The 55,158-nt window shown below is 39.0% G+C and overlaps 2 protein-coding genes across 3 annotated transcripts; one reads left to right on the top strand and one right to left on the bottom strand.

The window, feature by feature from the left end:
• The first annotated feature begins 3,152 nt into the window (after window positions 1–3,152).
• On the top strand, window positions 3,153–40,644 carry bco2l (beta-carotene 15, 15-dioxygenase 2, like). Its single transcript, XM_088336422.1, has 12 exons — window positions 3,153–3,218; window positions 14,116–14,293; window positions 15,887–16,098; window positions 17,621–17,736; window positions 17,799–17,901; window positions 21,039–21,179; window positions 29,747–29,907; window positions 29,996–30,166; window positions 31,200–31,337; window positions 32,928–33,110; window positions 37,241–37,351; window positions 39,455–40,644. The coding sequence occupies exons 1-12, from the start codon at window positions 3,197–3,199 to the stop codon at window positions 39,569–39,571; spliced, it is 1,653 nt and encodes a 550-aa protein (XP_088192548.1). The 5' UTR covers window positions 3,153–3,196; the 3' UTR covers window positions 39,572–40,644.
• Window positions 40,645–49,216: 8,572 nt separating this feature from the next.
• Window positions 49,217–54,540, bottom strand: LOC148366011 (zinc finger BED domain-containing protein 4-like). 2 transcript variants are annotated; one of them, XM_088335138.1, is made up of 3 exons: window positions 54,201–54,540; window positions 50,284–51,674; window positions 49,217–50,078 (listed from the first exon to the last, which is right to left on the bottom strand). In XM_088335138.1, exons 1-3 carry the CDS (start codon window positions 54,434–54,436, stop codon window positions 49,687–49,689), a joined length of 2,019 nt encoding a protein of 672 aa, XP_088191264.1. In that variant the 5' UTR covers window positions 54,437–54,540; the 3' UTR covers window positions 49,217–49,686. The 2 variants fall into 2 exon arrangements, with proteins under 2 accessions (XP_088191264.1, XP_088191265.1); XM_088335139.1 differs by lacking the exon at window positions 54,201–54,540 and adding an exon at window positions 52,736–52,879.
• Window positions 54,541–55,158: the final 618 nt, after the last annotated feature.

The following is a 55,158-nucleotide window of genomic DNA, read 5'->3' as shown; positions in this document are numbered from 1 at the left end:
AAAATCCATGCAAATGGATTCTTTACATCAAAGACAATCTATAGAATTCACCCACTTATCCTTCCATTATCTGCACCGCTTATCCTCAGTAGGGTCACGGGGGTGCTGGAGCCCATCCAGCTATCTTCGGGCAGTGGGCAGGGGACACCCTAAACTGGTTGCCAGCCTATCGCAGGGCACACGGAGACAGAAAACTCACGTGGTCATCCACTCCTAGGGACAATTTAGATCGGCCAATTGCATGTCTTTGAAATGTTGGAGGAAACCGGAGTGCTCGAAGGAAACCCATGCAAGCACTGGGAGAAAATGCAAACTCCGCACAGGAAGGGTCGATCTCATGACCTTAGAAATGTGCCACACACGCGCTAACCACTGCACTGCCATGCTGCACCCATAAATTCCAACTGGGCAAAAATTTTACTCAATCACATGATAATGCTGACAGATTATTATGAATCTGCCTAAAATGTCTGCTTTGTTGGACGTTGCTTCTTGTGATCTGTTTGTTTCGCCATATGCAATATTGCACAACCGTTACGATACCAACGTTATCACGACAATCCTGTATGTAACATCCCACATGCCGACATTTCTTGTGTAAGTACCATGTAAATTATAACTATAGCCTTATCCCCCTTGTCTTATAACATTATCTTCTCTGTTCCTTTATCTTCTTGCTCATACCTCACTATGAATGTGTAAAACTGGAGTGTCATGCCCAATTTCGTTGTCACAATATGTTAGCCCATTTGTAGCAATGACAATAAAGGTATATTCTCTTCTATTCTATTCTATTCATATTATTTCAAATAAACTCATGAAATTATTCCCATTATGGTAGTTAGTCTTTCCCTTTCAATTGACACCTTTCCCATGATGGGGGTCTGTTCATACTAGTTTTATTAATGCACCAAGCGCAAAGTTACATTAAACTTGGGTCTTCCTCGACAGATTTATTCAACCTGTCTCTGTCTCACCTTTGCTGCTTGTGCGCCCCTGGTGGCCGTTAGAAAAAATGCATGAATTAGCCACATCGTTGCATAAGCCGCAGGGTCAAAAGCTTGGGGAATAAAAGGCGCAGATTGTAGTCCAAATTGTACAGTACTATCAGTTTTTTGTTAGGTTTTTATCTGAGGAACTGGAAGTTTGAAACTATTTAGCCAATTACGTTAGGTTTCTATACCCCTCCATGCAGCAATTTAACCTTGTGATTCACACCGCAGATTAATGCTGTATCCCAGGGGTCTGCTGCTGTCTAGCCCAAGTAAAACATATCCACACGATGAGATATACACAACTATGTAGATTAGATAAAGCAAAAGACACTTGACTACGTGTAAAAGTACGGTCATTAAGATAAAGTCCATGTGCCTTTCGAACGAGTAAAAAAACATCAACAAATTCGAATGTTAAAAAAAAAAAAAGAAAAACCTCTCCCTACAAAAACAAATCTGCTATAATCGGCATCCTGACATGAAAGCTTCAGGCGAAATCCAAAATATGTGATGCGCGATTCACAACATGACCCGAGCTCGCATGTCACTCGTAGAATTTACAGTACATGGAAAGACGCCAACTCTAACCCTACGATGATTATTTTTCTCGTATTTTCTCTCACAGTAACCACACAGATTTCAGTTTTGAAGTCATGAAAACGTGACGTTTTTTATAGAAGTAAAATATCGTCCGTGTTACACTAAAGAAACAGTAGAAAGAGTCTGGATTTGTTTTTACGAGCACTCGTCCGTTACCCTGACTGATGTACAGTACTTAGCGAAAGTATTGCCCCCCTCCCTCAAGAACTTTCAGGCTTCAAACCTTGAGCTAAAAAAATGAAAAAATAAAGAAAAAGAAAAGAATCAACGAATGAAACACAATCCTGAAGTGGAGCATGAATGTATCAACGTTTTATACGTTCTATTAACAACAACCAAAAACAAAAATCAGTGTTGCAAAAATACTCACCCCATGAGTTCCCTGACGATTTTTGAATGATCCTGTCAAGAACTGGAGCATGAGGAGGACCCAGATGCGTGATGTTTCTCACACAAGCTTTATTTTACGGGAATGGGGCAGTTTGTTAACCCAAGTGCCAGTGATTCGGCAATCGTTGGGCGGAAGACGTGTGGCAGCAGTTTGGCAAGAGCAGATATCGGACATTTAGGGTCGATACCGGACAGGACGGGCCAGACGGGATTGATATCAGGCACTGGAGACTAGAGTCTGATAACAAGCAGGACGAGATAGACGGAAACGATAGCAGACACTGGAGATCAAAATTAAACGGTACAAACTAGACGGGAACGCTACCAGACACTGGAGATCGATATAAAACAGAACAACATAACTGGGGACGAAACTGAAGGTCGATATTAAACAGGACAAAATGGACAGGAACGATACCGGACAGGAAACACAAGCAGGAAACCAGACAGAGTCAAAACCCACGTCTTGCAGGTGCAGAGGTTCGTTGACGGACTGACAAAGGGTGAGTGAAAGCACTGAGCTTAAATAGGAGTGGTAACCAATCAGGTTACCAGCAGCAGCTGGCGCCAAACGATCGGGCACAGGTGAGTGCAATGAGTAATAATAATAATTAATAATAATTTCCTTTGTATTGTCATTCTTTGTAACAATGTACACAGAACGAAATGTCGATACACCTGACCCGTTGTAGCGAGTCGATGCAGCCGCAGCCAACAGAGGGCGCCGCCATTATACCAATTAGGTATGACTCGGCCGAGGCGCGAACCAGCGACCTCCCAGTCTCAAAGCGGGCACACTACAATCTAGGCTACTGAGCTGGTAGATCCATTGTCAACCTAAATGACAATGACAGAGTGCACCTTTGTGTTATCAAGTCTCAGTTAACGCTTACTTTTTCATTTTTTTAGTACAGTATAAAATGATAAAAATGATAAATATGGTTTATTTTCACAGTTGTGTCCCAGATTTTTGATTCTCACAAAATATTTTGAGTTTTTTTATATATAAGTTGAAACCTGAAACATGGAAATATGTCAAATGATTCTTGGAGGCCAATACTTTTGCAAGGCACTGTACTTTTTTAAATGGCGAGTGACCATCTCTTGAACTTGGCACCCATCCCAGAGTCCAAAGGCGCTTCCTCTTTCGATAGTCTGTAATAAAAACACCGCGTTAAGTTGAATTTGATTTGCACAGCAACGGGACCAACATGTCCGGTAACACCAAGCCCAGTGAGTAACCCCAGATTTTCTTTCAAGTCAGATTGAATTCATGTATAGTTTTATTTTGATAAGAACGCAAAGAAACATCAAAGATTGCGGCTGGCATTTAAAATCGATTGGAAGAACAAAAGCGCCGGTCGTAGGTTATGATTTGAATTTTAACAACAGGCGTGCAGAACAAAACATATTAGCAGAGAGATTTTCTTTTCTGCAGCAGGATTCATCACGACTTGAATAATAACAATATTTGTATTGCAAGTTTTTTTATAACTCAAACGCAATTGATAAAAACTACAATCACAAAGGGATATGTTTTGTTTTCTAAATAGAATAAGATTTCTCTTTGTATAGCCGTCTAGTGCAAAGGGTTTCCCGATTCTTTAATTGAGGGCATGAAGTTGCAAGGGACACTTTGATATTCTTTAAATTGAACTTAACATACTGCAATGAATACAATACACTGCAGGTGTATCAAACTAACTTTCAGTGAGGGCCACTTCAAGTAATGGCTTATAAATGTTATTAAGAAATATAACTGTTATAAAATACTTTTATGTCAAGGTTGTATATGCAGTATACATATAAGTATGTAAAATGTTTGTGTTCAAAACCTTTTAACATACTGTATGTACTCGAAAACAAAAGAAGTGGAAAAGGGGATACTCTTTGGGAAAATTGAACTGTTTTATGTACAGCTTTATTATTATTATTATTATTATTATTATTATTATTATTATTATTATTATTATTATTATTATTATTATCAATATTGTTATCATGTCACTGTTGTGAGAGGTAAGAGAATTCTCCCACCGTGGTCCGCTGCGTGTCGTAAGAGGCGACTAAAGTTGAGTGAGCGAGGGGACTGGGATCCTCTCCTCTCTCTATCTCTATAATAATAATAATAATTTCCTTGTATTGTCATTCTGTGTAACAATGTACACAGAACGAAATGTCGATTGCACCTGACCCGTTGTAGCGAGCCGATGCAGCCGCAGCCAACAGAGGGCGCCGCCGACCACTTTTTAAGTCTTAGGAATGACTCGGCCGGGGCGCGAACCACCGACCTCCCAGTCTCAAAGCGGGCGCCTTACCATCTAGGCTACTGAGCTATCTTTACTCCCTAAAAGACAGCAAGGCAAAGAAAGGGGGGCGGGAGACCGAAAGGTCTCGCAAACTCTAGTCATAGGGTCACTAAATGTGAGAGGGTGTGGAAGTAAAGCGTCTGAGTGGAGGAAAGAAGAGATCAGAAGGTTGTTGTGTTAGCCTTTTTCGTTGAGAAGGAAATTAAATGTCTTTGAAATGAAGTGTTTGAGGAGTATGTTAGGAGTGACAAAATTGGATAGATTGAGAAATGAAATTGTGAGGGACAGTACTGGAGTAGTCATGGAACTGAGCAAGCGTGTGGATAAGAGAGTTCTCGGTTGGTTTGGACACATGGAGAGGATGGATGAGGATTGAATGTAGAAGAGGATCTACAGAGCGGAAGTAAATGGAAGGAGACCAAGAGGAAGGCCGCGATTGACGTGGATGGATGGTGTTATGAGTGCACTGCAGGAAAGAGGTCTAAATATAATGGAAGCTAGAGCTCCTGTTCGTGATAGGAAGGAGTGGAGAGGTGGTGTGAAAGGATAGTGGGATTGTGGACACGTTCTAAACGATGGGCTGGGCACCCGTATGATGGGGCAGGGGTAAACCAGTGAAATCTGTCGGGCCCTGCTGTTGAACAAAAGAGTGTGTTGTCTCACCCTGACCCGAGTGACACGGCCACTTTCTTGTGTCCCGTTTCATCTGAAGGGATGAAAGCATGACCAACTCGGGTGCCGAGGTGCCTAACTTGTTAGGGCATTTGGGTTGGCCATGGTCCAAAAATGTTTGTGTGTGTTTTTTTGCTATTTTTCCCAGTATTTTCTTTGTTTTTATATGTTTGTCTTGCTCTCGGTCACCCCTCTTGAGGGATATGACCAAGGTAGATAGATAAATAGTTATAATTGTTTTAATAATGCCGCATTTTCCATGCTATAAGTCAAGTCATGTTTATTTGTATAGCCCTTTATCACAAGGAGTCTCTAAGGGCTGCACAGACCACAGGTTATTGCACACTATAGACTATTACGACACCATCCCCTGATCTAAATGAGGGCAAGGAAAAACTCAAAAATTTCAACATGAAGGAAAATAAAGGTGTCTTTTGATAAAAATGTTTACATAAAAGTTGCTAGAGGTAAGATTAGGCCTGAAAATTAGCCCGACTCAACCCGAGTCGCAAGTATATAAACCCGAACCTGCCCAAACCCGACGGATTAACTTGATTTGATAACTGAGCCCGAAATAAACCCAAAGCTTTGATTTGAACGTAAACATGTAGCTTTACTTCGGTTTTGCATGATTCAGCATCAATCTGTGTGTTTTGGCTGAACTACGCATATTGAGGTTAACTTGGGGCTGAGTCCCTCAAATCAAGTGTACACTGCAAGTGCAGCGCCTAAATAAACGCGCCGAAGTCCGCATCTCCGCCACCCGCAGCGAACAAAAGTGAAACTGAACAAAATGGCACCGAAAAGAAAATCAGAAAGAAAGTTTGTAAAGACTGTAAGCTATTGGCAAGACGCGAAAATGACATCTGACGGAAGGGAGGTGGAAGGAGGAAGCCGCGTGTCTTTTACCCCAACACCGAGGAGGAACATTTTTTATGATCCAGTTATTTAAAGTTAACCTGATAGTTTTGTAAGCATTTTCTTTATCTAAATAATTACTTTATTAAAATAAATTGCATGCTGTGCAGATTCTCCACAAAGGGGAAAAAAAGAAAAGAAGAATTTCAGGTTTCGTGTTCGGGTCGGGGACTGGACCCAAGATATTTCCTCTATAAGACCCACTGGACTACAGTGCGCAACGAATTAATTGTAACTCTGCATTTCCTATTTTATCCGTTGTATTTTCAGAGAATTAGGGATTATGCCGGATTATAGGGCGCACTTTGGGGTTTATAGGTGTGCTTTGTAGCTAGGAAAATATGGTACTAGCATTATAATAAGAAACTCAATGCTTCATTCATTTTATTTGCAGTAGTAGGAAAAATAATGGCACATATTAAAATGAAACCTATTTATTCATTCATTTATTCATTTTAAATATTTAAGTTATTTATTCTATTTCTTTATTCACATTTCTTTATTCACATTTCTTTAAAGAATTGTATATGTTATGTATTAATTCAATTGGATCCATTCCATTTTATCTGCATATTTATTCAGTTTATTCATTCGTTATTTAAAGATTTATTAATTAATGTATTTATTAGTTTGTACTGCGGGACGAATGGAAAAAACAAATAGTGGGCCACAAATAGCTCGTAGACCAATGTTTTCACACACCAGGGGTCAAGTACCAATTATTTAAATGCATGTTTAACATTGATAACGTTAAGGCTCCAGTTTTACTTTTAAAAAATGGAAGAATGCCAAAAGGACAAATAACTTATGCCTAAAGTGTGGACATCCCTGCTCATGAAAAACATTTATTTTCAGTTTTTAAAAATTGAATATAAGCAGATATTAAAAGAATATTTTTGAAGGACATAAAACATTAACTGTCATTAGAAAAGAATTAAAAAGTATTTTCTATAACGTAATTTAGTTTATTATTTCCCTTATTTTAGTTAATTGAGCCATATTACTAACCAACAGAACAAGAAGCATTTATTTGGAAAGATAATCATTTGTTTTTACAGTAATCCCTCGTTTTTCGCAGGGGTTGTGTTTAGAAAATGTGCCGCATTAGTCAAATTCCGCCTCAAATTTTTTCTTTCAATTATTTAATTATTCATGTATTACCCAAGAACAAACACAATTTTAAATAAAAGTACTGTACTTTTTAAAAAGGATTTTTACAAATAATTTGTGTTCTGTCAATTTATGATTTTAAAAACATTTTTGTTGTTTTATTGCACAACCGTGTTGGTTTGGATTTGATTTGATTGAGGAAAGGATCCACTTTATTTTACTGCCATTATGTGGACATTATGTAAAACTGCAGTTACCTTTCCCGGTGTCCAATAGACACCACATATTTTTCCATTATCAAACATTTATAAAAAAGCACCAGAAACCTGCATGTGGCTCCAGAGCAAGTTCACCGGGTGGAGAAGTCTAACTTTGTTGGCGATAGAAAGCATCTTCTGCTCTTTAGCCAATCAGAATGCAGAACTCAACGCACGGTGAAAATCTGCAAAATAGGAAAACCGCGATAAGTAAACAGTGATACTGCAACAAATTATTTTTTCAAAACTATTTTTAAAAAAATGATTTCATTATTATTTAATCTTTTTTTTTACTTATTGCACTTCAGTCTCCCAGAAAGTTTAACCGGATTTTTTTTGCTGTGAAGGCGAGAATTTTATGATATACAACACAAGACAGTTCTGAGATCATGGGCTCAAACCTTCCTGTGTGGAGTTTGCATGTTCTCCCCGTGCTTGCGCGGGTTTCCTCCAGGCACTCCGGTTTCCTCCCACATTCCCAAAACATGCATGTCAGGTTAATTGGCCGTTCCGAATTGTCCCTAGGTGTAAATGAGCGAGTGAGTTGTCTGTCTCTGTCTGCCCTGTGATTGGCTGGAAACCAGTTGAGGATGTCCCCTGCCCACTGCCCATAGATGAGTGGGATGGGCTCCAGTACCCCCGTGACCCTACTGAGGATAAGCGGTGCAGATCATGGATGGACGGACAACACAAGACAACATTTTCATTTAGTGGCTTTCACTCTAGTCATCAAAAAAGCCGAGATATTGTTTTCAAATAGCAAGCAGACAATTATTGCCAACAATTCCTGCAGTCCTTCCATTTTGTTCGCTTTTCATCAATTTTGTAGGGACATTTACTTCTGTGCCATATTTTCTCCACTGGATGGTGAAACTCACACATTTTTTCACGTTAAGCTTGGGAAAATAGTCTCTACCTTTTGCTGACTGCCACCTTTGAACGATGACTTAAACTGCGAGGGTCTGCACTGTAAGATAGGACTGAATGGGTGTCAAGGAAAGCCTACTAGAAAATCGGAAAATCCCTCCATTGCAAGAGCTTTGTGTGCTGAGTCCATCTGACTTCATTCAGTGCTAGTTACGATGACATACAGCATCACGGTGCGGTATGCTAGGAGCGCTGCGGTAGAATGAAAAAACTTACGGAGAGTAATCAACACAGCCCAGGAAATCAATGGTTGCTCCCTGCCCAGTCTGGAAGATATTGCCTGGTTGTGAAGCTGCAGCAGAGCTAAAAACATTACAAAAGACTCCTCTATTCCGCCCATTGACATAGTGTATTTTGTCATGTATTTTGTTGTTTATGTTGTTGTGTACTTTGTCGAGTTTTCTGTCGTGTACTTTGTTGTGTACTTTGTTGAGTCGTTTGTCGTGTATTTTGTTTTGTATTTGCCTTGTATTTTGTCTTTGGTTGCGTCATTATTTTTGTAGTGTATTTTGTCAGGTAATTTGTCAGGTATTTTGTTGTTTACGTTGTGTACTTTGTCGAGTTTTCTGTAGTTTACTTCGTTGTGTACTTTGTTGAGTATTTTATCGTGTAATCGTGTTTGTATTTATCTTGTTGTTCGTCATTTACCGCGTTGTTATTTTTGTAGTGTATTTTGTCAGGTATTTTGTTGTTTACTTTGTTGTGTACTTTGTCCTGTTTTCTGTCGTGTACTTTGTTGTGTACTTGACTTTATTAAGTCTTTTGTCGTGTATTTTGTTTTGTATTTGTATTATATTTTGTCTTTTGTTGCGTCATTATTTTTGTAGTGTATTTCGTCGGGTATTTTGTCAGGTATTTTGTTGTGTACTTTGTTGTGTACTTTGTTGAGTTTTCTGTCTTGTACTTTGTTGAGTATTTTGTCGTGTATTTTGTTTTGTATTTGTCTTGTATTTCGTCACTTATTGCGTCATTATTTTTGTAGTTTTTTTTGTCGAGTATTTTGTCAGGTATTTTGTTCTCTACTTTGTTGTATACTTTGTCGAGTTTTCTGTTGTGAATTGTGTTGAGTATTTTGTCGTGAATTTTGTTTTGTATTTGTATTGTATTTTGTCTTTTGTTGTGTCATTATTTTTGTAGTTTATTTTTTCGGGTAGGGCAGCACGGCGGCGCAGTGGTTAGCGCTTTTGCGGCACAGTTCATGTCATGGGAACCTGTCGTGGGTTCAAATCCAGCTCCAGACTTCCTGTGCGGAGTTTGTAAGTTCTCCCCGTGCTTGCGTGGGTTTCCTCCGGGCACTCCGGTTTCCTCCCACGTTCCAAAAACATACATTTCAGGTGAATTGGCCGGTCCAAATTGTCCATAGGTGTGAATGAGCGAATGAGTTGTCTGTCCCTGTGTGCCCTGCGATTGGCTGGCAACCAGTTCAGGGTGTCCCCTGCCCACTGCCCGGAGATGGCTGGGATGGGCTCCAGCCCCCCCGCGACCCTAATGAGGATAAGCGGTACGGCTAATGAGATGAGATGAGATGAGATTTTTTCGGGTATTTTGTCAGGTATTTTGTTGTTTACTTTGTTTTGTACTTTGTCTAGTTTTCTGTGGTGTACTTTTTTTGAGTATTTTGTCGTGTATTTTGTTTTGTATTTGTCTTGTATTTTGCATTTATTGCGTCATCATTTTATTTGTGTATTTTGTGGGGTATTTTGTCAGGTATTTTGTTTTGCATTTTCTCGCTTTTTTTGTCACGTACGTTATCTCGTGCTGTGTCGTGTACATTGTCGGGTAGTTTGTCAGTTATTTTGTTGAGTATTTTTTCGAGTAATTTTTCGAGTATTCTTTGAGTATTTAGTCATGTGTTTTGTCGTATGCCTAGCCATGTACTTGATTAGGTATTTTGTCGGGCATTTTGCCCTCTGCTAAACTCTACAGGTCCCTATAATGGACAGTAGTAATTATTTGACCACTGGATGTCGATGTATGGTGTTCTGCCAACAGAAATTAGTGCTATAAAACACAAAGAAGAATACAAACTATGATACAAAGCGAGCGAACCGTACCATTGTTTTTTTTTTTTTTAATTGCAATTCCTTTTGGGGTTTTTTCGGTACCCGTAGCAGCAAGATGGCAGATAGTTATGTCATTAGGCGAGACCCATTGTATGCAAAATAAATGCATCCAAATCTGAGAGCGACTTCCCGCGTCCAGCGAACACCGGATCGTGGGCGCAGCCCTTCCTCTTTCTTTCAATAAAACTTGTGGTAAACGTCACGCAATTGGGTCCTGTTTCCGTTCTGGTCCGGACAGTTTGACTGTTATACATCAGTGTTGTTTGTTGTTTTGATTTAATGCACTGTTCGCACCATTGTCACAAGTGGCCAATTATGTTACTGTTCTTTTATTTGCACATTCTTTAGAACTCAGCTGGTTTTGTAACCTAACCAGTTTGTTATTTGGACTATTATACCTTACTGCCCTTCATTGTTTTGACTTTTACGCACTGTTTACATCAATGTCACTAACAGCCAATCATGTTGCTGTTCTCTATTTACCACAGCCTGTAGGGTGGATCTGCTTTTTTATACCTAGCCAATTTGTTATTTTAAGTAGTATACCTCAAGCACGTTTGTGTTTCGACTTTTATTCATTGTTTACACCATTGTCACTATTGGCCAATCATGTTGTTATTCTTTGATATCCACACCCTTTAGGGTGGATGTGCTTTTGTAACGCGGGAGATTAATTTGAAAAAAGGGCTCAATGAAGGGCTTTCGGAACAGGTTGGACTTTCTTACCTGAAGGTTTCTCTCTATGTACTCTTTGCATATTCAAAATCAATTGATGTCTTCTCTCCTTACTTTGAGTGTCTACTAAACGTTTAACTTAACAAATACCTTTTTTGAAATGCATTCCTTTTTAGGGTAGCATTTATTTTTTCTCCTTTTAAAACACACCTTCAAATGATTGAAATACTATTACTTCTTTTTTAATATGTCTTCTACAGCCTTAAGTTCCTTCATGTACTAGCAGGAGTACACGTACCCCTTTGAGAACATCGATCTACTCTCTTTTCTGTTTATCTTCATAAAACGCAACGTTAAGACAAACACATAGCTAACGGCTCGAGAAATTCCTGCAAAATCTTAAGCTATCTGTACGTCCTCAAAGCACGCTGCAAAAAGGAAAATTCAACCTCACTTTGTTTACATTGTACGTGCCGGCATAGCCTGCAGCACTTATCTCTCGACTGCATATGCCTTTCTTTTAATTGTTGTTAGCATCTCAGGAGCAAGCCTGGTTTATTTTCCAGATAGGTGATTTTTTTTTTTTTGCATTTCATGCAGGCGAAGAACAGGAATCTCTCAGATAAGTCATCAGCGAGAGCAGGTGTCACTCACAGAGCATCAGCCCCGGGTAGAGCGTGTCACAAGACGTTATGTAATCTCTCAAAAAGCACGACAGTTAAAAAGCTCCGCTCGGCTATGCATTTTTCAGAGAACACTTCATTTAGAGCAGGGGTACGCATACCAAGGCCAGAGGGCGGCGTGTGGTCTGTCAGGCTTGACTACTTAAGTAATACTATTAAAAATATACATATAATTTTTGCCCGCTTTATTCCCATTGTCCTTTGTGTGCATACTACAAAAATACTACTAAGAAATACTACAAACAAACTACAACTGCGCTACACAACTAAATATCTAATTTAGTTCCTAAAAACAGAGACCTCATACATTATTTTGCTTTCCTTTTGAAATGAAAAAATATATTATAGAAATACGACAAAAATACTAACTTAATAACAATTTAATAAAAAATACACAAATACATAAATAATGCCACAAAAATGCTAGAAAAATACAACAACAATAATACTATAATACAAGAATACTACTAGACAAATACGACACAAACACAAAAAAACATCTACAGAAATATTTTGATAGAAAAAACTACAAAAATACAGCAACAGTAGGACTATAAAAATACTACAGATCTACTAAAATATGATACGATTGAAATAACACATTATACTATGGAAAAACTACAAAACACTACTATGGAAATACGACAAAAACACTTCTGGAGAAAACTACAAATTTACTACAAAAATACAACTACAAAATATTACACCAGGAATACTAGAAATATACTACAATGGTACTAATATAGAAATATTACACCAGAAGTATGACAAAATACTAAAACAATACTAGAAAATTCTGGTATGGAAATACTAGAAAAACATTACAGTACTAAAAAAACTACAATGGCAATACTTGAAAAATACTTCTAGAGAAAATCGCCTACAGTATTATTGTAAGACAACATTTTCACCACAGAAATATTACAACAGAATGACCACAAACATACTACTACGTACAGAAATACTACGATAGAAACTCTAGAAAAATACAAAAATTAAACTAAAAAAAATATATTTTGGAAATACTACCAAAAAATACAACTACGTTAATACTGCGGAAGTATCAAATTAGGTGTTTAAAACAGTGACCTAAAGTATAACTTTTTTTAATTGAAAGTGTTTCAAACGCTCTATTTAAAAAATATGTATAAAAAGAAGTATAGCCTGTGTGTATATTTACTCAAAAATCCCCCAAAATTGAATAGGTCTCTAGGATCAGCCCGTGGCCCCGTTTTTGGACCCAATGCGGCCCCGAGTCCAAATAGTTGCCCACCCCTGAATAACAGAATGTTGGCAGCTTGGCGAAGGTTCACTTGTATTGGTGCTAAATTTGTGTTAGTACACTTCCAAATCGTGTTATCGAGTGTGTTAATTGAACACCTTTGAAAAATTCACTGATCACTGAATTAATGTTGCTATAAGCCTAGAGCTGTGTACATAATGTGAGGGAGAAAAAAAAGAGAGTTTGGGGTTTGTCTCTTATTGTCTCTTGTGTTTCTCTTGTATTGTATCAAAACGATACAGAGATAGAGGCTACCGTGGCGAACTCGTTTGACTTGATTGATTTGCCGTTTCGTGATAGTCGGTGTTTACCGGATGGTACTCATAATTGACAAATTTGGGTTTTTCCGTACAGATTTTCTTGTACGTCGTACACGTCTTAAAATGCATAATTAACGTACTTTGTACGGCCAAAACGTACAGGTTGACAGGTATGGAAGAAAAGAGAACTTTTGTTTTTTGGACCTCATCCCTTCATTTTCATGAACCGTTTTGTAGTAGTCAATACACCTTCTTTAGTTCGAATCTGGAAAGCTGTCTCTCGGTTGAATATTTGCAAAACCTGCCTTCGATTCCCCGGGTTGCCATAATGTGTACAAACAGCTCTGGAGGTGACTTTGACCATGTGGCTCCTTTACTTTTCCTAGGGACTCCCTAGCGCTTGTTCAACAAACCATGACCCCAACAACCTCGCCCAAGGAGAATGCCCAGCAATGCCGGGCCATTCTGCTTGTATACTTAAAAATATATGGTTGACATTTTCTGTTTAAATCTATAAACCGTTTTATTGTTGTTGTTATAACTGCACAAATGACATCACATTGCCTTTTTTTCATTACTTTCTTTTAGCATTTTAATATTTGAAAGATAATTTGGTTACCATCCGACAGACCATCCGTCTACTGTTCATTGCGTTAATTGTCTTTTTCACCAGATGTTTTTTTCCAATTATTACAAAATCGTAACGGCTCTATCGTTGCCATATCCTGTAGCCAACTGCGAAATTCAAATGTGTTGGAGAGTGTTAAGGCTAGGACCTTAGCTTGGCCTTTTGGCTGAGAGTAAGAGTCCCGGCTCCTAGGCTTTGTAGCGTATTATGAACTGACCGATAACGGATAATGGATAATGAATACAGAAGATAGAACAATAACCCTTAAAAATACCCCCCTCCCCCATCCTGTTCCGTCTAGCTCGTAAATACGATTCTATTGATTCTATTTCTTATTCCTTCTTAGTGTCCAGCAGGCAGAGATGCCCCCAGGCCAAAGGTCTGGAGAGCGTCACCCCTTTGGTGAGCTCTGTGGAGGAAATTTCTGATCCCATTCCCACCACCATCAAGGGAAGCGTCCCAACATGGATCAATGGAAGCTTCCTCAGAAACGGTCCGGGGAAGTTTGAGTTTGGCCCAGACAGGTACAGAACAAGTCTTTCAAATGTTCTTCCCCTTGTGGAGGACCAATCCTGCCAAGTATAAAAAATAAATGTATACATAAATAACAACCTGTAAATGGACACTTGCATAAATCACGTAGTACCTAAATATAGAACAAAAGCTTTTATTCATATATTTGCGCATTTCTTAATTACTTTGTTGTGCATTGTCTGTTATTTTGTCATTAATTGTGTAGTGTACTTTGTCTTGTATTTTTTCTTGTGTTTGTCTTGTATCTTTTCTTGTGTTTGTCTTGTATTGTCTCTTGTGTTGGTCTTGTATTGTCTCTTGTGTTTGTCTGGTATTTTCTCTTGTGTTTGTCTTATAATGTCTTTTGTGTTTGTCTTGTGCTGTCTCTTTTGTTTGTCTTGTACTGTCTCTTGTGTTTGTCTTGTATTTTTTTCTTACATTTTCTCTTGAATTCTGTCTTGTGTTTTTCTTGTATTTTGTCTTGTGTTTGACTTGTATTTTTTCTTGCGTTTGTCTTGTTTTATCTTTCACGGTTTGTCTTGTATTTTCTTTTGTGTTTGTCTCGTATTGTCTCCTGTGTTTGTCTCATTTTGTGTCTTGTGTTTGTCTTGTAGTTTCTCTTGTATTTGTCTCGTATTTTCTGTTGTGTTTGTCTCGTATTGTCTCTTGTGTTTGTTTTATATTTTCTCTTGCGTTTGTCTTGTTGATTTTAATTTTGGTTGATTGTTTTGTTGTGTGTTTTGTCGAGTGCTTTCTCCTATTTTTTGTGTGTTTGGTCATCATTTCGTCGTGTGTTTTGTCGGGTATTTTGTGATTTATTTTGTTTGTTTAGGTGTTTTTTTTGTTTTGCGTGTTGTCATGGGGGTCAGGTATTACGTTGTGCATTCTATCTTGCATTGTCGTGTGTGGGTTTCTTTTGCGTGTTGTTTTTTTGTCTATTTTGTCATTTATTTTGTTTGTTTAGTCGTTTGTTTTTTGTGTTTAGTTGTGTGTTGTCATGTGTTTTGTCAGGTATTACAGTGTGCATTTTGCCTTGTATATTGTCAGATGTTTGTTGTTTGAGACTCTTGTTGAGTTTTTTTGTGTATTTTGTTGGGTGTTTATCACATATTTCGGCATATACTTTGTTGTTTATTTTTTTGTGTATTTTGTCCCGTATTTGTGTTTTGTTCCGATAAATTGTTATTGAAATGAGCGGGCGGTTCAAATTGGCTGAGCTCTTCACCTATGGTTTGGTTAACAAGTGCACCAATCAAATGCAATGCCTTTCTTCCATCAGGATGAGGGAAGCAAGACATGAGTAGTCGATTTGGTCATGACTAATCAAATAATGTATGAAAAGTTCAGCCAGTTTGATAGACCCTCTTGTTTGAATACAGGACAAAATAAATTCTGAAATGAATAAATGACAAAATGTATAAACATATAAATAGATTTCTTTTATGTGATCAAATTAGTCAGACATGATTAATTTATGAGTTCAATTATTCATTCATCATAAATTTGTAGGTATTTGTCTACCTATATTTACTTCTAGATAAGCCAGGATCGGTCCTCCTTAAGTGATGATCCTTAAACAATATTCTTTGCCACCTCCCCTTTAGATACACTCATTGGTTTGACGGCATGGCCATGATGCACCGATTCCAAATCAGCAATGGCAACGTAACGTACAGCAGCCGATTCCTCCGAAGCGATTCGTATGTGCAAAATTCAGAGAAGGAACGCATCGTGGTGTCCGAGTTCGGCACATTGGCTATGCCCGACCCCTGCAAGAACATTTTTGCCAGATTTTTTTCACGTTTTCAGATGCCCAGTAAGAATCTAAAAATTAAACATTTTGTCAGATTTTACTTACTATTTAGAACAACTTTTGGTGTTAAAAACTGTTACAATGTACTCAACACAATGGGCCAGTCTCTAAGCACAAGCTTGTAATATTTTGCCAAATGTAACATTTTATTTATCTTATTTTTGTCACGGTTGCCATGGCGCCCAATTGGGCCCGCCCGTGTGGCGCCAGCTGCGGCTCATTAACAGATTGGCTTCCCTTCTATTTGAGCTCAGTGCTCTCCCTCACCCTTTGTCAGTCCGTCAACGAACTTCTGCACCCGCAAGACGTGCGTTTTGACTCTGTCTGGTTTCCTGTCCGGTATTCTTCCCGTCTATTTTTTCCTGTTTAATATCGATCTCCAGTTTCGTTCCCGTCTAGTTTGTCCTGTTTAATTTTGATCTCCAGTGTCTGGTATCGTTTCCGTCTATCTCGTCCTGCTTGTTATCGGACTCCAGTCCCCAGTGCCTGATATCAATCCTGTCCGTCCTGTCCGGTATCGACCCCATCTGTCCGATATCTGCTCATGGTATCGATCTTGTCGGCCTCTGGCTTCCTGTCATTCCACGCCAGACTGCTGTCTTACGTCTTCCGCCCCTGGCGTTGACATTACGTGCATGACAGCCCCATTTCCCGTAAAATAAAGCTTGTATGAGAAACGTCACGCATCTGGGTCCTACTCCTGTTCCGGTTCTTGACATTTTTCTCTTTTAAGTCTTTTATGTCTAATCTCGTTTTAAATAATGTTCAGTACATTGTTATCAATGACAGGTGAATTCTAAATCCCTTTATATATTCTCATTGTAAAATGTATGTTTTGTGGGGTTTGAATCAATAAAGCGATTACTAATACAAATGAAACTACACCATCGGACATAAAAAAGGAAAGAATAAATATTTGTGTTTGTATATGCAATATATTCTATCATTCTACTTTAAATACGTGATTTGACTTGAGAAGCAATTTTAAACAGTTTGATATGTAAATATATGAATATATATATATAATGTGTTTGTGTGTGTGTGTGTGTGTGTGTGTGTATGTATGGATATTCCTATTATATTGTAAGATTCAATATAATATTAAACAGATAAAAAAATAAAAACCAGTTCAGGGTGGTATGGGCTCCAGAACCCCCGTGATCCTAGTGCAGATAATGGATGGATACATTAAAAATGCATGATACAAAAAAGCCCGCTGTTCCAATCTTCTGCATTATAAGTTGGAGGTTTTATTTAGTCTGGCCAGGGGTGCGACTTGTACTCCTGTGCGACTTACGTTTTCTTTCTTAATTATGCATTTTTTGGCTTGTGGTTTGTTTTGTCGACTTATAGCCCGGAAAATACAGTATATACGTTTAGAAAAGGCAACATTTTCTGGCTCTAAAAGCAGGAAATGTTTACTCTAAAAACGATTATTTCGGTACTTTTTGCAGCGTTATTTAAACTCAGCGGTGTCTAGCATCTGTTTTTTTCCTTTTTTCTTTTATTTTTTTCCTGTTCACAGAGGCCACAGACAACGCGAGTGTGAACTTTGTCAAGTACAAGGGAGACTATTACGTCAGCACAGAAACCAATTACATGAGGAGGATCGACCCGAAAACTTTGGAAACAAAAGAAAAGGTAACCAAAACTTTCCTCTGCATCCTTAAAATACACAAAATACATATTTCTTGCTATTTCAGGTGGACTGGAGCCAGTATGTTGCCGTTAATGCAGCCACAGCACACCCGCATTATGACCGCCAAGGGGCCACGTATAACATGGGCAACTCTTATGGGAAGGGAGGTAAGACTTGCACGATAAAATAATATTGCACACTTAAGTCATAAAGAATTTGGGTCAAATATAATTACTTGTTGTTGCACTGCTTGGGTTAACCTGAAGAATTTATTATTCTGATAATTAAGGTCTTTTTCAGGGCCATCTAATTCCTTGCGTTTCCCTTCCCCCTTCAATTCTCTTGCTCTACTGGTACTTTTGACAGGTTTTCTTCTAAACACTGGGTCATTTTGTTTAAAACAATTCTAAAGAGAAATAAACAACCCCAAACGTGAAAACCAAAGCAAGCTACAGATTTGGGTGTTACACATTTGCCTTAAATTGGCCAAATTTTGCTCAAAACAACTCTATAATTTGTTGTGCTTCCCTTCCTGTGATTATCAATTCCATCTGCTGACAATTTTCTTCCATTATTGGCACTTTTTCGACAGATAATCGTCCAAAAATTGGGTAATTTGATTTTCTTAAATCTGTAAGATAAACAAAGGAAAGAAACCCCCAAATATGTGAAGCAAAGCAAGCTACAGATTGGGTATTTCTTTTAACATTCCCAAAGGCTGTTATTGCCCAAAACACACCTCAGTAAACAGGGATCTATCTATCTATCTATCTATCTATCTATCTATCTATCCCACTCTCACTCTCTCTATCTATATCTTTCACTCTCACACTCACGTTCTCTATCTATCTATATATTTCACTGTCACACTCACTCACTCTATCCATCTATATCTGTCACACTCACTCTCTCTATCCATCTATATCCCTCACCCTCATTCTCTCTCTATCTATATATTTCATTCTCACACACTCTCTCTATCTATCTATATTTCTCACTCTTACACACTCTATCTATCTAAATCTTTCACTTTTTCCTGTTTATACCTCTCATTCTTTCTATTGATATATCTCACTCTCACTCTCACTCTCACTATTACTCTCACTCTCTCTATCCATATCTCTCACTTTCACTCTCTCTATCTATGTCTCTCACTCTCTATCTCACTCTCACTCTCACTCTCACCCCCACTGTCTCTATCTATATCTTTTACTCCTCTCACTCTCACTCTATCTATTGCTGTTACTCTCACTCTCACGATCTATATCCCTCTTACTCTATCTATATCTCTCAGTCTCACGTCCATTCTTCCATCTATCTACTGTGTTGCAATTCCAATTCCTTCCTTTTCCCTTTCCAATTATCTTCCATTACCAGTACTGTTTTTGACGGAATCTTCCTAAAATGGGGTAATTTTGTTCAAAACAGCTGAAATAAATAAAGCGTGATAGTGCTTTATGCAAGCCCATCAACAACGGGTTTTGTTTTAGTTCAATGACCCAATTTGAATTATCTTTGACTCAAGATTTATCTTTTATCTGTACAACACACAAACACATTTCTAATAAGCGGGTCATACCACCATATTGGCCCACTTTCCTCATTATGCTTCTCTTTGTGTAAATTGCAATTCATCCCCTTCCCTTTTTCTCAACGAAATCCCTTTATTTACTCGTATTAATTTGAAGGATAATCATCCAAAAATTGGTAATTTTTATTATAGCATTATAGAAGCAAACTTTCTTTCTATGCTAGTAACTACCAGGCTTTCAGCGGTCGAAGAACTCCCAAAATGTCCGGCTACTTCCCCTCCCCTTTTCTTCCCTATCATTAATTCTCTGTGTTAATAAATTGTGTGTGTGCTATTTCAATTGGCCTGGTTCATTGAATCAATTTTCTTGGGATTAGTAATTCATATCAGAACTCAAAAGAACTTAAAGCAATGACGTATTTTTTTTTCATCAGTGTAGGAAATTTTAGCATGCTTCAGAGAAAAAAAATGGAGTAAAGTCGTTTACTGATTGCAGTAAAGAATAGTTTGTTTCAATCCTTTCAAAGCTGGAAAAATCCCTACATGATTGGTGCCCGCGTGAGGCGTAGATTGATTTGAATGTCCGAATGAAACCGAATTCTGACCAAACGTTGAACACTCTACACCAGGGTTGTCAGACAGGCGGCCCACGGGCCGGATGAGGCCCACTAAGGGATTGAATCCAGCCCGCGAGACAATGCTGAGGGAATCACAAGAGAACAATGAGCTGCATGTTAAAATATGTCCACTTGATGTTGCCAAAGCCAGCTGCCTCTCACAAACACTGTACTTGTATTTACCTCTCTCTCTCTTTCTCTTTCTCTCTCTCTTTCTCTGTCTCTCTCTCTCTTTCTCTCTCTCTTTCTCTCTCTCTTTCTCTCTCTCTTTCTCTCTCTCTCTTTCTCTCTCTCTTTTCCTCTATTTTCTCTCACTCTCCATCTCTCTCTTTCACTCTGTCTCTTTTTCTCTTTATTTGTTCCTTTTTGTCTCTTTCTCTGTGTCTTTTTACCTTATTTTGCTCTCTTTCTTTATCTTTCCTTTTCTCTCTCCCCTCTCTCTTTATCTCTCTTTCTCTTGCTTTCCCATTCTCTCTTCCTCTCCTTCTCTTTTCTCTCCTTCTCGCTTTCTAATTCTTTGTGGATTTCTTTCTTTCTCTTTACCTCCCCCTCTCCCACTAGTTCTCTTTTTATCTCTTTTGTTTCTCACATTCTCTTTCTTTCTTTCTTTCTCTTTCTCTCTCTCTCTCTCTCTCTCATTCTCTCTCTATCTTTCTCCCTTTCTGTCTTTGTTTGTCCCACCCTCTCTCTTTTTCATTCTCTTGAATCTACTAGTCCGGCCCCCGAGTGAATGTTTGGTCTTTCGTTTAAAATGAGTTTGACACCCCTGCTCTACACCCATGACCCAATTTGGTTTATTTTTGACTCAATAATATATTGTTTTGTATGAGACACATGCAATTTTCAAAAGGGCTAGTCCACCATGCTGGCCCACTTTCCCCGTTTTTTTCCCCGGAATTTCTCTGACTGTTGCACTAAAACCAGATGATTATTTTTTAATGCTTCTTTTGTGCTGAATCTCATTACGTGTGCATATGCCGAATTAAGTGGCGAGTATGTGTTTATATTCCCTCAGTGTATTGACTGTATTTAATAAGAATATTCATTATGCATCCTATTCATTATTAATGTTTACGTAGGCTTGTATCAACTCCGATTTGGATGTTCTAAATCCCCGCCTTCTATGTTTCTGTGATTGCGCTCGTGTCCTTTCAAGGTTTTTTCTACAATATCGTTCGGGTGCCCCCACCCGAGAAGACGGGGGCCAGCGAGGATTGCGGGGACCTCTACGGGGCCAAAGTGATCTGCTCCATTCCAGCAAGCCAACCCAGGAAACCGTCCTACTATCACAGTTTCGGTGAGAATGGATCCGTGGAAATGAGTGAGAGGAATTTAATTTCCTTTCCGAGAACCGAGTCTTTTGGCTCGTCTCAAGACCAAAGCTCCAAAAAGGCTCTTCAGATTTGTTTTGTTCCTTCAATCCAAATATGATCAATTATTATTGAACTTTTATTCATGAAATGATTAAAAAGGGGGGAAATAAAGCAAAAACATTTAAATAAAAAAGACAAAAAAAAGGAAAGAAGTGAGAAAAAAAGTAAGTGAAAAGCTTGGAAATGAGAAACCAATGAAGATAAATAAAATCAAAAGAAAAAAGAAAGGGGGAAAACAAGAAAAAGGAATTAATAAGCTAAAAGGAAATTAAAAGAAAAATAATATAAAGTCAAAAATAGAAAAAAATGCCTATTCACCAATCACAAGAGAAGAAATAAGTGGACAGAAGGGAACTCTTGATTGGTGGGAAGCATGATCCTGACATTTACTCCCAAGAGAATTTGGTTTTGTTGACTTTTGAATATCTTTTTTCCTTTTCCCTTTTCTTTTTCCTTCTTTCCTCCACCGCTAGCTTTGTACTTTTTCTTTCTTGCCTTTTTATGTTCTTTTATTCTTGCTTTTTCCTTTTTTTGTTCTATTTGTTAATTTTTTTCCTCTTTTCTAAGCCTATTACCTTTTTTCCTTACTTTTTTGTTTGTCTCTCTGTTTTCCTTTTCTATTTTATCTTTTTTTTCGTTTACAAAAGACACCTGTGCGAATGAGCGTCGGGTATAGGAAGTGCTTTGGTGCCCGTCTGTTCTGACAGGCTTGAGCCTACACTTGTCTTTCTTCTTCCATATTAATGACTCATTCCAATTGTAGTCTCACTGTGCTTCCCTTTGTCAGTCACTGTGCCTTTGTATTGTGTTTTGTTCCAGCCAGCTGTGCCTTTTCGCATTCCTTTTTACCGTAATCGTCTTTATCCTTCACTTTAGGCTTCCATAATTGTCTTGAAAATTAGTTAAAAACATAATTACAGTGGACCCACGAGATGGGACATAAATCCATTCTGAGGGTCGCAAAGTGAAACTGCAGTATGGCGGGGAATAGAAACCTATGGCAATTATTGAATGTGTTCCAAAGCACCTGTACCTCAGATAAACATAATAAAAATAGTAAAATAAATATATACAGTAAGCAGTACTTTGTATAATGTGTGTATATATGATTGAATAACATTCCAAATAAATATAAATGCAAAGGAAAAGGGACATTTTATTTACTTTTGGTGTCACGTGACTTGAGCTGGTATGGTGGAGTTAATGGGTGGATGCAGGGACTTTGTTTCTTGTATCGCATTCTTAATAATTGCCCCGATTGTCGATCGCTTACATTAGGGTAATGAGGAGTGTGCCTTCTTTGAATTTCTATATTTCAGGCTACAATTACATGGTTATCATGTTTTTGCTTATTCTTTAGCTACACTGCAAGCCTTGGAGATCCAAGTCTTGCAGTGATGTTAAGGGGAGAATGAATACAGTAAAAAAATACTCAAATACATTCAGTACAAAAAGTATACTATTGTGCCGCTGACTCACAAAGTCTTTTGGAAGAACATGCCATTCTCAACTGAACAAAGAGAAAAGACATTGTGGGAGGAAGTTCAGCCAATGGCATATCAGCATCTACAGGCTAATATGCCATTGTTAAAGCTCTGTTTATTTGTGGGATAGGCTTGATTGAATATCAGTTTTCACAAACCAGAAGCAGACCATGGTCTTATATGAGGTTGACCAATCACAGACAATACCAGATCATTCAAATACATTACAAAATAAGAAAAATAACAAACTAGATATACGTTTATGCAAAAAGTATTATTATATTATTTTACAGAAATATTATTGAAATTAATCATTTAAAAAGAAAAATGACTAACTTAAATATTTGTAATGGTAGGATAAGGCATTTTAAATATTTTGCTCTTTGTTGCCATCTCCTGGCTTGTGTTATCATTGGAGCCTCGGTCAGCTTATTGATGATGTACGTTCAAGTATGTGCATTTCTTAGAACCACTCGAAGAACAAGTTTTTTCTTTTTTGAGTTTTTGGGTTTGGCTTTTATTATTATTTTTATGCTACACTAACAAAACAAAACAGAAAAGAACCTGCAGGGACCATCATAACGTCCTGTTTCAGCACACCCTCCAGCCCCCATTCCTTAAACTGAATGCGTTCCGCCCCAAACACCTCTGATAAAAAAAATAAAAACAGATAGGTGCAGTGGAATATAAAGCATAAGGGCTCTTTGAACTCAGTGGGGCATTATTAACGCATACTTAGTAGAGAAAATATTTAACGTTCAACTTCTTATGTACACCTCAAATGCCGCACTCCACCTTTAAGTTCGTAAAAATAATAACAGGTAATTATAAATACTTAAAATGATAGAAATAAGTATTAGAGAGTAATTCTATTCGTATGGTTGTGTTTTCTTTTTACTCAAGAATAAAATAGGAAACAATAGAGTCCAAACACCAACCCAAACCCGCCAAAATGATAAAAAATGAAACGTTTTTTTGAGCGCATCTCTGAATTTCACATACGTGCACGTGCAACAAAAGGAGCTGCAATGGTGATTTCAGCCAGAAGATGCTACTTATAGACGCTACATTATTTTATTTTTTTCTCGAAGTGATTTAAGTCGCCCACTTGCATGCTTGGCTAGATTAGCGAGAGAATCTGTTTATACCCACCGACACGTGTTTATATTCAGGCGCCGTTTTCACATTCCCTTGATTGTGCCTGTGGAAAATCCTTTTAGATATTTGAGAGCCAAAAACAGCATCAAGAGCAGGGTGGGAAAACTACGGCCTGGGGCAACACGCGGTCCGGCATGCTTTAGAATCTGGCCCTCCAAACAAAACTGGTTAATATCATGACGACAGGAAATCAAGTACTACTAATAAAAACATGTTGTTTTTTTTTTGGTGGCAACTATGTTCCCAGTAAAATATACCATTTAGCACTTGAAAATAGGGACCTCGAGTATTATTTCTCTTTCACTCTGAAATACTACCACAGTAATAATATAATACAATCTACTCCTACAGAAAAATGATCCCAGAAATACTATAAAAACACAACTACATTAATATGACAAAAATACTACAATAGAAATGCTAAAACCTACTACAAAAATACTACAAAAGTAACACTACACTAATACTGTAATACAAAAGCATAACTAAATAAATATTACTACAGAAATACCGCGAAAATAATATTACAGAAGTATTACCAAAATTATACCGCAAAAACACAACTACAGTAATACTAAAAAAAAAATCTACAATGGAAACACTACAGCAATACTAAAAGAAAAGGAAAACTGTAGTAATACTACAATAATACTACAGAAATACCACATGTATACAAAAAAACTACTATGGAAATACTACTGAAATACCAAAAAAATACTAGTATAGAAATACTACGAAATAATACTAAAACATTCCGGATATATAAGTAAAAAACATAAATACAAAAATACTAGAGAAATACTACAGACATATGACTAAATTTTACCATGAAATTACTTCAGAAACATTACGGAAATACTATAAAAATTCTACTACAGAACTACAACAAAAATTCTGCAAATATAAAACGACAGTAAAACTACAAAAATAATACAGAAATACTACTACGTAAATACAACAAAAATATTGCAAAAAATAAACTATAGTAATACTACAAAATATTACAAAAATACTACAGACATACAACAAAACATTTACCATGCGTATACTACATACTACAGAAATAGTAAGCAAATAATACTATGGAAATACTAGAACAATACGACTTCAGAAATACTAAAAAAAACAGTACAAACATAAAACTAGTCATACTAAAAATTACTACAAAAATAATTAAAAATCCAACTGCAAAAATACTAAAGAAATAAATAAGAATACAGTATTACTACAAAACTAATCAACAAAAGACATACTTAAAACAGGTACCTAATATTATATTGATTTAATTTTGATTGCTTTAAAACCAATTATGTGAGACTAATTTATTTTGAAAGGAAAATTATACGTAAATATCTTCATGTATATCCATTCATAAATAAAACAAAGTGGATAGGTCTGTCAGGACCAGAATGGGAACAGGAACAGGAACCAATTGCGTTACGTTTCTCACAAGTTTTATTAAAGGAAAGAGGAAGGGCTGCGCTAGGCGCGGAAAGCAAGTTGCTCATGTACTCGGATTGTGATACGAGCACGGTAGTGGATCTTCCGTAGCGAGCGATGGCGGTGTCTAGGACAGTAAAACAGGTCGATAGCCGGGACAGAAGAGCAAAAACGTGGTCGGGATCAAAAACGGGTCATAAGTCGGGACGGGAGAGCAGACGTGGTCAGGATCAAAACAGGCCGTAGCCGGAGACAGATGGGAGGAAAAACGGGACAGGTGAGAAAAAGGCTTGCCTAGTATACACTGAGGTTCTCAGACAGACTGACAACAGGGGACAGACAGGACTGGGTTCAAATAATGCCAGGGAGCCAATCAGAACCCGCAGCGGTTGGCGCCAAATGAGCGTGCACAGGTGTTTCGCATCAGCAATCATGACAAGGTCTCATTTTTAAACCTGATGTGGCCCCTAACTCCAAATAGTTGCCCACCCTTGATCAAGAATATTTCTTTTTAGATTAGCATACATCTGTAACGTAGGGTTTGACTTAAAAAAGTATCATTTTTAGGGGGATTTACACTTCTTTTAAACTTTTAAAAATGGAATAATTATAGAACTTCTGATGACATTTCCAAATTTACAATAGAATTGTCAAAATATATTAAAAAGTGAGAATTAATTGAAGATAATTTAAGTACAAATTAGGTTACACTGTAATTGACATATTTTAAAGTCAAAACCATAAGCATTTTTTGGGGGTTATATAATTATAGTTTTAGTCCAATACATAAATAAACCTAGAGTTTGAGATATATTGAACCTAGAGCCAGGGCTCTCTAGGCTAGCGCTATCTAAGAGCTTAAGAAATTTAAAAATAGAGCTCTATAGAGCTAGAGCTATGTAGGCAAGAACTATTAATCGGGTAGTGCTAATCACAGTAAGGGCTTTATAGGGCCCCCTAGAGCTAGGACTATAAAATGGGAATGTATTGTTGCAATAAGCATATCAATTCATTAAATTCAATCAAGTCTATCCCACAAATAAACAGAGCTTTAACTTGAGATATCTATAGCAAGAGCTAGTTTTTCTAGAAGTAGAGTTTGGCTATGTAGGGGAAAAGGTAGGGCTACCTGGGGGTAAAGCTAGGTAGCCCTGTAACTAAAGCTAGACATAGACATGGCGCTATGTAAAGCTTGATCTTACTAGTTATAGAGATATTGCTAGGTAGAGCTAGAGCTAACTAAAGCTCGAGCTAGAGATAGGACTGTTTACTTGCTCTAAATAATACTATGAATTTAAGAACCAGCCCCTCCCACAAATTAGTAAACAGATGTAGCGCTCAAGCTAGCGCTACCTGAGGTGAGAGGCATCTTGTTTAAAAAAATGTAAAGCTAGGGATTTAGCTGTAGAGCACAGGTGTCAAGCAGGTGGCCCGCGGGCCAGGTCAGGCCCACCAAGGGATTGAATCCGGCCCGTGAGACAACACTCAGAGAAGCGCAAGGGAAAAACAAGCTGCAGGTTGAAATATGTCAACTTGTTGCCAAAGCCAGGTGCCTCTCACAAAGACACTGTACTTTTATTTATTTCTCTCTCTCTCTCTCTCTCTCTCTCTCTCTCTCTCTCTCTCTCTCTCTCTCTCTCTCTCTCTCTCTCTCTCTCTCTCTCTCTTTCTTTTCCACCCCTTTTCTCCCACTCTGTCTCTGTCTCTTTCTTTCTCTTCTGTTGTTGCTCTTTGTCTCTTTCTCTCTGTGTGTCTTTGAACCTCTTTTGCTCTGACTTCCTTTTTTTCTTTTCTCTTTTCTATTTATCTCTTCATACCCTTTGCACTTTTTTTCTCTTTTCTCTCCTTTTGTCTTTCTATTTCTCTTTGGATTTCTTTCTTCCTCTCCCTTTCTTTTCCCCCTCTCTCACGACTTATCTTTTGTTTCTCACGCTCTCTCCCTCTCTCTCTTGTTCTTTCTTTGTCCCGCCCTCTCAACTTTTCCCTCCTTCTCTCTCGTATTTCTTTATCTCTTTTTCTTTCTCTTTAATCTACTAGTCCGGCCCCCGACAGAAGGTTTGTTCTATCGTGTGGCCCCCGAGTTAAAAGGAGTTTGACACCCCTGCTGTAGAGCTATATTGTGCTAAAGCTATCCAAGTCAAAGCCATCAAAAGCTAGACATAGGGCTACCTTGTGCTAGAGCCATCTAGGGCTAAAGCTCTAGGGCTAGAGCTGTCTATAGTTAGGTATTACGCCATATAGGGCAAGATCCATCTGGAGACAGATAGGACTTTTTTACTGAATGTTGCCATGAATTAAATAACCAGCCACTCCCAAAAATTGGTGAATAGAGGTAGAGCTCAACCTAGCGTTACTTAGGGCGAGAGGTATCTAGTTTATAATTGATCTAAAGCCAAGTTTAGCGTTCAGTAGATGTAGAGCTACCTCGAGATAGAGCTTTTTATTGCTTGTGCGATCTTGTTCTAAAGCTATCAGGAGATAAAGCTATCTAGAGCTAGACCTCTGGCTACCTAGGCTAGAATAACCAAGGGATAGGGCAATCAAGCGATAGCGTTTGAGAGCTAGTGCTGTATTATTGCAATAAATATTGCAATAAATGAAAGTAAATGAAATAACTACTTGAAAATCATCCAAAACCAACATAGGACTTTACAAGGAGACTGTCACTAGAAAATAGGACTGTATTGTTGCAATAAACATATCATTTAATCAAATTCAATCAAGCATATCCCAGAAATAAACAGAGCTTTAACTTGAGATATCTATAGCAAGAGTTAGCTTTTCTAGAGGTAGGGATTTGGTTATACACGGGAAAAGGTAGGGCTATCGAGAGCTAGCGCAATCTGGGGGTAAAGCTAGGTAGGGCTAGCTCCATCTAAAGTGGTCGGCGGCGCCCTCTGTTGGCTGCGGCTGCATCGGCTCGCTACAACGGGTCAGATGCAATCGACATTTCGTTCTGTGTACATTGTTACACAGAATGACAATACAAGGCAATTATTATTATTATTATTATTATTATCTAGACTCTAGATGGAGCTAGCCGAAGTCCCGCCCACCAGACCCATATACCTAACCGTGATTGGTTCATTCAGCTCCCACCCACCAGACCCATATACCTAACCGTGATTGGTTCATTCAGCTGCGCACACAACAAGTGTCGTTAATATCACTTTTGCGGGCCGCACTAACATTAATAACTTTCATATTAGGACGGGCTGCAAATTATCGTTCTAGGGGCCGCAGTTGGCCCGGGGGCCGCGAGTCTGAGACCCCTGATCTAGAGACAGTAAGACTGTACTTTTTACTGAGTAGTGCAATGAATTAAATAACCAGCCACTCACTCAAATTTGTGAATAGAGGTAGAGCTCAACCTAGCGTTACCTAGTGCGAGAGGTATCTACTTCATAAACAATCTAAATCTAAGGCTAGTGTTCTGTATCGAGAGATAAAGCTACCTTTAGCTAGTGATAGCTTGTTCTAAAGCTATTAGGAGATGAAGCTATCTAGAGCTAGACCTCTGGCTACCTAGAGATAGAGCAACCGAGAGCTAAAGCCATCAAGAGCTAGAGTATGAGAGATAGTGCTGTATTATTGCACTAAATATCGCGATGAATGAAATTAAATGAAATAACTTCTTGAGAATTGTCTAAAACCAACATAGGACTTGTTAGGAATTAAATATTAAAATGTGTCTTTTACCAAATTGTTCGAATTAGTTATCTGACTCCATTAACCAAACACAACCTACATTCACTCAACAATGCGCGCTCGTTTCTTGATGGAAAAGATGAACAAGAAAAGCTGACATGGTCACATGGGGCCAGAGTTAATTTCTTTAACAATTTAACTAGGTGAACTTCATCGAAATCAGACGAATTAGTCGAACTAGTGTCGTCGGAGTCTCTTCCAAGCCCTCTCTGAAGTTCTCCAGCATTTTCCTCTCGGCCCACGTCTCCCCGCAAGATGGCGTCTCGACTCCTCCCATGGGCGTGCCAAGGAAGCCCCCCCCCCCGGGAGTCGCGATGTCTTAAAAACTCAAAACAACACCGAGCGTTTCTACATCATCAGGGCATCGTTCTCAAAACATCGCCTGCCGTCCTCCGTCAGAGTACTGTTACCAAAATTCGCTAGTCAAAATCTTCTGTATTTGGAACGGCATGACCTGTCATTGAACTATAGCCCACTAAAATCTTCATTGCACTCAATAAAAAACTTGTATTCAATCGTATAAAATCCTTTGTAGTCAAATGTATAAAATCCTTCAGACTTTACAAGGAGACTTTTACACCCCAACCAGCTGCAGTAAGATGAGTCGTTCCTTACAGAGGATAAAGAAAATACCCCAACGATATCGTTTCATCGTATTCACCGTTAAAGTGACTACAAACGTGCGGTAATATCTTTTGCAGTCATGTCGGAGAACTACATCGTGTTTGTGGAGCAGCCCATCAAGTTGGACCTTCTCAAGTTCATGCTCTACCGCATCCAAGGGAAAAGTTTTCACAAAGTCATGAGCTGGGAGCCGCGTTACGACACCATCTTCCACTTGGTTAACCTGCATACCGGCAAAGTGAGTGACGGGACGCCGTCTGCTGAAGAACTCACAGGAAGCGAAAAGAAAACGGGAACATGATAAGTGAGACGGTACGATTCTGCAGGAGAGCGAAGTGAAGTACCGTGGAGCTCCGATGTTCACGTTGCATCAGATCAACGCCTTCGAGGACGACGGCCTTCTGGTTATGGACATGTGCTGCGGGGATGACGGCGAGGTCATCGGCGACTTCACCTTGGAGAACCTTCGCAGAGGCTCGGGAGAGGAAATGGACAAGGTCGGTTCCTGTTCCTCGGCAGGGAACATCTTTTAAAATCGGTTTTGTGCTTTTCAGCCTTGTCATTAGTAAGGGTGGGTGATACCTGTCACGCACCAGGAACGGAGATAGGACCCAGTAGTGTTCTTTTACTCAGTTTTATTGATAAGAGGGAGAGAAGGGCTTTCTTCCACGATCCGAGGATCGACAGACACGGGTAGCAGGTGGCGGGAACGCGAAAGTGGCACTTCCGTGTCGAGCGAGGGTGGTCGAAGATTGGCAGGAAACACAGGTCGTTAACCGGGACGGGAGAGCCAGGGCGGTGTCAAGTTCGGAAACAAGGTCAGCAACAGGTGTCAGGCAGGTAGCGGGGCAAAAGAGGTCAGATAACGGGAAGGCAGAACGGGGCAGAGTCAGGTTGGCACCGGGGATCAGGCAGAGAAAAAAACAGGACAGGAACAAAATCTGAACGTGAGAACTTGCCAAGCTCGGAGCAACGGTTCGCATAACGATCTGACAGGGATCTCTTGAAAGCCGGGGGTTTAAAAATAGTCCATTAGCCAATCAGCTCTCAGGGCTGTTGGCGCCAATTGAGCAGTCACAGGTGCTCTCAATCGACAACCATGACAATACCAGGAATTTGGTTGTCAATCTGATCAAAGTAAATACGGGATAGAATCAATCGATACTGAACAGATACCAATACTTTTTCCTTGGAAATAGCATCATTGTTGCATAATTGACTTGCATAATTAATTTCCTTTTGTGGGGTCTCCAGCGCCCCCTGGCGGCCAAATTGGGCACTCGAGCTCTCGACCACCGATCACTCCAAGCAGCCGAAACAATCTTCTATCGGTGATTCAATACTGTATTGACTGTATTTTTCGTACTGGCTTGGCTGACATCAAGTAGACATATTTCAAACTGCAGCTCATTTTTCTCTTGCGCCTCTCTCAGTGTAGTCTCTTGGGCCGGATTACAACCCATTGTCTTACACCTAATTTTCTTCATTGTTCTCACTGGAGTAATTCTACTTTGTGTTTGTTTTCTTCAGTTTTACAACTCATTGTGCAGAAACCTGCCAAGGAGATACGTCCTGCCCCTAAACGTGGACAAATCGACCCCTTTGGACCAAAACCTGGTCACCTCGCACATCTACAAAGCCACGGCCACCATGACCAAACCTGGAGAGGTAACGTCCGTCACCGATTTATGATATCGTTAACCTCATTTCAGAGTTGCAGACCGAATCGAAATTGAAATCAATGGAGTCAATGACTATGCCGTGTGGGTAATTTAACTACAAAATAAGGGAAGCTTTTGGGTAGGGATGCAAAATAACAGAATTATTAACAATGGTCAAATGAAGGTAAGTCAATTATTATACAGCTTTTTTTATGATAGCTTAAGTACCAGGGATCTAGCAAAATATGCCACGTGTAGTAATTTTAAGTACTATATTTCATTCAAAAAACTAAACAAATACTGTACTCAAAATGAGCTTTACTTGATTGAATACATTTTCAACTTTTTTTTCTAGTAAAATGAAGAAAAGTATAAATATAAAAACAATTAAAAACTAGGTGTAGTGAAATAAGCTCAGTACTGTAAGTCGAAAACCATATCTAAAATTGGAAGGCTTTCCTTTCTATCTACTCTATCCATCCATCTATCTATCTATCTATCTATCTATCTATCTATCTATCTATCTATCTATCTATCTATCTATCTATCTATCTATCTATCTATCTATCTATCTATCTATCTATCTATCTATCTATCTAGTGATCCCTTTCTCTTTAGCTATCCCTTTCTCTCTCTCTTTCTCTCTCTCTCTCTCTCTCTCTTTTTCTCTCTCTCTCTTTATCTCTCCTAATCTATATTTCTCTCTGTCTCTCTATTCATCTAGTTATCTCTAGTTATCCCTTTCTCTCTATTCTCTCTCTCTCTCTCTCTCTCTCTCTCTCTCTCTCTCTCTCTCTCTCTCTCTCTCTCTCTCTCTCTCTCTCTCTCTCTCTCTCTCTCTCTCTCTCTCTCTCTCTCTCTCTCTCTCTCTCTGTTATAGCTAGCTAGCTATAAACCAAAGCTAGATCAAGAGCACACTTTCCCATTCTCCAAACATTCAATCCACTTTGCTCTTCCCAACCTGACACTGACAACGAGTCAAGATCGCTTTTCCTTTCAGCGCAAGTACAACAAATTTAAAACATAAAAATGGGTAACTGGATAAAATTGTATTAAACAATATATTAACATCTCTATAATAAGTATGTGCATGTTCACAGTAGCATTTGTACAGAACATTATGCCCACGAACGCTGTAGATGGAAGTTCAGCGTGGTAATGGCTCTTGGGAAGAAGCTGTTTCTCATTCAGTTGCTTTTTGATTTAGTTTTTTTTCTTTATATGCATCATATTTAATCTATTTATATAACGTTATTTTATATACCCGGATATGACACATAAGTAGTACTCACTATACGCTATTTTATTATTTTACTGTTTTTACCTGGGGTACTGGGGACTCTGAACCAATTTGCTTGATTGGAATGAAATAGAATAGAACAGAATAGAATAGAATAGAATAGAATAGAAAAGAAGTCAAGTCAAGTCAAGTTATGTTTATTTGTGACACCCTTGATCACAAAGAGTCTCAAAGGGCTGCACAGACCACAGACTATTGGAAACTACAGACTATCAATACACCATCCCCTGATCTAAAACCTTCATGAGGGCAAGGAAAAACTCGAAAACCTCAATGTGAAACCTTGACATATTCTAGGTTTACTTGACGCACGAGGAACTCCACAACGACGACCTGCTCCAATACGGCGGCCTAGAATTCCCGCAAATCAACTACGAACACTACAACGGACGACCTTACCGCTACTTCTACTCGTGCGGCTTCGGACACGTCTTCAGTGATTCTCTCCTCAAGATGGACGTCCACACCAAAGAACTTAAGGTCCCCCGAAAAAATTCATATTTCTAAGATTTGTTTTGACACGCCATCATCACAGTAGGTAGAAATGAGACTTCGGTACAGTGAACAGAAAATACATTTCGGAGAAGAAGGATACGTGAGTGGTTTCGGTGGATTTCTGTTCTGAGTGCTGTTAGCTTGATTTGAATCTCAGTAGGAGGTGAAACTTTAGTTTGGTCAAATATGGCAGTTATTAGAGCAGGGGTCAGGAACCTTTTTGACACAAAGAGCCATAAAAGCTGAATATTTAGATTATTTTGAGGGGATCTACTCATTTAGTTTAGGACAAAATCCAAGAAAAATGCCAAACCGGGTCCCCAGACTAAAGCTAATTGAAATGAAATGAAATGATCTGCATTTATATAGCGCTTTTCAAGTCAACGACTTCCCAAAGCGCTTTACAGTGTGCTTCACATTTCCCAATAGCGGTCGTGCAGCCATGTAAGGCGCTAACCTGCTTATTGGGGGTATTAGGGGTTCAGTGTCTTACCCAAGGACACTTCCACATGTAACACGTAGGAGCCGGGAATCAAACCTGCGATCTCTTGATCCCAAGACGAGCTCTCTACCTCCTGACCCACTGCCGCCCCAAACAATGTGCTTCACATTTCCCAATAGCGGCCATGCAGCCATGTAAGGCGCTAACCTGCTTATCAGGGGCATTAGGGGTTCAGTGTCCTACCCAAGGACACTTCGACATGTAACGCGGATGAGCCGGGATTCGAACTGTGATCTCTTGATCCCAAGACGAGCGCTCTACCTCCTGAGGCACTGCACATTTTTATTTCGCTGTGTAACATTTGGTTATTTGATAAAATGAATGAAATTATGAAATTATAATGCCAGAGCCTCTGTCCCATTTTAATATGAATATACATCGTAAAATGTGTGTACCTCCCGTAGTAACTTAAGAGAGTTGAGTATAGCCCTTTATCAGAAGGAGTCTCAAAGGGCTGCACAGACCATTGAGTATTACAAACTACAGACCATTAAGACACCATTCCCTGATCTAAAACCTATATGAGGGCAAGGAAAAACTCAAAAACCTCAGTGTGAGGAAAATAAAGAAACCTTAAGAAGGGACCGCACATGAGGTAATGGATGACCAGGCTGCAACAGATATTGCAATAACAGACGATACACAGACATCGTAAACACAAAATATAGGTCATTCCGTCAAGACCCAAACGCGTGACGTTCTCACGCAAGCCTTTTATTTTACGGGAAATGGGGAGTCATGCACGTTAGGCGATCCGAAACATTTACAAAAAATTTTGGACATTCTGCAAAACGTTTAGTCACTTTAGTGGTAAAACTTAAAAAAAAAAAAAAACAAGACAGTGATGATTTAACTAAAAGTTTTTTTATTGTAAAAAAAATATATATATAAATTCAAAAGAGGACAGGGGCAGGAAGTTTATCACCACCTTATGTCTATCCGTGCGTGACGTTTTTCTTTCTCCTGCTATTAGCTGGATTTTATGTACAAGGTAAATTTAAGATGAGTCAATTTTTTATTTCATTGGTATCCAGAGGAAGAAAAGACAAAATTATTGGGATAAAAATGTTTACTTTTATGTTAGCTTCTCAGGTTAGCCAGCTAGCTGATCAAAAAAAAATTGATCAGCTAGCTAGTCTTTTCAATTAAAAAAAATAAAAAATCGGAGGCTTTACAATTAATGTACCTTTTGAACATTTGTACATTTTAACCAACTCTGGTAAACTTTGCTCCATATCTTTTTCTAGAGTATTGTGTTTGATATAACAAACATATTTACAAAAAAAAGCTAGACAACCTGAAACGTTTTCTAAAAGACCAAATCATTCATTATTGACCTCAGTAAACGCTTAAATAATAATGAAAAAACGAGTATTTCTAAAGGAAGCTAAAGGGGCAGGGGGTCTAGCACCACCTGTTGTCAATCCGTGCATGCCATTGCACTTCCTACTGCTATTAGCTTGATTGGAACTTTATACGAGGTAACACTTTTGTTTTTCCAAATGTGTCTGTGATAAGAATATAAGTAAAAGAAGTAGGGCAAGAATGTTCATTGGAATGTAAGCTTCCAGGTCGTAAATCGTGAATTCTAATTTGGGTTTTACTAGACATAATTGTAGTTTCACAATAATTACAGGTTTTAATCAAATGCACTTTTTTACACAACTCGTAGAAATGTTTGCAACCAATTTTGTTTCCTTTTTACCTTGATTTTAAACAAAAATATATATATACAACAAATAGAGACCCTCTCCGTAAGGCAGGGGTGTCGAACTCATTTTAAATCGGGGGCCACACGATAGAACAAACATTCTGTCGGGGGCCGGACTAGTAGATTAAAGAAAAAGAAAAAGAGAGATAAATAAATAAGAGAAAGAGGAAGGGAAAAGAAGAGAGAGGGCGGGAAAAAGAAAGAGAGAGAAGAAGAGAGCATTATAACCAAAAGAGATAAAAACAGAAGTTGTGAGAGAGGGGGAAAGAAAGGGAGAGGAATAAAGAAATCCAAAGAGAAATAAAAAGGCAGAAGGAGAGAAAAGAGAAAAGAAAGCACAAAGGGTAGGAAGAGAGAAAGAGAAAAGAGAGAAACGAAAAAAATGAAGTTCGAAGTTAAGACACAGAGAGAGAAAGAGACAAAGAGCAACAAAGGAAGAGAAAAAGAGAGACACAGAGAGTGAAAGAGACAGAGACAGAGAGTGGGAGAAAAAGTGTGAAAGAGAGAGAGAAATAAATACAAGTACAGTGTCTTTGTGAGAGGCACGTGGCTTTGGCAACATATTTCAACCTGCAGCTTGTTTTTCTCTTGTGCTTCTCTGAGTGTTGTCTCTCGGGCTGGATTCCATCCCTTAGCAGGCCTGATCTGGCCCGCGGGCCGCCTGATTGACACCTGTGCCGTAAGGGATAGATGTGAAGGTTTTTCTAAAAGAAAAAAAGTATGCGAAAGGGCCGGAGCTCTAGCACCATCTGATGTCTATTTGTGCATGCCATTGCGCTTCCTATTGCTATTAGCTTGATATGAATCTCAGAATTAGTCTGAGGAAGAAAGTCTGGGAAATAAGTGAGGCAAAGATGTTTACTGCTATGCTAGCTTCTTGAGTTATCTAGCTAGCTGAAATGTCTTGCATTCATTATTTGGATGTCAATTTTTTCTGATCTATAAAATTGGAGGTATTTCGAAAATCACAGCTTGTGAACATAAGCACATTTTACGCAAATGTTTGCTAAGATTTTATTTATGTAAACAAAAAACGGTAACAATAAAGTAGACATTCTGCACATATTGGTGAACCATAATCGAGTGTGTCCTTTTTGAACCCAGTGAATTGTTCAATAATTATTGGGAAAAAAAAAACTGGGACAGATGAGCATGAGCTGTATCACCGCCTCCTGTCAATCTGTGCATACCATTTCCTTTTCTTTCTGCAATGTTGCAATATCGGTAGTTTAAATTTTGAATATTCAGAAAAACTGACTAAACTTACTTCAAAACCAGCAACGGAACCTTTTGTTAGAGTTTGGTCAGTTTTGGCCGAATTTTGGTCAGTTAGAGGGAAAGTTAGGTTCAGGAGTCTCAAATGTACAGTCTGTGGGCCCTTGCGGCCACCTTGATGGAGTCCCCCACCTTAATATAATATTTTTAAGTAAAATTGATTTATTCTCATAATAATCCTTTGTTATATTTTGAAACTCATTTTGTGCAGCAAACAGACTAAATTAGCTATTTGCTGAATCATTTTTGTTTTTGACCTATATACCTTCTTAGTTATTCTAATATAGTTGTAAAGTCTGAAGGATTTTACTATAAAGGATTTCATACGATTGAATACAAGTTATACATTGAGTGCAATGAAGATTTTCACCGAGTAGGCTATAGTTACTTTACTTTGATATCTTTTTATAAAGGAAAAATGTATTTGAGAACAGTGGAATGTTTTAATCGATTTTTTTTTTTTGAAAACCTGATTTGACCCCACCTCACCCAGACCCTAGCTCTAGTGGCCCCCCCCAAAATTAAGTTTGAGACCCATAAATTAGTGTGATGTGTTAATATTTTTAGCAAAGTTGACTTTTGTTTGCGTTACATAAAACATGTTATCGCTTTTTTTTTACTGTTTAGGTGTGGCGGTATCCTGGCTTGTTCCCGTCTGAGCCTGTCTTCGTTGCTAGGCCTGAGGCCACCGAAGAAGACGACGGAGTTGTGTTGTCGGTTATTATCACACCGCGGGAAGTGAGTTCGCATCTATAGAAATAGGATAAACTGTGAAGTTAGCACCTGCAACAGAGCTCACCTGTTTTATATCCAGTCCTGCCTTTCAACTAGTCACTCTGGGATAAATAGATAATAGCAGAGAGCAAAAGAGGGACAGAGTAAGAGAACCACAGAGGGAAAGAGAGAAAGAAATGGGAGAAAGAGGGATGAAAACAGAGAGAAAGGTAGGGAGAAAAGAGAGAGAAAGATGGACAGTGAGAGACTGAGAGGGAGTAAGACAGAGAGAGAGAGTGAGAGAGAGAGAGAGAAAGAGAGAGAGAGGGAGAGAGAGAGACAGAGAGCGAGGGAGAGAGAGAGGGAGAGAGACAGAGAGCGAGGGAGAGAGAGAGGGAGAGAGGGAAATAGATGGAGAGATGGCGTGTGTGACAAATATAGAGCGATAGTGTGTACTACCGCAACCCCCCTTGTAAAGTTTGCATGTTCTCCCCATGCCTGTGTGGGTTTCTTCCAGTCACTCCTGTTTCCTCCCACATTCCCGACTGGCTGGAAACCAGCTCAGGGTGTCCCCTGCCCACTGCCCGGAGATAGCTGGGATGAGAGAGAGAGAGACAGAGAGAGAGAGAGAGAGAGAGAGAGAAAGAGAGAGAGAGCAAAAGAGAGATAGGAAGACCAAGAGAAATAGAGAAAGAGAAAGAGTGAGAAAAAGAGAAAAAGTGATATTGATACAGTAGACACACATAAGAGAGATATAGATACATGTTCAAAATTTGGATTATTATGCACTGTTTCCATCATTGTCATTACCAGCCAATAATTGTACTGTTCTTTGATCACCACACCCTTTTGGGCAGATCTGATTTTTGTAACCTTGGAGATTTATTCAAAAGAAAGGGCTCGGGAGAGGACCTTTTAAACCAAATGCAGAGTAAATTGTTTTAAATTATATCTATTTAATGCGGTAGTTACCTACTCTAATCAGCCAGCAGGTAGGGCTCACTGTTTCCCACCCAAATTAATTCGACGTAGCCTCATATTGTCTTTAACATTCATCATGAAGGAAGCAATACTCTAAGCATATTTTAATTTTAGCTTAAATTTATCGATTTTTCAGTTCATTGATATGGATAATGATTTATCGCTCCAGAATGAAACTGTAGAGACACACAAATAAATAACGAGTTTGATACTAACACATACCTGTCATCCTCGACGGCTCCATGCCCGTACAAACTGTCGTATTTCCCCGTAAAAAATACAAAATAATCGTACACCATATTTTTTTTTAGGAATGATGCATGATGGGAAATCCCAAAGCGGCAGACGATTGCGCACAGTAGCATCAAACTGCAAGCTTCGTTTGCAATGAAAAAAACTATACCGAGATAGAGGCTTCCGCGGCGAACTCGCTAGATTTGATTGATTTGCCGTTTCGTGATAGTCGGTGTATATGAGATGGAACCCATCATTGACAAATGTATGTTTTTCGCACAGATTTCCTTGTACGTCATACTCGTCTTAAAATGCATAAAAAACGTACTTTATACGGCAAAACCGTACAGGTTGACAGTTATGCTAACAAAATTACATTTATTTACATGACAAAGGAAAATGGAATCACACAAAAGCATAAAAGGACCTTGTTGACACAAGCCCTTGCAGTCTTAGCAATAATGAAATCAATGATCCATAAACGGTGATAAAACACTCAACTTATTTAAATGATCAGGAATTATTTTTTATTCTTCTGAAGAAACAAAGACCAGTCCATGCTTTCCCAAGATCATAGTAAACTTTGTTGTTCTGTTTCTGTACGCTATCGGATACATATTCCTTAATCATAAATCATTTTTATGGGATCTGCTTCTCCCGCCATGCCAGAACCTGACATTCGATAAGTTGTGCTCCCATTATGCACAGTGAAATGTTCTTAATGGGTCCATCAAGACTTTTATCCTTTATTGTTTACTGAATAACTCTGTTTTGTAGTGAATTAAATCTGCTACCACCGAATCAAAATTATCATGAAGCGAAAGGCGATACACCGACCCGGAGAAAAAACATTATTTAGCTTTAATGTATTTTTAGTGGGAAGAAAAGCCTAACTTTTTTTTTTTTTTCCAGGACAAAAGCACATTCCTTCTTGTTCTGGATGCTAAGACCTTTACCGAGCTGGCCAGAGCAGAGGTCCCTGTCAACATCCCCTACGGGACCCACGGTGTCTTCAATCTCATGGGCTAGAAGCTCCAGGAATCATATTAAGAACTAATAAGATGGAGATAAGCCAAAATAAACATGTACAATGCTTTGTAAAAGTATTGGCCCCCCAAAACCCTTGAGACATATTTCAGGATTCAAATTTATAGATAAAAAACTAAAAACAAATTCTAAGAATTTACAGCATGTGAGACACAATCGTGAATGGAACCCGATTTAGTCAACAATTTATACTGCGCAAAAAAAAAGGAGGCATTGCAAAAATATTGCCCCACTTTGACTTAATAATTTGTTCAACCTCCTTTTTGCTGCGACCAGAGCCACAGGGATTTTAAGGTAAGTTTTTATAAGTTTTGCACATCTTGAAACTGAAATATTTGCCCATTCTTCCTTACAAAAGAGCTTAAATTATTAAAGGTTTAATGGTGATCGTTTCTGCACAGGATTATTAGATCTCTCCTTAAATGATTTATGGTATTGAGGTCTTAAATTTGGCCTGGCCATTTTAACCACTTTATATTGTTAGTTTCAAACGATTCCTTCAGAGATTTTGCTTTATATTTAGGGTCTTTGTCATGTTGGAAGGTGAACATGTGCCATGTTCTTAGATCTTTTGCAGACTCCAACAAATTTTCTGCCAGGATGGCCCTGTATATTGCTCTATCCATTTTAGTCTTACAAGTTTTCTAGTCCCTGCTGAAGAAAAACAACTTCGATGATGCGGCCACCACCATGTTTGACAGTGGGCTTGATGTATTCAGGGTGATGTGGAATATTACTTCTATGCCAAAATGTAACGTTTTGCATTCAGCCCAAAAAGTTCAATCTTTGTCTGACCAGAGGACCTTGTTCCACATAATATTTAGGTCTCCCATATGACTTTAAGGCCCTTTTTATGGTAATCATTCAGAAAAGGCTTTCTATTTTCCACTTTTCCATAAAGAGCAGATTTATGCAGAGTATGACGAAAGGTTGTCTTTTGCACAGATTGTCCCACCTCTGCTGTGACTACCTCCAAGTAACCCAATGTGATCATGGGTGTCTTGTTGCATCTCTTATTTTTCTTAATGTTTTGGCCAAAAGTTTTGAGTTATGACTGGCTCTCTCCATTTTGATATTATCGATCGCACAGCGCTCTGGGAGGGGTACAAATGTTGTGAAATCTTCTTGTATTCCGTTCCTGCTTTGAACTTTTCCACACCTTTTTTCTGGACCATCCTGGTGTGTTCTTTGGTATTCATAATACTGTCCGTCTTTGTTCACAGAACTCTGAGCCCACCAGAGAGCCGGTTCATTTAAACTGAGACTTAGTGACAAACAGGTTTACTCTGTCATTGTCAGTCATTCAGGTCAACGTTGGATCATTTAGAAGTTATACAGAAACTTCTGGAGTCAGTCGGCTGAGCTGAGAGAACAATATTTTCTCAACACTTACTTTGGAAAAAATATCGGTTCCACTTTACAATTGTGTCTCACATGGTGTTGATTCTCAGAAAATATATTCCGTTTTTTAGCTTTAAGTTTGAAGTGTGAAATGTGGCAATATGACAAGAAGTTATCGGAGGGCCCATACTTTCATTATGAACTGTAAAGTGTTTTCATAGCTCCCAATGACAATTACATTCAACCATGACCCCAACAGAAGCATTTGAAGGACAAATCTTTCCCATAATCACGTAAAGAAATGCCAGCACGAAACAATAAAGTCAAATCTATTTCCCTCTTTTCTGTTTAAACCTGAAGTGTTTTTCGCTCTGTCGCCCGCACTTGAAACACGACACGGCGGAGCGTCCACTTAGGAGAGATCAAAATGCATCGGAGCAAATTCAATTCTGTCAAAGTAACGCGATAGAAATGGACGGCGCGGGAGAAAAGGGCCGCAAAAACAAATGGATCCGACCGCTCGATAGCCTCCCGGGAGGCGGCCCGGCAAATATTGGGGGCTGTCGAAATGAGCAAAACAAGGTTGACATTCACTTAAACGCCGACATGATGTGGGAAGAAGAGCACTTTGATGCGGCATTAACGGCAAGGAAAACAACAGTAATAGGGAACGTCCGAGACTAGCCGTAACCTGGATGGAATATGAAGTAGCCGGTGGCCGTCCTGGCTGTTTGACTCCACGGGCTGTTTTCACCCTCGTATTGATTTCCAGCCACTAGTTTCACTTGACTTGGGGCTCTGGCACCTCGCACGCCACCGAAAACTCCCTTTTAAATGTTATGTGACTCACTCCACTGCGGCCTTTCTAGATAGGTGGCCACTGGAATAGCTTTATGTGACCCCTGTCAAAAAGAGAGTTATAAAACTCAAGTGAGAAATGAATAAACAAAAGGATAATTCGACATTTAAATGAACAATTTAAATTTGATAGAAAACACATGGTAGTAAGTATTTAAACATACAGTGTGTTTCAGAAGTCATTTTAAAGTAAGAGCTGAAATTGGAGAAATTCTGAGTTAATCTTTGAAACCAGCTTTGACTCCAGGTTTAAATTAGCTTTAGTCCATGACTTTGTGTCAAAACTTTAAACTTTCAGTGATGGAAAGCTCACATTTTTAGTTGAGATTTTAATGTTTAAACTAAAGTTTAAACTTCAAAGTTTTAGGTCTGAGTTGAAGGTGAAAATCGGCTTAAACTCCAGGTTTAATTTAGTTATATGACTTTATTTTGCGTTCAAGCATTTGGCATCAATAATTTTTAAGAATTTAACATTTAAATGGTTAAGCTAAAGTTAAAGCTTCTTTAACTTTAACTCTCTGATGAAACTTGCTTGAACTCCAGATTTAAATGAGCTGTTAAATTGTTTCTAGATAAAACTTTAAGCTTTGACCACCCTAACATTTTAACGTTAAACCCTTAAAAAAAACTTTGAGATAAGGTTTGAAATCTACTTTAACTCCAAAGTTAATATTTGAAACCAGCTTTAACTTCAGGTTTAAATTAGCTTAAGGCTATGACTTTGTGTCAAAACTTTAAACTTTCAGTGATGGACAGCTCTGGTTTTTAGTTGAGATTTTAATGTTTAAGCTAAAGTTTAAACTTCAAAGTTTTAGGTCTGAGTTGAATGTAAAAATCGGCTTTAACTACAGGTTTAATTTAGTTATGTAATTTTGTTTTGTGTTCAAGAATTTGGCACCTCTAATTTTTAATTAATTTAACTATCAAAGCTTCTTTGATTTTAACTCTGAGCTGAAACTTGCTTGAACTCCAGATTCAAATGAGATGTTAAATTGTTTTGAGTTAAGACTTTAAGCTTTGACCACCCTAAAATTTTAACATTAAACCCTCAAAACAAAAACTTTGAGATGAAGCTCGAAACCTACTTTAACTCCAAAGTTTAAGAAACTTTAAATATTTGATTTTTGAGTTAAACTATTAAATTGTTACATTTTACAGCACTCATTTTTAGTATAAACAAGCATTCTTAGGCCAATACTGAAGTTAAGCAAGAATTTTGATCTGAAGCTTGAAACCTGCATTATCTCCAGTGTTTATTGGTTCATTCCCGGGCGAGTTCGCATTTGTTGCCGTAGCCATTTTTGTTCTTGGTTCCTGGCTAGCCTGCATGTTTTTGGTTGACCAGCCAGTTTTTCCGCCATTCGCTAATCAGTCTCAGTTAGCCACCGTTAACTCTCCGTGTTATTTTTGCCAGTTAGCCCGGTTTTGTTTGCTTGCTCTTCGTTTTACCATTACTGCATCCACCTGCGACAAAATCCCTAGGCATTCTCTGCAAAAACAACCAAAACTTGGCATAAAACACTCATAACCGCTTCAACTGATTAACACAAAAAACAATATGGTGATTGGCTTGCTCGGATGCCATTGATCTTCACATGACGTCACCGTTGACGAAGTCAAAGACGAGACAGACTGTATTTAAAATGCATTATCTCGGAAAACGATTGGGATATAGCCATGAAATATATATACAATTTTTGCAAAAATCATTTACTATTTTCACGTATTTTGCAAGTTTTTGAATATAGGAATACCTTTAAATTCGGATTTTTGAGTCAAAACTTCAACAATTGACAGCCCTTTTTTATTACTTTACCCTTACATTTTAACATTAACCCTGCAGTTAAAGCTTTAAATTAACACTGAGTTGCAGCTTAAAAGCTGATTTCGCTCCAGAGTTCAAAAAGCTTTAAAGCTAAGATTATTGGGTTGAAGCGTTATGTTTTCAACAGTATTTAATGTTGAAGCCAAAGTTAAAGTTGTAACTCAGGGTTCAGGCTTGGAACCTTCTTTAACAGAAGAGTTAACGCTTGATTTTTTTTCAGTTAAAGCTTTAATGGTTCTATTATGACAGCATTCTTAAGCTATAATGACACCGATCATACTGGCTTTTGCTAAATGTATCCCTGATTTTCTCCGAATTAGCGCGATCCAATTCTGGACAATCAAACTGAATTCCATCTTACTTTCTGACAGCTTATCTGGGGCGCTTGAAACGCTTTTCATTCCTGACACGATGACGGTCCGGGCGGCGAGATATTGTTGGAATTAATGTAAGGCCACATTTAATATATCGGGAATTAACAACAGTTCTTTATTCCCTGCCGCCGACCGCCGCTAATAAGCATGCAGCACGAGTCTCCCAAGATACGCATTAATTAACTCATAATTCCTAATCTAATCAGTCATGCTTAACCTCTCTCTGACAGTCTGCTTGTATGCGTGCTTGTGTGCGTGTAACCCCGAGTTTATTACTACAATGCGATTCTTGCGACAACCATATCCAGGAGACCTTTGAACTCGGTTAACCCCGAGTTTAATCTCACTTAAGCAAAGCCAAACCTTATCAAGTGAGCCATGCGCGGATTTTATTTGAACCGTGGGCAGAGAAAATCAATGGTCAAGTCAATGCATTCTTGATAAGTTTTGAATGAGTTTTGTGAGGGAGAATAATAAATAGAAATGAAAAGAAATGCTTAAAAATAAGCAACCCAGTTGCGGTTTTAGGAGTTAGTTATTTCTCACCCTTTTTGGGTTCCTGTACAGCCCCTGGATACGACATTAAAGTGGATCCCCACAAGGTGAAATTGTCATATGGCGGGGCATAGAAACCTATTGTCAGGATCAGAACAGAGACAGGACCCACTTGGGTTGCGTTTCTTACAAATTTTATTGGAAGAAAGAGAAAGGGTTGCGACAACGATCTGGTGATTGCTGGACGCTCTGAAACTCGGATTGTGCTCCAAACGCGGAAGTGGATCTACCGTGGCGAGCGATGGCGGTGTCGGGGACGGAAAAATGGGTCAATGGCCGGGACAGGAGAGTAAAAACGTGGTCGGGGTCATAAGCGAGTCGTAAGCCAGAAAGAAGACGTGGTCGGGACAAAAAGAGGTCGTAAGCCGGGACGGGAGAGTAGACATGGTCAGGATAAAAAAAACTGGTCGAAGCCGGGGGACAAACGGGAGCAGAAAACAAGACAGGTGGGAGTCAGGGTCCAAAAAGGCTTGCCTGGTGTTAACTGAAGTTCGCAGACGGACTGACAAAAGGGGACAGACAGGACTGGGAACAAGTACTCATCGGGAGCCAATCAGAGCCCGCAAAGGAGCGGGCACAGATGAGTCACATCAGTAATTATGACACCTATGGTAATTAGCTGTTTTTATGTTCAATTACTATTGGAATGTGCTTTTAGTAATTAGTAATGTGTGTTTCGGAAAATGTATTTGGATAACTTGGATGCATTTGGAAGGCCGGGAACAGATTAATTTGTTTTCCGTTAATTCGTATTAGGAAAAATTACTCAGGATACGTGCAATTCTAGATTCCATTAGATCCGCGAATGAATTATTCTTGCATGTAGAGGTATCACAAAACTAAAATAACAAAATACTATAGAGTAAGTGCAACTTGTATGTAAAATATGTGAATATTATTGAATAACGTTATCAATAAATATACATGTATAGGAAAAATGAAATTATAACTATCTTTGGTGTGACGTGTCTTGTGCTGGTCGAGTGGAGTAGTGGATGGATGCAGAGGAGGTAGGAGACTGTAGATTAAAAGAAAAGTTATTTTAAAACCTCCCCTTGCAATTACTACATGCCCTAGAAAATGGTTTTGTTGCCTCTTTTAAAAAAAATAATAGTCCTGCTCATATAGATTGGTTACAGATATATTCCTTAGTGCAAGCGTAATGATGGGTGTGCTTTCTTCATATTACTTTATAATCACAACTTTGTTTTCATGGTTATCATGGCTTTGCTTTTCCCTTGAGCGTCACTTTAAGCCTTGGGACCCAAAGCGAATAAAAACCTAACAAAAATAACAGTATTGTATCTCGGAGACTTCATGAAACACACAAGATTGTAAACTGAGAGAATTGCATTGTGGGAGGTAATTCAGCCAATACCTTATGCCGTGACACAAACCAAGAGCAGACCATCATTCTATATGACGCCGACCAATTGAAAAGAGGCATCTTTCGGAAAGATACAATTTTAGAAATTTTTGGGCACTCAAAATAATTTGTTATTTATGTCGTATAATGGGGGAAATGCCGTGAAGTGGGGCCAGAAAACAAATTCTTAATTCACACCGTTAAGTGAGACGTTTTAATGGGACACTGTCTTATATTACTATTCAAATAAATATTGCTTTTTTAAAGAATAAGGGGGAGGGTTTTGTTGGGAATTAACAATCAAAATGTACTGTTTACCAAATTGTTCGAATTAGTTATCTGACTCCATTAACTAAACACGATCTACATTCATCCAACAATTATGCGCGCTCGTTTCTTGAGAGAAATATGACCAAGAAAACCGACATTTCACACAGGGGCGGATGATTATTTTTCCTAGCAGAAGAACTAAGTGAACTCCATCAGAGACGGCTGAAGTAACGTTGGAGTCTGTCTGAAGCCTTCTTCTGAACTCCTTTAGCTTTTTTCTTATTGGCTCACGTCTCCCCGCAAGATGGCGTCTCGGCTCCTCCCATGGGCGTGCCAAGCAGTTGTTTGCGCCCAACGTTCTCACAACACAGCGCTTTGATGACTGGCTTCCCAAAACAACGCTGGGTCGTTCTGCGTCAACAACGTCTGGGTGTGCTGATGTGCTATCAGCAGTACGTCTTGTGCTGTAAACAACATCTTCCACCACTTATTCCTGCCCTGAACTTTCACTGCTCATTGAATAAAGGCACGGTCAGTAAATATCTATTGCATTAAACTCAATTCATGTAACTTGTATTCAATCGTATAAAATCCTTTATAGTCAAATGTATAAAATCTTTTGGTTTCTACCATTAGGCTCCATATACAGTGGAACCTCGGTTTTCAAACGCCTCTCAGTTCTGACAAATCGTTTCTCGACCAAAAATTTTGAGAAATTCTTGCTTCGCTGTTCGGTCAAAAAATCGGAGTTCGAACGCCGGTACGCTAGGGTGCGATGCTGAGCGGCGTACGGGTGTTTTAGCCCCTAATTATGCCTCCGAAGAAGGTCGGCGCAAGCAGGACAGGTGAAAAAGGACAAGTTGTTCGTCCAACTATTGCCTTTAAGAAAGACATAATAGCTAAATGTGAAAGAGGTGTACCAATTTCCGATCTTGCTAGTGAATACAGCATGGCTAAATCTACTATCGGTACGATAGTAAAGAATAAGGAGGCTGTGAAATCGAGTGATGCGGCTAAGGGAGTGAGCGCTATAAGCAAGCAACTGCCGCAAGTTTTGGAAGAGGTTGAAAAACTTTAGAGGATTTTTCTCTCCCCACCGTCCACCACAAAGGTAAGAAATCCTATTCATAATCCTTTTTTAATTTTTCCACGTTCATGTTAGCGTAATCTTTCGTACGGATGATTACGCTAACGCGAACGTACGATTAGCCTGGGTTACCTTCATGTTTACGTTCATGTTAAACATTCAGGGTGTTGGAACGGATTAAATAACTTTTAATGGGAAAAACGATTTTCGGTGATCGACCAAATCAGTTTTCGAACAGGGTTCTGGAACGGATTATGGTCGAGAACCGAGGTTCCACTGTACTAAAATGGGAGCATTTTTCAAAGTTATCACATAATATTGTTGGGGACAAAACAATAATTGCTCAATATCGTTCGAAGACTTCCCCTTTATTCATGCCAATACTACGCTCTGGCTCTACTGTACTTTTAACTCAGTGGTGTGAAAAAAATGTAAGCGAGTGAAATCAACATGCATGAGGTTACTGTGCTCTGTGCTGATTCGACACTCGACACTCATCTCCTCTGACCCACGAGAGGTCTTAACTCTTGTCGCGTCATTATTTCCCCGCCGAGGCATCATGATATGTTCCATATTCAGCGTATTAGCCACACTTGTCAGAAGCCACGCTAGCGCTTCATGCTCATGCACTCGTTATTCAGACATGCACGTGCACGCACGTTTTGTATTTATCGTTAGCGTCTGCGGTATCTGCTGACGTGCTGATGAGATGCAATTCTTAGGGTGCTCCTTTCGACAACGGGGTGAACGGCCTCTACCCGAAAGGATATATGTGAGCACGGAGGCATGCATGCAGAGTGATCTGTGACCATTGTTTTGTGCCGTCTACGTAAGGATATGCATACGCATGCTTTATGAAGCCATGCATTTTTCACCCATAATATAAGGTACACCTCCCTCATCCATCCATTATAAGAAATATATATATATATATATATATATATATATATATATATATATATATATATATATATATATATATATATGTATATATATATATATATAAAAGCCTTTCTTTTGTAATCAAATCTAACTTGCACAAACCTTTTCAAACAAACAAACCAAAAATTGGTTTCAGTTTTGTGTGTGCTACATTATGTGATTTGTCTTCAGCTCACCCTTGATCCAAATATAAACAAGCACTCCAAAAAAAAATAATGTGAATAAACAGTCAAGTCACATCTATTTGTATAGCCCTTAATCACAAAAAGTCTCAAAGGACTGCACTGTTAACAACTACACCATCCCCTGATCTTAAACCTACATGCGGGCAAGGAAAAACCCAAAACCTCAGCATGAGGAAAATGAGAAACTTTGAGAAGGGGCCTCACAAAACATAGTGAACATCAATAAAAGAAAACAAAGTGGAGGTAAGATCTGGCCTAAAAAATTCAGCCTGACCCGATCTGAGTCGCAGGTATATAAACCGGAACCCAACGAATTAACTTGATTAGTAAATCCGAAATAAACCCAAAGTTGTAATTTGCCGCTAAAGTAAACACGAAACTTAAATTGGGCCGTGCGTACTTAAGCGCCAAACTGTGCGTTTCGCAGCTTGAAGTTTACTTGGGGCCAGACATGGGACCAAGTCACACATGTGCAAGTCTCAAGTAAGTCCCAAGTATTTTTTTCTTGGGCAAGTCAAGTCAAGTCAAGTCACAGGCTGTGTCAAGTCAAGTCAAGTCAAGTCCTGTAATAGGTCAAGTCAAGTCCAAGTCAAGTCACCTTTGGCGTACTGTTGTAATTTTAGCTTCAGAATCTGATCTTAATAAAGTGAAAGGCAATATATAAGAAATCAAGTAATCATCCTTGGCTAATGTGCCTAACCTGTAATAAAATATTTGTATCCTAAATACTCATGTTCAGTAAAATACATCATAGACTCAAACAAACAGTGATATCGTCAGTATTTGGTATTTATTGACAGAAAAAGTGATCTGTAGATCGAAACCCAAACTTTTACTTTTTTTTTACTTTTACAAAGTAACAATAACAGCTAAAACAAATACTAACTTACAGAGGATTAAACTGTCACATTTCTCTTGCTCTTTTCTTTGCAGATTTCTCTCTCACACGCTTTCTGTCACTCACTCAAACAGTATATCCATAAGTCAATCCCTTTTTATGAGGAAACAAATAACAGCTAAAACAAATAGCTTATTATTATTAAACTTTGTTACATTTCTCCTCTCTCTCTCACTCACACACTCACACACACTCACACACTCTCACTCACTCACTCACTCACTCACTCACTCACTCACTCACTCACTCACTCACTCACTCACTCACTCACTCACTCACTCACTCACTCACTCACTCACTCACTCACTCACTCACTCACTCACTCACTCACTCACTCACAATGACACAAATTAACTCACTCACTCAGTCACTGTATATCCATCAGTCATTCCCTTTTTACAAGGTATTGCATTTGCAAAATAGAAGATTAGACAGGGTCTTATCTGCAAGCCGAGCTCGATGGGGTCTCATAATGATTCCACCATGGCTGAAGACTCTTTCCACTGGGGAACTTGAGGCTGGCACTGACAAAGCTTTCATTGCAACAGGAAAAAGGGCAGGGAGGACAGCCCTGTTTGCGTCCCAGAAGGACAGACAAGGCTGCCCACAACAAAGAGAAAAATAGTTATTTAGTTGTGTCTCTGGGTTGGTGGTTGGGTCCTGCTTGCGGCGTTTTTTGTAGCCTGAGAATAGGCCAGTGCTGTCTTCTTGCTGGCTTTCGCTTTCCTCCTCTAGGAATTCAGGACTCTGGGATGTTGTGTGAGGTTGCACCTCACGTAGAATCAGATCTAATTAAAACAAAGAAAAAAAAGGGCAAGCGTAAGATCTCATGAGCATTATTCAAAATTGAACATCCACAGTTTGATACGCTTGCAAAATCATCTCTAAAATGGATTATAATACTCATATAACTGTTTTGAATTACATTTCCATAATTTGATAATGGTGACACGCCTAAGTGTACATCACGTTAAAAAAAAAAAATCCACTGACCTTTTACCATGTCAACAATGTTATTCTTGACATCATCGGTGACAAGCACATCATGCTGAAGCCACATCATTGAGAAAGCCGGGTCCAGGACAGCTGACCTGATGTAGACTGGGTCTGCAAATGGCAGCTCTTCCCCTGATGCAGCTGACAACATCTTCACATTAACGAAGATTCCCCGGAACCGTTTCTTCAAAGAGAATTGCAGGCTATGGATCATGCTTCCCAGGAAGCGCACTTGCGGCTTGAGTCTTTCCAAGTGGTGGTTAAGAGACAATACACAGGGGAGGACAGAGCTAATCGTCACAATCTTCTCTCCCTGAGTAAGATCAGTGGCCTCTGCAAATGGCTGTAGCACATCACAAAGTTCCTTCATCAAGTTCCACTCCCTAATTGAGAAGACCAGCTCACTGTGTCCCGTGTTCTGAACAACACTGCACAAGTCCTGGTGACTGAATGAGAGCACTGCCTTGACTTGTCGGAAAGTTGAATTCCACCGTGTGTTTACAGCAGCGGGTATCCCTCGCTGATCAAACTTCTCCTCAAACGCATCTTTAAAGGTGCTGGATGTATGCAAGAGAGAGCTAAGCTTGGAGCATTTTGCAAAGGAACTGTTCATGATCCGTGCATCCTTGAGACCATCACCAACAGCTAACTGCAGAGTATGCGCAAAGCATTGCTGACGTTTAGGGCTTCCTCTGTTGATTGTGCGGTCCACAGTCTCCCAGTCACCTCTGGAGAGGTCTTCCCACAATTCTTCATCATCCAGATTGTCATCATCGGTTACTTCGTCATCTTGATCCTTCGGAAAACAGACTGAAAATGCTCGCTTCATATTCGCAGCATTATCACAGATTATGAAGTCGAGTTTTTTCCGAATGCCATAATCCTCACACAGGGAATCAAAGGCTTCAGCAATGCGCTCTCCTGTGTGAGATCCCTTGAATCTGCTGCAAGCCAGCAGGTATGACTTCAGCATGACTCCTTCTGAGGTTGTTAAGACATGGCCAGTGACTCCCAAAAAGCCGCGCATCCTCCTATCTGACCAAATGTCTATGGTAACCGACACATGGTCTACACCAGCAAGAATCACTTTGATCTTTTCTTGCATGTCTGCAACAAGTGATTCTATTGTTGAAGTTATTGTTCTGCGGCAGATAGGCTGGTATTTGGAGTCGACCACAGACATGAAGTGCCTGAAATGTTTATTTTCCGTCATTGAAAGGGGCATGCTACATCCAATCACAAGATCTGTAACAATAGCATTGGTTATGGACTTCTGTTTGGGATGATTTGCTGAATATGCTTCCAGAGGACGAGACTGGATGAACTGTGATATTGCAGGCTGTGTAGTATCAGTGCAGGCGTTTCTTGTCCTTTCATACTCTGCATATCTGTGAAGCAGATGCAAAAACAAGAATGAGATGTCCTGTATGGTTGGGCAGACATGAAATCATGACATATGGTTAAAAAAACAGTTGTTTGAAACTTTCTGTATTTTTTTTTATCTATCTTCTGGATGATATTACTTAATATCAAATCAACTGTAACTGAAGCTTTTACCACATTTTTTTACTTTTTTATGCTCATAAAGCTGGTATATCTTAACCATGTGATAGTTAATAAATAAAACAATTTATTTAACATTTCCAACCATGAAATCAAAATTTTTAAAGAAAATAATGAGCTAATATTTATTTTTATACTAAAAAGTTACTAAAAAAAAACTACAAAAAAAACTTCCATAATTGTCGACTTAGTGGTCTTAATTATAAGATTGGATTAACATTATTGTCACTATTTGATTTGGAGACTACTGGCATAACTTTTGATCTAGCCTGCACGATTGAGGCGGTTTTAGCGTGATGACGTTGTAGTCTGATTGGTTGTAGCATAGTCCAGTAGTACACAGAGGCATTTGATCAACGCAGCCTCTCGGATGGTTGGCCAGACTAAACTCGTGTGATGAGTTTATCACACGTTTATCACAGTTTATTAATAGTCGCGATAGCCAGGCTTTATTGTTGCACTTTTATTGCACTTTATTGTTGTCAATGTCTACGCATAGGACAGTGTGGAACGTAATTTCGATTCCGTTTTATGTCAAGTACATTTGAAGGAACTGGCAAATAAAACTGACTTTGACTTGACTATGTACGATCAGCATGCCTGTGAAAAAGAGCGGATCCCCCTGCAGCTGCCGCCAACCCCACACTCTCCCCAATCGTGGAAGGTGCCCTTTTGCCAACACTTCCAAATTATATGCAGATTGAGACTATAACATTAAGGCAAAGACACATTTTTCAGGGATGTGATTTTTCCGCTAATTCGCGGAATTCCGCTTTCGCTCCAAAAATAAAATTTTAAAATTTCCGATTCTTTTAAATGGTAAAAAAAACGATTTCGTCTCGACAGCGTTCCATTTTAGTGTTTCCGTAACTGAAATGAAACGTACTTGCGATTGGTTGAAGTCTCCGTGTTGACCAATAAACGCGCTCCTTATAAAGGCGTAGGAGTATGCCATTGTTCATTTCTCACACGTTTTTGCCGAGTGTTTAAAGAAAGATGTCCGAGATCGAACGCAAAGATGCTCCGCGAGTTAAAGAAATTGCTAAGATCGTAAAAAAACAAGTTTCGATCGGACTGGTTAGAGAAGGAATTATCTACAAATGTTGGTGACCCCGACGTGATCCAATGTAGCGAGCAGAGACGGGAGTCGTAAGCGGAGTGTCAAACAAAGGTGCCAACGAAAGCTGCTTTAATGACATTTAAACTGGCGATAACAAAACAAACACGAGAGTGGCTAGAACCGGCCGAATTAAGAGTCCCCCTAGGAACTCGCTAACTAAACAATGGTTCCGTGGGTGAATTATGTACAACCCACTACAGTACTTTCATTTATAGATAACATCTTCTTCTATAACAAAGACATTTATGGTATGTTCTAATATGAGTTACTTTTCATTTGGTCATGATACAATTATTTGTTCATGAAATTTGAACTCTTCAACATGATTTATGTGTTAACTTAGTAATCACATGAGTTAGATATGATGATATTCTCAGTGATAGTTTTTAATAGCAAAGGCAGTCCAATGTTTTTTAATGTGACTGATTTTGAGTTGACTTAAACTGTAATTTTATATGGGATAGTTCAAAATACATTGAAAATGTATGCTGTTGTTTTGTCTATTTCTTTGTCATCTGAGTGCATTGAAAGTACTTAAAAACACGGAAAACCCATGACCTCCGGGGGGCTTCGCCCCACTTCTCCCCCCACCAGGGCACTGCCCTGGACCTAGCTGGGTGCCCGCGGCCCCCAGACCCCCGCCTAATTTTCAGATAATTTCACTTTGGTCAAATCACATCCCTGATTTTTGATCATGTACAGTGCACGTGTCCTTCTCAACTTCACCGCTTAGCCTACCCTATTTTCTCAATTAGACAGCCCGTTTATCCGTAGCTCCTAGCTCAATATGCCTGGCTTGTCTTTTGCGTTACCCGTTGTAGGATAGACGAGGCACTATGAGCACAAATGCATTCGTTTTACTCAAACATACTGCAATGTTTATAAAAGTAAATGAATGAAGCATCATTGACGCAGGTTACGATAACCTCTCGTCTCTGCATAAGAATGTCACAATGATAAACTGAAACCCCCCTGTGCAGCGGCTAAATCGCCCTGCCGCTCACTCTTAGCTAACAACCAAAGAGTAAGCAACTGGACTTTTTAGAGATTGAGCTGTAGATGTTCCTCATGGAAGTTCCTCAAGCTCAAATTAGAAGTCCAGTTGCCTACAACTAAACTGTATGGATAAAATGACCTGGGTGAATGACAATATTCACAGACATTAGCCAACATCCAACTCACCAGATATTAACACATTGACAAACAGATATTAACACTGACAAACACTTACTGGGCAGAATGGCTCTTCAAATGTCGGATGAAATTTGAGGTGGTGGTCTGGCTGTCCGAAATTTTCCCGTTGCAAAATTTGCACTGCGCTGTTCGCCGTTTACCTTCTTCACAGAAGTTTTTGAAGCCAAAAGTTACTACCCTCGGAGCAGACATGCTGACTTCAGGTGGTTGCCGTGGAGGTGTGTGGCGCATGGGCAGAGTGGGCGTGACATGAGAGCGTTTCTCAGCCCGCATCCCGTACTGTAATTGTCAACATTATTTAAATAATGAAATATATATATATATATGAACACGCAAGTCATTCAAGTCATCGTGGCTCAAGTCAAGTCAAGTCCCGAGTCTTAGATTGCCAAGTCCAAGTCAAGTCACAAGTCATAAAAACAGCGACTCGAGTCGACTCGAGTCCAAGTCACTAAGTCTCAAGTCCCCATGTCTGCTTGGGGCAGAGTCCCTCAAATCAATTGTGCACTGCAAATCCAGCGCCTTGATAAACGGTTTGTTGCCGAAGTGCGCTTTTGGCAACGTGCAGTGAACAAAAGTGAACTGAACCAAATGGCACTGAAAAGAAAATCATATTCCGCAGATTACAAGATGCAAATAGCGAAATATGCACCCTGAAAACAGTAAGCTATTGATTTATGAGAAGCGCTAATGACGTCTGACGTAAGCAACGTAGAGGTGGAAAGAGGAAGCGGTGCAAATTTTACCCAACACAGAGGAGGAAAATTTATATGGATTGAGTTATTGGGAGTTAAACGGATAGTTTGGTTCATATGTTCTTTATCTAAATATTTACTTGAGGAAAAGAAAGTAAATGCTGTGTAGATCCTTCAAGAAGGGAAAAGGAGAAAAACAGCAAGAGAGAGAAGCCCGACCGGCCCAACTTAATGATTGGCATTTGAAACCAGAACCAGAGGCCTGGAGTTTAGATAGTATTTCCATAGTAAATTTTTGTT

The sequence above is a fragment of the Urocampus carinirostris genome, chromosome 5 (assembly GCF_059441175.1).
Source record: "Urocampus carinirostris isolate Australia breed hairy pipefish chromosome 5, RoL_Ucar_1.0, whole genome shotgun sequence".
Taxonomy (NCBI): Eukaryota; Metazoa; Chordata; class Actinopteri; order Syngnathiformes; family Syngnathidae; genus Urocampus; species Urocampus carinirostris.
Note: the sequence above shows the minus strand (reverse complement) of the source record. Positions and strands in the feature narration are given on the sequence as shown.

Bases quoted from the DNA above. Each gene is read 5' to 3' on its own strand.
- LOC148366011 (XM_088335138.1), bottom strand. From the start codon at position 54,436: ATGCGGGCTGAGAAACGCTCTCATGTCACGCCCACTCTGCCCATGCGC. The intron at 51,675-54,200 runs GTAAGTGTTTGT...TCTGCTTCACAG, and splicing joins TTGAAGAGCCATTCTGCCCA to ATATGCAGAGTATGAAAGGA. The intron at 50,079-50,283 runs GTCAGTGGATTT...TGTTTTAATTAG, and splicing joins CATTGTTGACATGGTAAAAG to ATCTGATTCTACGTGAGGTG.
- bco2l (XM_088336422.1), top strand. From the start codon at position 3,197: ATGTCCGGTAACACCAAGCCCA. The intron at 3,219-14,115 runs GTGAGTAACCCC...ATTCCTTCTTAG, and splicing joins GTCCGGTAACACCAAGCCCA to TGTCCAGCAGGCAGAGATGC. The intron at 17,737-17,798 runs GTAACCAAAACT...TTGCTATTTCAG, and splicing joins CTTTGGAAACAAAAGAAAAG to GTGGACTGGAGCCAGTATGT.